General features: G+C 43.2%; 2 long non-coding RNA genes across 4 annotated transcripts; one reads left to right on the top strand and one right to left on the bottom strand.

Annotated features, from left to right (window-relative positions):
* Positions 1-26861: 26861 nt before the first annotated feature.
* Positions 26862-56171, bottom strand: LOC131910653 (uncharacterized). 2 transcript variants are annotated; one of them, XR_009379189.1, is made up of 3 exons: positions 56079-56171; positions 51704-51818; positions 26862-27292 (listed from the first exon to the last, which is right to left on the bottom strand). It is a non-coding gene; the product is annotated as an uncharacterized LOC131910653 (long non-coding RNA). The 2 variants fall into 2 exon arrangements; XR_009379188.1 differs by having other exon boundaries at positions 51708-51818.
* Positions 56172-56206: 35 nt separating this feature from the next.
* Positions 56207-67682, top strand: LOC131910652 (uncharacterized). Of its 2 annotated transcripts, none has more exons than XR_009379186.1 (3): positions 56207-56386; positions 58483-58661; positions 67430-67682. It is a non-coding gene; the product is annotated as an uncharacterized LOC131910652 (long non-coding RNA). The 2 variants fall into 2 exon arrangements; XR_009379187.1 differs by lacking the exon at positions 67430-67682 and adding an exon at positions 59416-59900.
* Positions 67683-72089: the final 4407 nt, after the last annotated feature.

Raw genomic sequence — 72089 nt, 5'->3', positions numbered from 1 at the left:
CACACACACACACACACACACACACACACACAAAACCTCATAAATGAATGAAAGAAAGAATGAATATATAAATATGTTTTTAAAATTTAAGCATAAAGAACCCTAGAGTCTGCGTCCCATCCTTACTGATGCCATGTCAGACATCCACATTCATGTTTTTAATCCCCTATAAATGTTAAGATGTTTTATAGTGTCTTTAAAATTTTTCCCACCCCAAGGCCATGTTGTTAGGGGTTGTATCTGTATTGCCTAGCTGATTCTGGAGGATTGCATCCAAAGATCCAGGAGTTTTGCTGATGTTCCCCAGCAAGACAGGCAGCCAGAGTGTGTTATTGAAACAACCTGCACTTGGGGGTGTGCAGTAGCATGAGGAACACAGGCAAACCCGCTTTGAACACTTAGGCTGATGGTATACTGATGTTTCCAGCAAGAATGACTGTTTACAATGGGAGTCTGAGAACTTCACGCCTTTATTAAATTACTGCCATTGTTCCTCTGCTTCTGAGCCCATCACATCAAAGTCTTACTCTTTCCCCAACTTTTGATGACTTCAGATACTCTCTGGTTCTCTTCACTCGAGTGTTGCCACACTCTTCTAGGACTTCAGATGGCCTCATGACTTCTCAGGTTTCAGTCTTCATACGTGCTGTTCCCTTGACCTTCTGTACGTTTTCTTCTCCTCCTGTTTTACTTAAACAACCCTTTCTTATCTCCTGCGTCTATGCAAGTATGTTTCCCAGGACCCTTTGAGGTCATCCAGGTCATCCCACCCTGGATTTTCCTAGTGTCTTTTCTCACTGCCAAGGCAATGATTGAGCCATATAGAGCTCCGTGTTCATACCTGTTGAAACATTGAAATGCAATGTGGTTGTAGTTTTTGGTGCTTAGTCATTGCTTTGAGACCTCAATGACAAGCTTTGGCTGTGCTAGGGCACTGTCCTCCTCCTGATTGCTCCTTATTTCTTCATGACTATATGGCACTGTGGTGATCCTCCAGAATTCTCACCTGTGGACAGAGCCAACATCCATCATCCTGATCCATAGAACCCAATCTTATATTTTCTCTCTGCAATGAGTTATCCAATAATCACAAAGTCTGGCATGCTTATCTATTGTCTTTGTTACATTTTAAACTTGAAAGATAGGCAGAAGGGCAGAGGAATTGGCACCTAAGATTTACAAAGCAATGCTTGTGTTAAAGGCTTGTGTCATTTGATCTTGATGGCTCCAAGAGTTGAGAGCAATTTCTTATTTCCATTGAACCACTGAGGCTTCTGAAAATAAGAAAGGTATTTATATTGAAGGGAGAAGAGAGGGAGGGAACTCCCAGGGTGTCAAGCTTGGGTTGGTATTATTTGAACTCTTTCATCACAGAACACAGTGGGAGCTCCCTGTATCATGGGGACAACTGCAGAGGCACTTTCATGAAATGTTTTGTGTCCCAGTAGACTTGCCCCATAGATGGCTCTTTCTAACAAAATGTTTAAGCTGGCCTGGAGTTGATACCCTAGAACCAGCCCCTTCAATCTGAAATATGGCTGATTCTGGTTTCCATTGACATAGATAGCCCTGGTGGTCTCTGAGTTTCTACGTTCATGTCCTGTGTCATGAAGTCAAGTGTGGGCTGAATCATCTACCTGGTTCACTGCTGACAAATGTAGCATGGTAGAAGGGATTATATGCCTCTTCCAATAGGTTCCAAAGATGCCATGGCTTCCTTGTTGCTCATGTTGAGGGAATCCAGCTGCCACCCTGTTCATTCCCTTATGGGGGAGTCCTGATGTCACTAACCTGAAGGAACGTCCCTAAGTCTGTAGTTAGCCATGAGCTGAGGCCTTCAGCCCAACACCCCCCAACAAAGGGATGACTAATATAGCAATATAATGGACCTCAGCAGAGATCTCCTCCATTGAGTCTTGAGGAGGGATTGCAGTCTTATCTGGCAGACAGATTACAGTTATGTAAGAGATTCTATAGTTTTTGTGTGGAATGTCTCCAGAGAGTCCATATGTTAAAGAATTGGTCTACAGCCCCTGCTGCTACTCAGAGAGTGGAATTTTTAGGAGATGGAGCCTAGTAGTAAGTTCTTGGAAGTGGGCCTTTGAAGGGGTTATAGAATTTCTGACCTTTTCCTGTTCTTCATAACATCCTGGCCATACAGCTAAAAATCCTCCTCTACTACACATTCCAAACATGACTTTATCACCACAAGCTCAAAGACACAGGAACAATTAGTGACTGACTGAAATCTAGAAAGTAAACCTTTCCTCTTCTTAAGTTAATGAGGGGGGGTGCATATGTCACAGGAACGGAAAGTAGAGTAAGGGATTTCCACCCAGCTAAGCCAGGCTTGGGGTATCTACCCCATAGAAATTGTGGGAGGCACAGAGGTTCTTGTGCTCACAGATAAGCACTGGGGGGACCAGGAACATTATGTCTCTTGAAGGGGAGAGGGATGCCTATTGAAAGGAGGAGATGTATAATCTGTTTTCAACCCGGAAGGCTGGGAGCAGACATGGTTAATAGCTTGTGTGGCCTATAATTCCCTATCTGTGTGGCCCAGACCACACTGGACCTTCTCACAGCCCTTATCATGAGTTTGTTTTTCTTTGTCAATCTATATAACCATTATAGAAGATGTCACATGTACTTCTAGTGACCTTTACTCTATTTGTATTGCTGACACCTCTCCAGATCCTCCCCCAGACTCTTCTCATGTAGCGGTTTTTCTCAATCAATCTACAGAGCTTATGAAACCTATGAAAGATGTCACACATGCTTTACAAAGAGTTTCAATGAAGCCATGTCTTGAGCTTTGTTGTGCACCTGGGAATGGGTTAATTATCACCAGGAGAATTTTTCACCAACTTGTGCTGGGATTAAATGCACCCAAAATAAACTATTCAGGATCAGACTTCCGAAGTTTGAACCAACTCCAGCTACTGAGTCATGATGAACTGAACTGACTTCTTCCGGTGGATTGTTACTCTGATGGTCCTGGTATTTTCAGGGACACTCCTCCCTGCAAGGAACTATGAGAAAATAGATATTAATTGTTTTAAATCACTAGATTTGAGGAGCTGTTTGTTATGCAACTCTAGATGACTAACATGGTAGGGATTTGTTTGTTTGATTGTTTTTAGTTGCAGAAATAAGCTCCTCTCTTGACATTAACACAGGGATATACATTGCTGAAATTTAGTAGCAGCTTATGGTTACCTCTCTGTGGGTTTATGCATACATTTTCAGAGTTCCTTAATATTGATTATGGACCCATTATGTATCAGAATGTAAACTGTGATTCTTAAATGTAGAGAGTTTGCTTAGCCATCTCTTTACCTCAGGATCTAGGGCAAAGCCTATCCCACGATATTCAGATCTTATTTATTTAATTTTTGTCTATATGTTTATGTGTGTGTGTGTGTGTGTGTGTGTGTATGCAGAGGTGTGTGCACATGTCTATGGAGGCCGGCCACAGGACAATCTCAGGTGCCAGTACCCAGATGCTGTTCACCATTTTTTTGAGACATGATCTCTTAATTGTAGGGGCTTGATAGGTAGGTTAGGCCAGATGGCAGGTGACCCCAGAAATTCTACTGGCTCTGCCTCCTCAGACCTGGGAATGACAGGTGCATGCCACTACTACTAGATTTTTTTTATTGGATAACTGCATTTTTATTTTTTATTTTTTCCTTTTTTTAATTAAGAGATTTTCTATTCATTTTGCATATCAACCACAGATTCCCCTGTCCTCCCTCCTCCCACTCCCAGCCTTCCCCCTCAACTCACCCCACCCATTCCCACCTCCTCCAAGGCAAGGTCTCCTACAGGGAAGGGAGGAGGGGCTTGAACCTGCCTCAACTGAATGTACCAGGCTCTGCTGACTCCTAGATTTTTTTTATGGGAATTCTGAGGGTTGAACTTGGGTGGGTCCTCAAGTTTGCAAGACAAGTCTTTTACTGACTGAGCTATTTCTCCAGCCTGTGCGTTTTAGTCAGCGTTCTCTAGAGTAACAGAACTTACAGAATGAACCTCTCTATATAGAGAGAAATCCATTAGAACGACTTACAGACTGTGGTCCAGTAATGCAGCAACAGCTGACTATGGTCACAAAGTCCAAGAATCCAGTAGTTGCTCAGTCCATGAGGCTGGATATCTCTGTTGGTCTTCAGTAGACACTGGAATCCTGAAGAGGAAGGCTATAGTGCCAAGGATGGAATGGACTTGCTAACATAGCGAGAGAAAGCAGGCAAAGAGCGAAAACTTCCTTCTTTCATGTCCTTATATAGGCTTCCAGAAGAAGGTGTGGCCCAGATTAGATCTGGGTTAAAGATCTGGATTAAAGATGTGTCTTCTTACCACAAAGGTTGAGGTTAAAAGTAGATCTTCCTACTTCAAATTAAGCAGAAATCCCTCAGAGGTGTGCTCTCCATTTGGGGGTTTTAGTTCATTCCAGATGTAGTCAGGACAACAACCAAAAATAGCTATCATATCATGCTATCCTGATTTTAAATGCTTCAGGAAAAATCTATGAAACTGGAATCAGATTGCTCACCCACCTTCTATGACTGCCATCCCTGAACCCCAGAACTTTTACAGGGGGTAAATGGTCCTCTTCAACCTAAAAGGACAGCATTACCCATGCCCTGAAGCATACTAGCTCACAATATGGAAGAAGCCTTCTAAAAATATTTTAATTGATCAAAGGCCTTAACCCCAAACGACTTTGTTATTTTCCCTGCACCCCCATATCTTGTCTCTTGGTCCCAAGATGTAGTTCTTCAATGATAACCCCTGAGAAGCCAGTGACAAGCTATTTTGGTCTCACTAAGAATGATCATGGAGCAACTGGTGTTCTTTTCTGACTTAATAAAAACCATTTGTTGCAAAACCACAGGGCCCTGCAGATAAAGCAATTGGCAAGAAATGGCAGGGCTTAAATAGCAGAAAACAGCCCCTATCCAAACAGGTGTGCAATAGAGCAGGATAAATAAGCTGCTCAGTGTGCAGCTCAGCCCAGCAACATTGTCTAAGAACCGTTTCTCCTAGTCTGAAAAAATGAGACCCCAAGCCAGCCCTGCAGTGTCCTTCTGAGATGCCACAGCTGGAAAAACAGATCTTGTCAGACAGTCCAAAGTAGGAGTTGTTTTAATTTTTTTTTTAAATAGCCAGATAAACAAAACCTTGGGAGGGGAATGATTACAGTTTTGTGAATGTGGCCTTGGGCACGAAACTTGTGAAAGACCTTTTAGAACCATCCAGAACTTTCAACCTTTAAGAACTGTGTCTGCCTCTTTGAATTAGCAATGGCCACTTCATGTTGTGTTGGGATGTTTTCCAAAACAGGGATTTTTTTTTTCCGGTGGTGGTGGTGCAGTTTTCCTAACCACCTGTGTCTTTGACCTAAGAGTACAAGTGCCTAAGGGAAAGATTTGGTTTCCATTGGGACCCTCGAAGTGCACAGGGAACATGGCTTAGAGTTGCCAGAGATCACATGAACTATCTTTTTTTTTTTTAATTTTTATTTTTTCTGGCCAGGAACAAAGGTAGGATATGCTAGAGTGTCTGGAAGTACACCAGTTAAATATTTCTCACAGGGCTGTTTGGTGTTTGGCACTATGTGTTCTGTGCCAGCCTGTGTCTAGGAAGCCAGCAGTCAAGAACAACACTCACATGGCTCAAAGTGTCTGGAAATAGCTGATACTTAACTCAGCGGCAAGGACATACTGTGTGGTGCAGTGGAGTAGGTCCTCTCTGTGTCCACAGTTCAAATTCTGGTTCCACCGTTGCTGGAATGGCAATCATCACTTCTAAGCTCATTTTTCACCTTTAACATGACCTTGAAGTGCCTATGAAGATTAAATGAAAATACATACCAAGACGCAGGAAGATGACATCCGGTAAAATATACACATGTGACGTCATCACCATGTAGCCCAGGCTGGCTCTGAACTTATAATCCTCCTTCCTCAACCTCCAGAGGGCTAGAATCATAGGCATGCGATATCCTGTCTGACTGGTTATCTTAGGACAATTCCACCATGCAGCTGCACATGACATCTGTCAAAGAGCAAGGCCTCAATCGGCTGTGGCTTCTATTGGAATAGTTGTCGCTGCTGTACTTATTGGAGTCTGCCCTTTGAACACACCAGTCTCAAGGAGCTTCCTTAGATATCCTTACTTTTCTTTTACTACAGCTTTTATTTAGTTAGTTACTTCTGAGACAGGGTCTTACCGTGTAGCCCTTGTGACCTAGAACTCACAGAATCCGTCTTCCTCTGCCTTTGGAGGTCTTGGATTCAAAGCACCACCACACCCAACTGCTTGTTACAATGTTCAATCTATGGTGTGAAGAATGGAACCACACCAGGAGTGAAAGCCAAAGCAAGGAGATCATTTGTCCTAGTTGTTAAGAATGCTCTCCCCCTGGCCAAATGACCCTTCCCCACTCCTTTCCCTCACCTGTGGCAAGGACAGAATGGGAAGAGTCTTAGGGCCACTCTGCATTGAGCTCCTTTGCTGATCTGCACTTCCTCTGTGAGTCTGTTCAGTCACAGAGACCTCACCTGCTGCCTCCTTCAGCTGAACTCTGCCCTCTCCTCACCTCTAACAGCCATCAATACCCACTTCATAGCCAGGACCCACCTGACCCTGCCTTAGTCCTGTGGACAAACATTTTGACTTGTACCTAATTCAGTGTTTCAGTATTCTGGTTGCATCTAGAAAGAATCTAGGTTTCCTCTTGGAAACTTCATTTTCTCTAACAAACAATGGGGTGAAGGTTGAGTCTTTCTTTATGTTGTGAATAAGTAACAAAGAAAGGTCGCTCCCCCTTTTTCTCCCTCCCCCAACAAGTATTATAAATAGGTGCTCGCTCCTCTTATCTGATCCTCCCCTTAATGTTTTTCATTTGAAAACCGAAGTTAATTTTAGATAATTGTCACAGATAATCTCAAGCCCGTGTGTAACATGGGCTCTGGTTCTAAGTTCTAAGAATTGAAGAACAGTATGATTGGACTAGAGGACCTTGTTTGGGCCCCACTGCCTCTGACTTGCCACCCTTATCAGAGCACAGCTTTTATCAGAAGCCTGTGTTCCCCTGGCCAGAATCAGAGCTGTGGCTCCATCTGCAAAGGGCTCCTCTGGAGGTCCTCAGCCTCCATGTGGGGGTTTGAAGGCTGGAGAAAAGGTCTAAGAGGCTCAGAGCAAGATGGAGTTAAATCCAAGGCCCCTAACATTGCCTGCAGGGTCAAGGCTGCAAGGATGAAATGGTCTCTACCCCCTGAGTGTCCCTGGGTCCCTCCTGGTGACCCTGTGAAGATAACTGCAGTCATAAATGTTATGCAAAGGCTGCCTTGAGACCTCTCTAAATAGCAGGCTGTTTTCAGAGCCTGAGCTACATTTGTCCTGGCCTGAGTTAAGAGGTAAAGAACTTGCTTGTAAGCACAAGTGGAAAAAAAATATTCTTGAAGGGTTTTTTCTTTCTTTCTTTCTGCTAACAAGGTATGCAGAAGATTCAAATTCCAGTAAGAGAAGGTTAAAGTGGGTGGGTTCACTGAATACAGTCATCTCCCCTCCACCCCTTAGTTTTTCCATAAAGTGCCATAAAAAGCCACTGTACTAACAAACATTTTGGGAAGGGAACAGGCTTCAGGCCAAGAAGCCACAAGTTTAAGAGGGGGAGGGGGAGGGGTATCTAGCCCTGAAGCACAGCTTCCTGCACAGAATCATTCTTCAAGTATAATTTGTGTTTAGCAGTAGTGATCAACCAACAGCAGATCTCTTGTTGTCCTGGGTTCCCCAGGACAGTGATAGACAGCATAAGAAAGTCATGTCATTGATGGTGCTACACATACCTACGCATGACTTAGAAATCTTAATGAAGAGCTAGCAAGATGGCTCAGTGGATAAATGACCTGAGTTCCAGGCCCAGAACACATGTAAAAAGCTAGACATAGTGGTGCTTGTCTGTAATCTCAGTGTAGGGGCATGAGAACAGAACCATGAGAATCCTAGGGGCTCACTGGCCATACAGTCTAGTTGGAAAGGCAAGCTCAAGGTTCCATGAGAGAGCCTTTCTCAAAAATAGAAGTGGAGAGCGATCAAGGCAGATGCTCAACATCAACCTCCTGCCTCACAGGCACATGTATCTACACACAATGGACAACATGCTGAGCACCCACTAGACACACACACACACACACACACACACACACACATACACACACCACAGACATATACACACACCACAGACACAGGTGATTTTAAAAAAAGAAAAAAATCACGATGATAGTACTTCTCCCCAGTTGAGACCCTACAAAGAAGCCCGGCAGTGGTGGCACATGCCTTTAATCCCAGCACTCGGGAGGCAGAGGTAGGAGAATCTCTGTGAGTTCGAGGCTAGCCTGGTCTATAGAGTGAGGTCTAGGACAGACTCCAAAGCTACACAGAGAAACCCTGTCTCGAAAAACCAAAAAAAAAAAAAGAAAAAAGAAAAGCACACAAAGATAAAGATAAATACCTTGAGTAGTGAAAACCAAATCCAATCTTTTCCCCTAAAAGGTCCACCAGCATTTATGCATTTATTCATTTTCATTTTATTTTTGTGAAACAACGAAATGTTGTGGAAAGATGAAAACAGAAAATGACAGGGCCAGAGCCACAGCAAAGGGGAAGCTGAGGGAGAGATGACATGTAAAATACCCCAAGGCCCTCGTCACAAAATTAGTCTGAGTGGGCTCCAGAATAGAAAGACAGAACAGAGCAGAGGCCCTGGAGACAGAAATATGCATGAATAAAGACTTGCAATATGATTAAGATGGCTCAAAATTATCAAAGACGGTTCATATATTTATTAGACTACATAGGGGAACTGACAGTGACCATACAGGGAGCCATAGTATCTATATGTGTCTCTTGGGTGAGTGATTAACTTGGGGAAGAAATACCCTAAGATTAGCAGAAGGAAATCAGAATGGTTGACTTAGAGACAAACTTTCTACAGGAGACCTAATGTCACAGCCACAAGGAAAAACAAAAGGTAGGCTTGATACACAAATCGAGGATTTCTTTTTAATGAAAGACGCCTAAAATGAACTTAATTGAAAACAATGTTAGAATAGAATATTTGCAGCTTTCAGAACACAGAACTAATTGAAGATAAGTGATGGTAAACCTGCACGTTAACAAGAAAGGGGTCGTCACACCCAACAAACATGAGTATGGTCTGCCATTGTTCTCCCCTTCCTTGCCACAGATGTAATGACACATGCATTCTCCTACTGCCAGAACTTCCTCACCATGATAGGTGTGCCCTTGACCAGAGCCCATTCAACCCCTCCCTCCCTTCAGCTTACTTCTTTCCAGGTACCTTATCACAGGAACAGTTAAAGTATCCAATATACATTGAAATACAGTAATACTCCACTCAGGACACAGGAGAGTCATGGATACAAGAAGAGATCTTCTCTTTTCCCCTTACTGTGAAAATATGTTTTAAGAGCCTCTATTACACTGATGCTCATTAGGCAACTGTCAAGGTCTGGGAGCTATAAGAATAAAATGGGGCAAAGGATAGTTGGTCTACCATTCTTCATCTGGGAGATCCAGGACCTGAGTCTCCGTTCCTGAAGCAGGAGATGAGGGATTGGAGTCTTCTTGTAAGACATAGCCAAGTATTCACACTGTATTGGTGATTAGAGTGGGACTGGGAGCTATATCTCTTAGAATGGCGTAGAATTCAACTGTTTCTGAAGGAGATCCAGGGTCTGGAAGTCACCCAAGGAACAGTAATCCGTCTGAACTGACCTGATGAACTGTTTTTACATGTTTGGAGAAAGATAGTCAAACATTGACCAGCTTCCTAGAACTGAATCAGCTGGACAAAGGTAGACTTTTATGAGGCCTCTGCAGTACACCCACAGAGCTGGTCAGAGGGTACAGTTCTGCTCCATCTCCAAGAGGGAGGGAAACATAGCTCTGACCCCTGTGAGGAGTCTATCCAGACAAGGCACGTGTTTTCCAGTGCCTGATAGTTGTGTATTTGAAGATGAAATGTTGATGAATGTACTCCCCTTGATGGATTGGCTGCTCCTCTGTGCCTGTGATCAGCAGGGTTTCTATATGGCTTATCTCATATCCTCTTCACATACCGCTGGGAGGTTTGGGGAGTTTTTGAGACCAGTTGGCTTTTACAAAGCACATCTAGATTTGAATTCAAATAGCTGCTTCAAAAGCTGAGACTTCCTTCTACCAAGATGGCGGTGGCTGGAGCCCTGCTTTTGACGGATGCCAGCATTGAGAGGGTCCCCTAACATTAGGGATGGGTGGTCAGTTGTCTTCTCACCATCCATTTTCTAGCAAAAATGAAAGAAAATGAGTAGTGGGCTGAACTGGAGTTGGCTGGAAATAAGGACAGTGATGACAATGATGAGGGTGAACTTGAATTTCATGCATGAGCCATAGCCTAAGGCACTTGTGTTGCTACCAGGCCTTTTCTGTTTGGGGAAACTACATTCTGAAATTAATTCAAACAACTGGTATTCTTGAAGTAGACCTGTAGATATAACCGTCTTATTAAATAAGAAACACAGAGCTAAATGCAGAGTTAAAAGCCCAAGAGGTCAGAGCAGTAGCTGAGAGCTGAGACTTAAAACTGCCTTTCTTACCCTTCGCTGCCGCTGCCGTCCTTCCCCTCAGAAAGAGGCCTACTTCCTGTCTGTCTGTCCTTTTATTGACTTTCTGTTCTGCCTTCTCATTGGTTGTAAACCCAACCACATGACTTCCTCGTCACTGCCTGTCTATACAGACCTCCAGGTCTTCTATGGTTGGTATTGAGATTAAAGGCGCATGTCTCCATGCTGGCTATATCCTTGAACACACAGAGATCTGCCTGTCGTGTGATCTGGATTAAAGGTGTGCGCCACCACCGCCCGGCTTCTGCTATGGCTTGCTATTAGCTCTGACCCCTAGGCAACTTCATTTATTAACATACAAATAAAATCACATTTCAGTACAAATGAAATATCACCATATAGACCCTGCTTGACTTTCAAGTAATTGTGTTTGAAACACTAGTCCAAATTGCATTCCTAACATGGAGTGGTACACAGTGGTGAAAACAGTGACAAGCATGGGATGGCCTCATAGGGGCAGTAGCCATGGAGATGTTGTTTTGTCCCCGGTGAAGTTGAAGTTAGTGGTGATGATATTGCTGGTATTAGGATGGTGAACATGATCATAGTAAAAGATGTACCTTGTTGTAGTAGTGGAGCAGATGGTAGTGATAATGGTGATAGTGGTGATGTTCGTGTTGGTAGTGGTGCTCATAATGAGTCATAGTCATGGTGGTAATGATGTGGTAGTAGGAGGTGATGGTAGCATTATTGGTGATGGTGGGGTGATGGTAACGCTGCTGGTGGTAATGGTGATGACAGTGTTAGTGTTGGTTGTGGTGGCAGTGGTGATAGTGATGGTGATGCTGGTAAGGGTGGTAATGGTGATAGTAGTTGTAGTGTTAGTGATAGTGAGGGTGATAGCACTGTTGGAGATGATGGTGGTGGTGGTGGTGATGATAGTAGTAGATGATAATGGTGGTGATAATGGTAGTGGTGGTGATGGTGGTACTTGTATTGATAGTGGAGGTGATAATGGCAGTGGTGGCGATGGTGAGGTGATGGTAACGATGGTGTTGGTGTTCATAATAGTGATATTGATGGTGATGATAGTGGGAATGACGGTGGGAGTGATGGAGGTGGTACTGATGATCGTGGTGTAGTACTGATTATAGAAGTGGCCCTGGGTTCATGAATGATAGATGTGATTTCCCCATCTCAGTCAAGACCTCTTTTGGAAGTTTTGAAAAAGGAGTCCATTGTTTACTCTCTGCCTGCAAGATCTGGCTAACCTTTTTTTTTTTTTCCTTCAGAGTCCAGAAGGAAGGAGTTGGCCTTTCATCCCTCTGCTTCTATTCTCTTTTGCTCTGCTGACAGGCTCTGTGGGTGTCCAGAGCCAGCAGAAGAGAGACAGATCCCGTGACTATTTCTCTGAAGGTGGCCTTTGGCCACTCTGTACTGAAACACATGACCCACCTGCCTCACCCCTGCCACATTAGCCTGGTGACTGGGCCCTGCCAGAGCCCAGCCCAGTCCAAAGGGATTTGGGATTCATGTCCCAAACAAGGCACTGATTAGCTGGTAATCAGGCAGTGATTAGCAGGTCAGGTCACCTGCAGTTCAGTGCTCATTGTCCCCTGCAAAGTCCAGGGATGTTTGCCACAACGCCCCCTGGCCAGTCTCCATGTCTCAGGATCCCCATGCCTGTGGTCCTGTTCAGAAGACTATTTCTGGGTCAAATCCTCTGCTTCCCTGAACTTATTCTCTGTCTACTCACATACAAAGGACAGAGGAGAAGAATGCCCCATTAAACGCCCACAGCGACAGGGGTGAGGTTCAACAGATACAGTGCAAAGCAAGCCACTTACCAGCACAAACACCGATGCAAGTTGTCTGCAGCTTGAGCTGCAGAACCCAGGAAACCTGGGTCTGGACTGGGATTTAACTACAGTCTCAAACTGTGACCTTGGACAAGATATGTAACCTCTGAGCCTTGGTGGTCCCATTTGTAGAAGATGTTAATATCAATGCTTGCTGTTGATTGGACATTTATGTTTCAGAGAACGAATTGTAAAGCAGTTTAAACTGTCTCTGGAATAGAGGAAATGAACAATAAGAGTCATCATGCATGGTACTAGTCCTTGAAGGACCATTATACGAAAAACATGTTTACTTTAAATGCTGATATATACATATATACACATATACATATGTATGTGTGTATGTACACACACACAGAGATAGATAGATAGACAGACAGACAGACAGACAGACAGACAGATAGATAGATAGATAGATAGATAGATAGATAGATAGATAAATTTATATTGTGGTTGCAATACAACTGATTGTTTAAAGTTCCTGTCTGGACTGTAAGCTGGAATTGTAAGCTGAAATAAAAGCCATTATTTCCTAAATTGCTTTATGCCAGGGTATTTTATCACAAGGACAGAAATAAAACAGGGTAAGTTGTGACCATTAAATACTGAGTTAGTTACTTTGATGTTAGTATGACATAATTCTTGACAGTGACAACTTTAGGGAGGAAGGACTTGTTTTCACTGTTCCAGTCCATTAGAGAATGGAGGTGCAATTGAATGACTCAGTCACAATGTGGGGACATGAGGCTGCCACTGTTCACCTGGAAGCTTCCCAGAAAGAAGAACAAGCAACATTGGACAACACGTAGGTATTGCATGGCCCATCCCTAGGGACCTGCACCCTCCAGCCAGGCTCTACCTTCCAAAGGCTTCACAACCATCCAGACAGTGGCTGAAGCTGGAGACTGAGCATCCAAAGATAGAGTCTATGGAGTTCATTTCAGTGTCAAATAATAACCATTGTCCCAGGCTTTACAATCCACACTCCTCAGATCACAAGGCAGCTCTACTAAAGCCACAAATATAGTTACATTTGGTGTGAGATTTTGCTTTCTCATGAATTCCATGGTGGTTCCTGAGCTTATGGTGCATTCTGGTTATGATAACGTGTGTACATTTAAATGCAAATACAGAAGATGCTCCCAGATCATTCTGAAGATGCAGACTATGTTTCTCTTCCTTTCCTAAACATTTATTTCTCAAAATTCCAATAATGAACATGTAAAGAAAACATTGAAAAATGTAATAAGTTGTGTTGATATGGAAAGTCCCTCCTTTCTGTTAAGTCTTGCCACAAGGCCAGATTTTCCAGAATATTCCTTGTCCTGTGTGCCCGAAGCCCTGATTTTCTCCTGCAAGCACACTAGGCCTTTGCCTAACCACAATGAAATTACTTTATGCAAGCTCATTTTGGAGGTTTTAGCTCTTTGAGGAGCAGGTGGGCCCTAGCTCAGATATAGCAGCTGGCTGGAGTTCAGAGCCCAGAGGCACACACACTGGCCAGGTGCAAGATGGACAGCTATTAACTTGGAGGAGGCTGGAGAGTTATGAAGCCTGGTTCTGGCTCCGTATGGAGAAGTTGTTTTAGCTAATGAAGAGCAGAGGAGATTTCTGGATTAGAAAAGAGATTAAGAAAATCCATCAAAGGGTAGGCCACAGGGAGGACCCCAAAGTGTGTAAAGGTGTACCAGTATCTGATACTTTTCCTATACTTAAAAAAGACTTGCGTGTTTGAAGCCTAGATTGTTCCTGAGAGGTTGATTGAAGTCCAAATATGCATACAGAAATAGAATTAGAATCTGAGTTGCATTCTGACCCTGTCATTTAGTAGGAAAGCTGCCCGATGCTACAACCGTGGCTCTATTTTCTTCTATGGAAATGGGATGATCTTTTTAGAATTGGGAATTTGCAGAGCTAGCAATTCCAGTTTCTGGTCAGACACAAGGCAGATTTTGTTAATGCCAATTAATAGTAATTATGCCTTTGTAACCAGGGTTTATACTTCTCCTCACCTTAACGCACAGTTCTCCTCTGTCTACAGTGGTGCTCCTGCCTTCTGGAGGCCCCTACTCCTGCTCTCTGCCACCTCCACATTCCTCTACAGACAAGTCGACGGCTACAGAGAAACAGACATGAACTTGAACTGGCAGCCAGAGGGAGGGTGTGATGGTTAATTTTGGTGGTCAACCTGATTCCATTAAGAAACACTTTAGGCTTCAGTGAGATATATTTTAGAGAGGATTAACCGGGGAAGAGACTCATTTAGAAAAGACTCATTTATGCTGCATCTCATGGTTTGAGATCACAGAGTAAATAAAAGTGTGTGTGTGTGTGTGTGTGTGTGTGTGTGTGTGTTAGAGAGAGAGAGAGATAGAGAGATAGATAGATAGATAGAGAGAGAGAGAGAGAGAGAGAGAGAGAGAGAACACTGAGTGCTAGCCTTTCCCTCTCACTGCCTCCTAACTACACAGATGTGAGCATGCTCCCCCCTACCATGTCTCCTCCACTGCAGAGGACCTTATCCTCTCAAACCATGAACTACGATTGGTTCTTGTTAGGCATTTGGTTGCAGCAATAGAAGCAACTAACACGAGGATCTTCTCTGCCAGGACTTCTAACCTTTGGTAGAGGAAGAGCTAAGCCACAGGAAGAGGTAAGTCAGGGAACCAGTGGCCAAACCATCTCTTCTCACCCTCCTCAGCCCTGGACGTACCCTTGTCAAGATCTACACTTGGCATCTCCTCTAACTATTCTCAGCAAGCTTCCCCGCCTCCCTCTCACCAGGCAGTTTTCCTACACACACTTCTCCATGATCGGGGTGCAGGTGTACTTCCAATAGTCATACCTTTCCCTTAAAACATGTAATACAACACACAATGTCCATGAAGCTCACTTTAAAAGAACTCAAGTTATTGGATGTGGTGATATACACCTGTAATCCCAGCATTCAGGAGGTGAAGGCAGGGTGTTCATTGCAATTTTTAAGCTAATCCTAGCTTCATATTTCATTCCAGGACAGTCAGGGCTCAATAGCAAGAAACCTTCTTAGGAAACTGAAGCCAAATCTAACAGGGACACTCACCCTGGAAAGTGTCACTTCAGGCTCCTATCACTGAAATCCAAGGTGTCATTCACTCTCTTATATACCCTTTCTTCCCCCAGGATTCTGACATTCTATTCATGAAGTAACTCATGAATAGGAAGATATCATATGAGGACATCCTGATCCATTGGTGATCTGACCATGAAACTCGCATAGAAACTTGGAGAAGGACATGAGTTCTGGAAAGAGAGGACTTCTCAAGGTTCCGTGGTACAAGAAGATAACATCTCGATGGTTGGATTTAAACAGAAGCTAGGCAGTGACAGGGGCTGTTGCTTTTACCTATAAATGTCACCTCCTGGAAACCCATTGAAAGGTACAGAAGGGACAGTGAATGCAAAGGGACAGATGGAACATTCTAGAAGTCCTGCCAATCTAAATATGACCTGCATGGACCTCTCAGACAACCCACCCTGATAGATACTCTTCTTCCCTGGAGATCACACACAGCTTAATTTTAGCACCTGGCATTCATAAACTCATATTAACTGTTTATAGACCTGACTCATTCTTGAGTTGCTTGCCAGGTCCTTGTGGGCAAGCAAAGAAACATGGAAGAGTGGATTATATCCTGCAACTTCAAATAGTTACGAACAGTAGAAGAAGAATCCACGGGACATCTTTGAGACACTAGGCACTCACAGACAATGGTGAATAAATAAATACTGAAACATTGTTAATCCTCCGTTCTTCATGTTTTCCCCAACGTGTCAAATGCACTCCAACAGAATCACCACCAAAAGGAAATACAGCATTTCACATTTCCTGTACAAGTTTGGTGAACCATTTCCATACAGAACTTCATGTACATGACTGGACTTCCTCAACTTCATTATTAACTGAATTCACTTGGACCAGTGGCTTATTCTTTTATGTATGTTATTATTTAAATATGTGGAAGATAGCTATCAGTTTTTCCACTATACATTATCATTAAAATGAGAATGGCAAAATGAATTGTTTGACAGCTTATGACACTGTTGGCAGGTGGTAGAATCATTAGGAGGTGATTATTATTAGGATTAGGATCTGGTGGTAGGAAGTTAGGTCATTAGGAGATTATTTGAGGACTCTGAGCCCTCCCTCTCCCGCTTTTCTTTCTCTCTTTTTCATCATCTAGTGTGATGCGAACACCTTACGGTGTCCTTTACTACCCCTCATCACAGTGCTCTGTCTCATCTCAGGCTCAAATCAAGGAGGCAAGTTGATCTCGGGCAGAAACTTCTGTGAGCATGAGGCAAAAAAGATCCTTCCTCTTCAGGAGCTGTTTGCCTCGGGTATTTTGTTACAGTGATGGAAATCTGATGAACATAAGAACATAATGTCTAATAGAAAAAGCCATCCTCCTCCTCCTCCTCCTCCTCCTCCTCCTCATCCCTGGAACAGAGTCATGACAGCAATATACCAGTGTGGGCAATATGGATGTTGCTATTCATATTTTTTATAAGAGGACACTGAAGCACATGAGGGCTGTGGTTCAAGCTTTTCCCTATGTTTATTCACCTGATGATTGACAGAGGGAGATCAAATAAGGATGTGTCTTTATATCGAGCAGTCTTTAGACCGTCAGGGCTCATCTTTATAACACTATACTGATACTGATTAGAGGTGAAAGGTGGACATGACATTAAGGAAGAGAAAGAATGACTAGGGCATGAAATAACACTGGGTAGAGACTGTAACATAAATCCAGTCCAGGGGGCTTTGTTGTCTTGGCTTCTATGCAGATCAGATCTAGATTAGTGGGAAATTGAGAGAGGTGTGGAAGCTGGCTGGCCACAAAGGAAAGGCCATTCTTGGCATTTCAACATTGGGTTTATCAACCACCAAGCCTTGATAAATTAAAATGCACCGAAGGAAATGCCAAGTTGTTCCTCATCACTCCATTCATGCCCCTGGTCACTAGCATTTTTTTGTTCTTGCCTTTAATCTGGACAACAAATTTCTCCTCAGATTCCTTTGTGTCAGTCCTTTGGCATGAATGGTGACACTCAGTTCACATCACCTTCCACAGGGACTTTGTAAATGGAAGCCCTTTGTGGAAATGTTGCCAATCAGTTATGCCCTTTCAGGGATCCATAAGAAAGTGCTGCCCATCCTTCAACTCAAGAAGTGACAAAAAATAATGACTGAGGTGACTCACAGCCAAGTGTTGCCAACTGCCACTCACTAGGAACCCAGAGATGACTTCTGCAGGATACTTCTTCGTGGCGAATGTTTCTGGGTAGCACAGGCCTGTCTCTTACTAAAATCCCACTTTGCCTCTATTAGAGTTAGCTTTCTGCCACTTTGGAATGGCACATTGAGTCATGTGACTGCTCAGGAACTGCATGTACAAACACATTCTCTCTCTCTCTCTCTCTCTCTCTCTCTCTCTCTCTCTCTCTCTCACACACACACACACACACACACACACACACACACACACACACGCTCCTGTGCTTCAGGTGATGTCATAACAAAAGCCCTTTTTGCTTTCCTAATATTTGGAAGACAATAAAACCATTCAGTCACTGCCCTAAGTGATAATTATCTTCTTGGACACATGACCTCATAGTCCCAATCTATTAAGCACACAAAATCTGCAAATAAGTGGCATTAGTGATTCGATTGAAATGGATACAGGAGAATTGAAACAAGATAAAGCCTAAAGCAGGCTTTAGCACTATAATCCCCAGAGGAGTAAGTGCTAAGAGGATGGGTGACTTGGGATGTTCAGAAGAGGAAAAATGACCACAGGAAAATAAAGTAGTGGGTGTGCATGGCTTTGTCCTTGCTAGATGAATGACCTATTTCAGGTTACAGCTGCTTGTGGTAGAATGGAGATGCGTGTGCGTGTGTGTGTGTGTGTGTAACATGTGATTAACAACTGAAATGACCGATGACCAAATTCAAGGTTAAAGTTTCCTGGTCCCCCTCTTTCTTCCTCTCTTTCTTTCCACATGTGTGTGTAGGCAGCCTTTCTTCTCTTTCTTTTCCTCTTTCTCTCCACCTCTTTCTCCCCCACTTTCTCCTTCTCTCCTTCTTATTCCTTTCCCCCTCTTCCTCTCTCTTTCCTCCCTTCCCTTCAGGTCTCTATCTCTATTTCTTTCCCTTCTTTCTTCTCCCTTTCCTCTTCTCTCTCTTTTTACTTTCTTCTTTTCATCCTCCATCCTTCCTTCTCTCCCTCCTTTCCTGTTTCTGTTCCTTCCTCCTCTTCTCCATCCCTGACCCTTCCCTCAACTGGCACTACCAGAAGTAGGAGTCTTCAAAGAACTGTGGTGATACCATAAGGGCGGAAGGGGCTGTGCATGAACACACTCAGCATCAGTCCTGCTTCTGAGCCTCTTTGCTAGGATCCTCCACAGCCATTAGCGTTCTTTTGCCTCAATCTGTTCACCAGGGCCTCCAGTGGGTACTCCTCTGTCCTAAGGGCAATCTTACTCAGATTTCTGTACAGTCAGGTGCCACTTACAGCAAAGTGGGATGTCTTTAAAATGTGTGACCTACAGGAAATCGCTTCCATACTTTCTTCAGGACACAGACCCATTGTGATATATACAACATCAGAGGTTCTTGTCAAATCTCTAGTTCAGGGTTAGCTCCCCCTTTTCTGGAGTGTTCTCCATGGGGAAGAAAGGAAATAGATTACATCTGCTGTTAACATGAATTTTACCCTGACAGTTCATGGCCTGCAAAGTCATTGAGCTGACCTCCCTATGAAGAATCCAAAGTGGACTCTCAGGCAAATTGAAACCTTGGGCAGGCCCCCAGCAGCTCCAAAGTGGGATTGCTGACCAAGTGTCTCCATGCCATCCTCTGCCCCTCTTATGCCCCCTACTCTGGCCCCCTGGAGATCCATGTTTAAAAATGCTTCGGAGCAGGAAACGGGGCTGATGGGTTAATCAATCAACCAACAAGTATTTATTGAGAGCACCTAATTTTTACCTAGTAAATGCTGACCAGAGCAGATGATAGAGTGACAGGTAATGGAGCACCTTTCAAAGTCAGACAGAGGACTCACAAGGGACTCAGAAGAGACCTCCCTTTGTTCAACAGATAGCTGTGGGGACCCTTTGTGAACCGTGTGCTGTGCTGGGACATGGGGGAAAGGAGACTTACTGATCTCCCGTCACATGGAGCTTCTAGTTTCTCTTAGCTGTGACTTCTTCAGGATGCTTAAAATAAAAGCAAGAAATAGAAATTAGGCTGCTGATGGTGGTTAGGGTGGTGAAATGTTAAACGCGCTTTAGAGTTGGAAGGCCTGGAAGGATGTAATTAGGAGGATTTGGGGGAATCTGTACACAGAGAGACAGAGGGATGTACAAGGTTGAATGGAGTGACCCATCCAATTCATCTCTTCTCAGAGCCACATAATGTGGAGATAGGGCCTTTGCAGATGTAAGGAAGTTGAGACAAATGTCCTGGTTTAGGGTGTGCCCTCAGTGGGATGACTGGTTCACTTGAGACAACACAGATGCAAACAGACATATGAAGGACACGGGAAGATGAAGGCAGAGATTGAAATGATGCTGCTACAAGCTGAGACCCCATGATCTTTGACCATCTCCAAAACTGCCAGACAAGTGAGGGGCAGATGGTTCCCTGGGTTTTCCTGAGACCTATTAGAAGCTTAACTTCAGACTTTCAGTTTCTGGAAGTACAAATGGAATAAATTTCACATTTAATTTTTTTAATCTCTCTCTCTCTCTCTCTCTCTCTCTCTCTCTCTCTCTCTCTCTCTCTGTGTGTGTGTGTGTGTGTGTGTGTGTGTGTGTGTGTGTGTGTGTGTGTGAGAGAGAGAGAGAGAGAGAGAGAGAGAGAGAGAGAGAGAGAGTAGCAGTACATATGTTGGCACTGATAAACGTGTGTATGTGTTTGGGAGTCAGAGGACCACCTGGCATGCCATCCTCAGGAACACCATCTACCTTATTTTAAACAGTGTCACTCATTGATCTAGAGCTTATATATAAGTTAGCTTGGCTTTCCAGTCAGCCCCAGCAATCCTCCTGTATCTACCAAGCCCTTCTTTTTACATGGATTCTGGAACTGGAGCTCAGATCTTCATGCTTGCAAGGCAGTCACTTTACTGACTGAACAACCCTCGCCCTCGGCTTGCTTCAGTTTTAAGCCTCCTACTGTTACTTATACCAGTCACAAACAATGCATATGCAGGTAACAGTAGCTGGTAAAGCCAAGGACTTCTGGAGGCTGGGTGACATGCAGATCTTGAGCTAGAGGAATGAGGGCTCCAGTGAGAAAAACGATCCTTCATTTTGTATAACTGTGTGTAGAGGGGTGTTTCATTACCATAGCATCAGAGACAGGGCATATCTTTCCAACTTGAAATGTGGAGAACTGGGTACCACTGTAAGCAGGGAAAAACACAGAGCCCTGTAGATATGCCTCTGTTTTGTGCAACAGGATGAACAGGCAAGAGAAAATGCTCAAAGTTATAGAAAAGACAATATTCAGCTCAACAGATAGTTTTTGAACCTGTAGTGCTACTTGCTCCTCCCAAGGCCACAGTGCCAGTCACGCACAAAACATACAAACAAGAGCATTAACCCAAGAGGAGACTGGCAAAGACAGAAGTAGACCAAATAAATGGGAATGGGAGAGATAAAAAGGTAAAAAAATTGTCTCTGGCTAAGTGCTTTTCGGGAAGGAAGGCTAATTGATTGGTGTTGGATCATGGACACAGATGAGATAGAAGACATCTGGAGTACCTTGTCATGTGTCATATCCTTCCACAGAGCCTTGTCTGACCCTGTTGCCTCCTGCAATGCACAAAGCCATGTGGAAACTCTTGGTTGAGTGAATGAATGAACTAGTAAAATGACCCAGAAGTCAGAGCAGGAGAGCCCTTTGGTGCTGAAGACTCAACAATTATGAAAGGTCAGGGAGAAGCTGAGGGAGACAAGCAGAATACAAAGCCACAAGCACGTTGATGAAGCTGGGACAGATGAGAAGTCAGAAGAAGTGAGAAGACAGATCCTAGGACCAAGGAAGAGTGATCTTTGATGGCCAAAGACAAATGTTGAGGAAGGTCTAAGGGGATTGGAGGAAACATCTTGGAGAAGGGCCAGTTGGTAATATCTCAGAGGAAGATCAAAGATAAAGGACGTCTGAAGAAGCTGGAGGTGGTTAGATTATTAGTCTCAGGAGCTAGAGATGAATGGAAGAGCAGTGCCAGTCACTATGAGAACCGTTTTACAGTACATGTTCTTACCAACTGGAATTTACAGTGACATGAAGCATTAGCTTTTTATAGAAGAAATGGGTTTATCTTTAATAATGGGGGGCAGAACTAGATGCATAGAGATCATCAAGAGGTAAATTGATAGGAAGAGACTTGCCCTCCATTGTTATTGGGTATTTCCTCTGTACTGCATACCTTACTAAGGGCCCCAGATCCATCACCTGACAGAACCATGCAATAATCCAGAATGTTCTTGTATGGGCTTCATTCTTGTGTTGAGGAAACTGAATGTCTAGGGAAGCACCAGACAATTATTTTAGAGGACCGGGGAGATGGCTCAAATGGCCAAGGGCTTACTGTGAAAGCATGAGGACCTGGGTTCAGGTCTTTAGCACCATGTTAGACAGTTAGGTGTGTCTGCAATCCCAGCACTGAGGGAATGTGATGGAGACAGGAGGTTTGGGGGACTTCTTGGCCAGCCAGCCTAGCCAAACCAATGAGCTCCATGTTCACTATTTGCTCCCCACCCCTAGGTTAGGAGCAATCAGAGGAGACAGTTGACGTGATGTTGACCTCAAAGTTCCACATAACACACACTTATGTGCATGTGCACACTCATTCACCCACACCTATATCACACACACACACACACACACACACACACACATACACACACACACACCAATATGCAATATGAGTAAAACCAGAATTTAGAGATGAGTTTGTTCAGACAAATAATTAAGTATTTCTCAGTCTTAGTTTGTTCACCTGTGTATTTTTCCTTCCCATGCTTGTCTTGCAGTTGAGGACCAAGAAAGTGCTCAATAAATGGCAGTTCTTGCTTTGCTGGTACTTTCCCTCTTTGGAATAAGGCCACTGGGTCCTTGCTAGACCCTCACCCGTCTTCCAACATTCTCCGTTGTTCTTTCACATTGAAAACTTCCTGGAACTCCCAGGCAAGTGTTCTAAAGTATCAGCAAGTCAGATCCATCTTCAGCCTTGGGCCCAGGATGTCTGCTGCCTGCTCCCAGAAAAGAAGCCATGTTTGGTGTATAAACTAAATACAGAACATGACCAAAAGGCAAAGGATGTTTCCAAAAGAGAAACTGCAAACTGAGACAATAGTTTTGCAGATCAATAGGAAACCTTTAAAGGCCCACTGATGAGCTCAACTACAGGGATGCTAGTCTTCTGTAAGAGGAAGAGAAAACGAATCAATAAGAGGCGAAAACTGATATTAAATGGCTGTGATTCACTCCTAGGCACTGCTTCCCAAGCTAATTCTCTGGTCAGACTTACTCCCTGCTTATCCCCCTGTGATGGGATATTAGCACCCTGAAATCTGAGCAATAGGACTTCATATTGTCCCTGGGAAGACTTCAAGTCACCCTTGGGAAGATGTCAGTAAAGCCCCAGGGCCCGTCTAGCTGCTGTGGGAATGGTTAGTGCCATAAGGGTAATGTTCCTCAAGCAGTAAGCTGATTATCAAGGAAATGTCTTCTCTTTTATTTTTGGTGTATGTGTGCAGAGCTGCAGTGTGTGTGTGTGTGTGTGTGTGTGTGTGTACATGCATGTGCACGTGTGCAGGCAGACTCCTCTGTCAGTGAACATGTGGAGGCCACAGGTTGACTTCAAATATTTTCCTTAATAGTTCACTTACATACCATTTTTGTTATTGCATTTACTCGTTTATTTATTCATTTAGATAGATAGACAGACAAATGGGCAGATGGATGGACAGATGGATGGATAGACAGACAGATAGATAAATAATATATGCATTTGTGGAGGTCAGAGGACAACTTACAGGAGTTAGTCTTCTTCTTTCCCTGTGTGGGTCACTTGGGTTGTAATCAGAGCAGTGGGTGTTGTGGCAAGCATTCTTACCCACTGGGACATCTTGCTGGCCTTTACCTTATCATCATTGTCATTGTCGTGGTCATCACCATCAGCATTAACGAGACAGGTCCCTCCCCTAACTGAAACTCAAGCTCACCGTTTCATTTAGTCTGACTGGCCAGCAGGCTTCTGAAAATTCCTGTCATCATGTTTCCAATGCTGGGGTTATCGGCATGTGCCCCTACACTTGGCTTTTATGGGGTTTCTGGGGACCTGAACACAGGTCACCTTGTTTGTGCAGCAAGTACTTCACTCTCTCAGCTATCTCTCCAGCCCCCATTTCCTCACACTTACCCTAGCACCCTTCACCTCCTAATCCCTGTGAGCCTCCATTTCAGCAGTGTAGTGTATATTATTTGAGCGTTCTGCTGTTTTTTTGTGGACTCATCAACAACAAACTGTATGACTTTGGGAGAATCATTCAACATCCTCGGATCTCAATGTCTTTAGAAACGTGCTAGTATTGTGACAAAATAGTGTAACTGGTCATTGTTATCTTCCTCATCACCAGTACTGCCACCACCATGATCACCACTCCAAATCTAACGCCACTATGGCTGACTGTCCACACGGCTTTACAGAGCAAGGTGCAAGACTGGGAGAACTATAATTCATCAGCTGTTTGGTCTGGAGCATGTTGTGAATCTCTTGATTGACATATAGTTCCTTATGGACCCAAGAGAACATCTCTTCCAGAATCTATAGGGTTTGGAAGAAGCTGGAGATGACCTTTTCACAGGGTCTTATCTACATTAGTACCCAGCTAAGGTATCTTCTATCCCCCACCTCAGTAGCAAGTGCAAGCCTACATCTAGTGAGGCCAAACTGATAACTCAGAGTACTGCTCTAGAAAAATGGGTATTTGGGGTTAGGGAAAGAAGATGGTATGCGTGTTGGCTAGTGAGAAGCCTGAGCCATTAGGCCATGCAGTTTGTAAATAATACAAGCCTCTGTGTGTTTACTTGGATCCAAGAGGCTGCTGGACCTCAGGTGAGAGAGATTTGTCTGGACCACGGGGGGCCAGGTGGGTCCCAGGAAACTGCTACAAGATGGAAATTTGCATCGTCTGTCTCAGCAGCAGGATGAAGAATACCGAGGAAGGCTTGGGACTCTTTGAGAGAATTTCCCACCACCATTCTGGCCCTGTTTCTCCTGCCCCAATTCAGAGTACACAGCTTCTCCCCTGAGTCCTTCTATGCTGTTATATCAAGGGTTAAAATAACTCTCACCCTGGGCCTTCCTCTCCTTCTAGCATGCAGAGCTAGGGTGCTGGGCTTTCCTGTCTACCCACCAACCTCTCTTCTAACACCTTGTTGCTCAAGTGTTGAGACCCTGTGTGATACAGGAGAGCAAGATACAAGGATCAAGGTGACCACCCTTCTGCCATAGGTGGTGACTTATTCATCTGATATTAACTAAGTTCTCACCAGGGGCCAGCATGATACTGGGTAGTATGGACCAGGAAATCAGCAAAACCCAGTCCTTACCCTGGGTGCATGGGTCCTGTCTTTTTCCTCACCACCCTTGAGTTCTCTGCTTCTCCACTCCTCCCTCTTGCTCTCTCATTCTGCCACATCTCTTGCCTCATGTCACACTTGGATTCCATCTCTGAATCTTGTCTCTGCTGTTCAGTGACCCATGTCCCCAGAGGAGGGTGGAGACAATCCCTTTTTACATGTCTATTTATCTGGATTCCAGATACTTGGATATGTAGGAGCCCTAGTGTCCAACTCATCACTGTGGGGGAAGGATTTCCCATAAGGCCAATGGTCTAAAACGCTTTTTGTGGGTGGCCTGCAGTGTGTTCTGGGTGAGGCATATGCAGACTGTAAAAAAAATAAAATAAAAAATGTACTAGATTTCCCCTTTCACTCTGCGACAAGGACTCACACTGGAGCACTGACTCTATCATCTTTGTGTTTTCTATCACACACATTGCCTTGTCTCACCGCAATGAGTTCTCACATAGCTCCTTCTGGGATTCCTCCTTAGCAAATGTGTCTTCGCTAAGAGCTTCCTTCAGGATTGCAAAGGAAACCCCTGCGTGTTCCTTTCTTTCCCTTCAACCTCTTCTCCTTGGAAAGGGGACAGGGACTGAGATTGCTGAAAGCCTCAAAGAGTTGGATGTTATAAAACAGCCCCATGGGATGACTCATGTAAGTGATTGACTTGTTTTATCAGCAAGAAATCTGAGGCACAGAAGGCTAAAGCCATGTGTTGTAAATCATGGGTAACTACATGACAGGTATCCAAGGTTCTGTGCTCTCTGTCTTTGGAAACACACGCATGAACGACACATGGGCGTGAGCACAGTCAGTTGAGCCTGGGTGTCATTCATGCTCTACTTACCTGTCATTCTTGATTCACACTGAAGAACTCAGTGCTAGCTTCGGTATTGTTTTTTCTAATGATGGCGTGTGCAAAGTTATACCATGAGAAGAAACCTTACTGAGATGAATCTAGGGCAGTAAGAGGAGCCACAGTGCCTGGGTTCAAACCCCGGATCTTTCTATCTGGGCTCTCTCAATTCTGAGGATCATGGGAGATTCTCATGGGAGTTATGATGGCTTGTTCACCTTCTTGCTGTCCCTCCTGGGAACACAGGGGGAGAGCTGTGTGGATTAGCTTGTGTATACCAAATAGATCTTTGTTCAACCTGTGGGAGTGTCATATAAATGCATACCATTATTTCACTAGCTGGGATATTCTTGCTCCTACCACTTGTTAGTGATAAGACTTGGGGATGAATCTCTTGTTATCTCCAATCTTCATCTCTCCTGTAGATAACTGAGGTAACACTGTTCATGTTGAGGCATTACTGAGTCCCTCATGAAAGTCCCTAATGTGGAGACCTAACTTACCATGTGCTTTCTTGATTAAAGTACCAGCATTCACTTAAGAATCAAAGAACTATGGAGAAGGAAACAGAAGAAGCAGAGTTTGAGGCTGGATCTAGTGAAGAAGAGCATCATGGGGACAGTTCCCAAGAAGGGGTAGTCTAGTTTGAGTAATCAACAGGAGTCTACCCCACCCATTTCCCAAGTGGTCCTCCGAGCTGCTGGGTAAGTGTCCTCTTTACAGACAATAGTAGGAGAGAAACGATGATTCATGTCTGCATCGGGCTCTCTGAGTCACTCTAGGGCCCAGTGGTGACTGGAAGAAAACACCCCTGATCAATACCACACTTCCAGATTTCATTAAGGCTTTTAATAGCTCCATGCTCTTTTGGAAGGCAGCATCAGGCTTGTATCCACTTATTGGAGGCAGAGGAAATGCAATAGGCCACCCTTTGAGTTTGGACCCAAGAACATTCCAGGTCCTCTGAAGGATCTCTCTTCTTCCAGTGTGCAAGCAGTTCTGTTGCTGCCCAGACATGAGACCTTTTCCCTCTGTTCCCCTAGAGACTTTCTCAATGTTTTGTTCAGTGGACTTTTCTGGGGACACCAGGAGCTTGGTCCCCAAATCTTTCCCAAATAGTCATCAAGTCCTGGCAGTGTCACTGCTCAGATGTCTAGTTGTGTCTTTCCTGACCACCATCCTCTTCTTTAAATCCAGCTCCTCCGTCCAGGGAAGATCACCTATGGTGATCGCCAAACTGCTGGTGGCCAGAATAACCCTGTGAAACATAGTATGAGATACAATTCTTGTCAAGCCCCTTCACTAGCTCCCCATTCTTGCGGGTTAGCTTTTATTTTTATTCTTGTCAACTTGACACAAGCTAAAGTTATCTGCAAAGAGGAAACTTTACTTTGTAAGGATTGTCTGCACCAGATTACCTGAAAGCAAGACTATGAGGCGTTTTCTTGATTAACAGTTGACATAGGAAGGCCAAGCCACTTATGGGTAGTGCCACCCCTGGACTGGTGGTCCTGATTTATACAAGAAAGCAGACTGAGCAAGCGACTGGTAGAATGCTAGTAAGCAGTACCCCTCCATGGTCTCTGCTTGCAGGTTCCTACCTTGAGTTCCTACCCTGACTTCCTTCACAAAGTATTGTAAAGATGTAATCTGAAATAAATCCTTATCCTCATAAGTTGCTTTTGTTTATGGTATTTACCACAGCAACAGAAAGCAAAATGGGATACCATTTTGGCTTGCTGTGTATGGCCAGCACCATTAGGTCCATGCCCACAGTACAAGGCCATCATTTGCCTGTTTTTTCCTGTTACTTAACCTTCCAAGTTCCTTTTTCTCATTTACCTAACAAGACACTTGTGACATTCTCATAGCCTAAACAACTCTTGTCAAACCCTTTAGAGACCGATAACTCTTCCTTGTTCATGTCTTGGCTGAACCTGTTTAAGGATGGTGCTCTTCTGATGTTCTCATAGTTCACTCCAATTCTTTGTACATCTTGATTGTGAATGAACTAGTTCATTGTTTTCAGTAACTTCCCCCCACACCTTTGAGAGAGCCATGATGTTCTGTTGATGTCCTCTACCCAGTATAAACACTGTGTCTGGCAAATAATAGGTGTTTTATAAACAAAGTGTGTTGAATGAATGAATATATGAATTTGTATGAGGAAGTGAATCTTCTGGAAGGCTGACTTTTTTATTTTGTTCATGCTGAGGCTAGAGTATGTATACTGATGCATGCAAATATAGAAACAGAAAGAATGTTCTAGAGCTTGGGTCATGTTAAAGAAAATTTCCAGAAGAACCTGCACCTTCTATTGAACCTTCTGCAAAGCTGATTCACCCATTAGAACTTCAGGGGTTGGGGAGAGATTGGATGCTGTTGGTCTCCTTTGTTGGCTCTTTATGGCCCATTGGACAGAGCCTGAACTTAGTTGTGTGTAGGACTTTGCACAAACTGTTCAGCTTTCTCTCTTCCTTTGCTTTTTTTTTCTCAGCTCCTGGACCCCATCTCTATTGGAATGGAATAAGTGTGCATGTCCTTGAACAGGATCCTCTTTCCTCATTTGAACTGCCCCACTGACATCTGGGTCATCTCACATGACACCTTCCTCATGGATCCTTTTCTGACCTGCATTCCATCTCTGGAGCTGGGTACCATCATGATACTTTGTGTGCCCTTCCACCTCAATCAAGTGTCCCAAGGGGAAACATATGGCCTCCTCTTGGACAATGGGAAAATATTAGTATATTAATTTTCTTAATGTTTAGATTTTGTGCTTTGGACAATGCATAAAACCTTAGTATATTGTTGTACATATATAGCTTTTATAAGAGAAATTATAAATGTCGGCCGGGCGGTGGTGGTGCACACCTTTAATCCCAGCACTCGGGAGGCAGAGCCAGGCGGATCTCTGTGAGTTCGAGGCCAGCCTGGACTACCAAGTGAGTTCCAGGAAAAAGGCACAAAGCTACACAGAGAAACCCTGTCTTAAAAAACCAAAAAAAAAATGTAGTTAAGGATTATAGACTCAAAATTTATAATGATGCATGTTTGGAGGTCGTAATAACCTGCAAGACTCATGGTTCTTCATTGTATGTAGCTGGGTTTTACGTGCTTTTTCAAAGACCTGCCTAGAGGGAATTCATGAAGGAAGAAGCTCCGTACACAACTGAGTCACCCAAAGGTGGAGATGGGGTAGTGTTGGCGATTATGTGAAAGGAAGAGCCCTGGTTCCTGTGCAGAACTTTCTGTCTCTCCAATTCTCTTTCATTATTATTTGTGTAGAAGAACTTCTCAGCCAGATGTCAATGTTTCCCAAACTGGTGAACAGTAATTGTTTCTTCTTCCACCTCAGGTCCTAGGAAGAAACCTCCTTGTTAGTCACAATCCAACAAAGAGATTTTGTTTTTATGACCCTTTCCCTGATTGGTGCCAAGTAATACAGATTTTTCTTTCTCATAATGTCTCAAAATTGTGTATAAAGAGTAAATAACATTTTAAAGAGTTAAGCAGACTGCAATGCATGTGGAGCTTTAGTAAGGGGAATTTCCTGTACATATGGAAATGTTAGGTTAGTCATGCTAATGAGATCTTTAAAATATGATAATTTATAGGATGGGGTGGTCAAATGGTTAAAGCGACAGACTGCTAAACCATGAGGACATAGCTGGGTGTGGCCATGGAGGCCTGCCATCTTATCACTCAGGAAGTAGAAGCAGAAGGGTCAGTAGTTCAATGCCAGCCTCAGTTACACATACAATTAAAGACCAATCTGACCTAGAGGAGAAGCTGTCTCAAAACCTAAAATAAGTAAAATAAAATAAGAAGGCCTTGCTGGTTTTTGTTTGTTTGTTTTCTATTTGTTTCTATCAGTGACTACATGTCTTTGAATCTGATGGTAGTAGAAGAAACAGACTTAATTTTGCAGGTTTGTTGAAGATGGGTATTAATGTGTTTAAAGCTATGTGTTTTGAAAGGCGTGTACCTGGTCAGTATTAGGCATCTGTGCAACGAATGAATGGATGAGTGTAAATGGAGTCAACATGTCAGGGAGCCTGAGTATCCTTAGATATCCCATTCTTCTTAGCCGGAATGAACTGACTGTGGAGTAGCTCATTCTCATCCACGAGGGTCCCATTTCACACCCTACTGACATTTACCCAGGAGACCTAGGGGAGTTAACGAGCCCAACTAGTCTCTTAACTGTGTGATTAGTGTGAGACAGAGTGGAATGTGGGTGAGACCTGGACTAATTTGGTGGCTCTGCAGGAGTCTGCTGAAAATTTATTGCATAATGTGCATGGTGGCTAAATGCAATATCTGTATCCCAAGTAAATGTATCCCCCACACTATGAAGTGTTCAAACAGAAGCACAGAGCACCCGACTCAGGGCCTGGTTTCATGATGCTCTATAAAACAACATGTTCTCACCCTGAAAACAGAGACATTTTGAAAGTTTCCTGAACCTATTCTCCAGAGGGTGTTTCTGGAAGGTGTGCATCAAGCACAGATATGACTCCATGGGCAGTGTCTCCCCTCTCCAGCACACCACACACACACAGTTGTTCCACCCTGACTGCAGAACAAAGGTCTGCCTTTCCTAGGAGGCCAAACCACACAACACACCTTTTCAAAATAAACCCAAGTGCTTCTCTTATTGACCATGCTTCTCATATGTAGTAGTCTAACCCGAGACTTCTTCAGTGAGGGCTGGCTTCCGAAATGGTGAAGATGGAAGTTCTCACAGGCTTCCCAAGGCCCAGTATCATTTCCGCTGCTAAAAATGAGCTCTAAGGATACTTGAGATTCAAAAGAAATAGGTCTGGGAATGTGGCTTAGTGTGTAGAGTGTTTACTTTGTAAGCATGAAGACCTGCGTGAGGATCTCAGAACCCAAGAAGAAAGGCCGAGTTTGTAAGCTCAGTCAGTGGCTGGCCAGCCTTGCCTCCTCAGCAAGCTCCAGGTCAATGAGAAATGCTGTCTCAGAAACAACACCTGAGTGTGTACTCTTGCCTTTACATGCATGTGTACACATGTACAACTTCACTAGCACATATATATGTACCCCTATACACAAGCACATACATATATCTGTGCACACATATGCACATGTGTGTATACACACACTGGGAGAGCTTCCTCTTGATAAAAGTAGTGACATTTATGTATATAGACAGAAGAGATTATTGATAACTCTATACAGACAACCATACACACACACACACACACACACACACACACACACACACACACACACACACACATACACCCATTTAAGGAACGGAGGACTCACGTCTGATAAACTCACTTAATCTGAGCATTAGTCATAGCTGAATTTTTGTGGTGAGGTGTCCATAAAGCCTCCTGGGCATCAACGATATTGGCCCCAGATCTTTCCATTTTGCTTTCATTTCATTTCAATGGGAGGAGAATAAATGAGAAAATGGAAGAGTCAAGTGTGTTGCTCTGCTTGTGTGGGGGGGAAAAAAAGGAGAAGCCCTGGACGTCTGTGTATGTCCCATGCTTGTACAAACATGAATGTACATCTGAAGGGAAAGTGGAGGTCACTTTAGACTTGCCATTCCGACACTCTGCTGTTCTGTGATGTCCTGCTTTGAGTCCAAGCTCTTGCTACCCAACCTTTGCCCAGACCATCATTCATGCGTGACTGACTTGCCTTGTGCACAAGACCATGTCTTTGTTCTTCTTTAATTAGCAGATCAAGGTCCAACCACTTCTACTTGTCCTAATGATCCTTTGGAAGAAAACAAGTCTAGCATTTCTGATCCTTCCCTGTTCTCAGGGACAGGGGAGACGGGGAAAGAATTTTCTAGATGGTAGGACAGGCCCTGAAAGAAGAGGCAACATCCAGCTGGAGATTCACATAGCTGTTCTCTTTCCCGGTCTGGGAATCTCCAGTAGTTTCTTTCCTGGTTTTACTTAACAACAGGAGGGCTTCTTCAGGGTGGCAGGGTGAGAGGAGCCTTACAAGGAAGGAGTGCTTGTGTACACAGAGCACAAGATGTTAGGAAAGCGTTAGAGACGAAGGTGACAACAGAAAGAATATGTTTACATTAGAAGATTTACAATTGGTTTAAGTTGGTTTTGGCAGGAGGGAGGAATGCTAAGATGATTGTAACACATTTTAGTCTTAGCAACAATTTCTCCTTGCCACCTGCTCGGGGCTGCTTCTGTCAGAATGTAGCCAGTGCCATGAAACCAAGGAGCAGAGGGAATTTTCTGCCACAGTCAATGTCTGCTTAACTCCACTCACCCAATCAAGGGCCATTGCTTTCAAACCACTGCATCTCAGACGCTTGTAAACCTCCACGTGCAGAAACTAGGCTTAAAACAAGCTACTCTTTTTTTTTTTTTTTTTTTTTTTTTTTTGGTTTTTCAAGACAGGGTTTCTCTGTGTAGCTTTGTGCCTTTCCTGGATCTTGCTCTGTAGCCCAGGCTGGCCTCGAACTCACAGAGATCCGCCTGGCTCTGCCTCCCGAGTGCTGGGATTAAAGGTGTGCGCCACCACCGCCTGGCTAAACAAGCTACTCTTGACTCTCCACACACAAACAGGCAAGCTGACTCTAAAAGCCAGACAGAAATACAGAAGACCTTGAATCAACAAAATCTTGGCAAAGAATAGCAAAGTTTGAGTGCACGCACATCTGATACTGTGTGGTACTGATAGACAGACAGGTCAATGGAATAGAATTGATACTCCAGGAGTGAAATGGTACATCCACGATAAATCAGTTTTCAACAAAACTAGTCAGATTAATAAATGGAAAACAGAATTTCAAAAACTGATGAGGAGACAATCAGATATTTACATAAATAATGGTGACTGGCAAGTCTCTCAGTGGATAAACATGCTTGTCACCAAACTAGATAATCTGAGTTTAATCCCAGGGAATCTACATGGTAGAAGGAGAGATCAGACTCTCACAAGTTCCACATACATGCCATAGCACACACACATGGGTATACACCCACAATTTTTAAAATGCAATTTAATTTTTCTTCTATATTTTAATTACTAGTAAAAGATCTCCTATATAGAAAATCATTTTTCAAATGATAGCTCTGCAGGCACCAATTCTGCAAAATTTTGAAGGCAAAATTGGCATTGTCAGATTATATTATAAAACTCTAAAATAATGATATTTCAACCTTGTCCCTGGAATCCCTAGGATAAATGTCCACTTGTTTGGAAACAAAGAGGAGACACATGGAGTGTTCAAAATAGATCAACACCTTGACTCTTGTGTCCAGCCTTTGAGCTGTTTCTTTCAGGGGTGGATGAACAGGGGCTGGTTTTCCTAGCTGAGTTTGTGAGTTCCAGAGTGTACCAGGAGGAGCCTATTAGATTCTGTCCAGCTCACTCTTCCTCACATTCCATAGACCAGGCTTCATTTCTGTTATTCTGCTGCTAGCTAAATTAATTATATGCTTAGACACCAGGAGAATTCGCTTAAAGACCAGTAGGAGTTCACGATGACCTAACCTTGGTGTGCCACTGTTGAAATGGGAATGAACATCCGAGGATGTGCACTGCATTACATTGCCACTTCTTAGATAAATACACCAATCTTTGTAGCCAGAAGGCTGCAAAGAGCTCAGGCCAGGACTCAGTCTTCCAAGATTTAAATGTATGTTTATTTGGAATTTGGAAAAATTAATAGATCTCTAAGGCCCTCTTTGTATGTGTGTGTGTGTGTGTGTGTGTGTGTGTGTATGTGTGTGTGTGTGTGTGTGTCCTTAATAGGATAGATGAACCCAGTGTTACACACACCATAAACAGCTTTATTGTTTTAAGTACTTACACTTGCATTGTCTAACTCTATAGAAATATACACTTCACAATAAGAGTGGACTGGCTTTCCTCTTTCAAAATGGCTGCATCCTTTTGCTACACCAAATGATGCCAAGTATAAATTCAGCACTAACTAAAGCTTTTGAATGTATGGTGTCATTTATTTGATCATTTTTAACAAGAAAGGATTCAATGGGCCTGTTTAACTGAATTTCATGAGCTGGCCATCTTTGTCTGACTTCTTTAAGCTCCCAGGCAACAGGGTTTTCTGAGTTTGTATTTTATTTTCCCCCGACTCTCTTGGTTCTAGATACTCCAGCTTAGAGTTACAAACCCTTCTGTTGCATGTTAATAAAACCAAGGAAATTGCCTCCCAACAGCCAGAAATACATTGTTGTAAAATGAGACACTTAAGAAATAAGGATTTGAGTTTTCAACGTTTATGTTTGCTTTCACTCCTAATAAATATTTAAGTTAAATTGAATTTAACTTAACTTGATGACTATTTAACTTTAATAGTCGTCTGTTTATAGCAGTACTTTCAGCAAATTTTTAGTTAAGAATCTTTGGCTCGTAACCAAAGGCATTATAAGAAAACCACCTTTCTCCTCCTGCTCAAGACTCTTGTGTCTACATTCTCTCTTGGAAATGTTGCATGAAGAGGCTTCAGCTGTTTTTCTTTGTGGAAAAACAAAAGGCAAAGGACGCATTCACATTTGCTACAGACTTCACCTGACTGGTTTCACAGGGTAGATTTGAAATACCTTTGATAGAATAGTATTCATCCAAAAATGTCTGTGCCCTAAGCCCTGGACCCTGTGACTGTGTTGCCTCACATGGCAAAGGAGTATTAAACTTTCAGGTATAATTACAGCTGTTAATCAGCTGGACTAAACATAGAGAGATTATCCTCAATTATCCAGTGAGTCCAACAGAATCACAGCCTTCATTGACAGTGGGAGGGGGGAGCAGAAGGTGACATCAGAATGACGTGTCTGAGAAGGACTGCTGCCACCACTGTTATGTGTGGAGATGGAGGGAGCGGCAGTGTGCCAGGGATCCAATTGGCCCCTACAGTTTGAAGAAATATTTTTTCCTCTAGAGCCTTCTAAGGAATACAGTCCTACTGTAGCTTTGGCCTTAGCCCAGTGAGACCCATGGCAAACGTCTGGTCTCCAGGACTCTGCTATGAAGCAGTTGTGTGGTCTTAAGGCTTAAAGTTTGTACTCACTTGTGACAGTGGCAGGAGACAGCATTCCCTCTCTGGATGGGTGGCTATTTTTGTCATTGTTGTTTCTTTCGCTTTTTGGTTATGTATACAATTTCAACCACACTGAACTGTGTAGGGAGCCATTGGTTCTGTCTTTACATTGTCATGACAGTATTGTTTAATATGTATCTAACAGATTCCAAGTACTCCCATCAAGATGAGAGGTGCTCATAAATTAGAGTAAAGCTAATCTTTCAATCTCCAGCTCCTTTGCAGGAACCAGGAAGAGAAAACCCCAGTCACCTGAGTGATGTGTTCCATGTTGAAAGAACACAAGGGTTTCGCTCTTGCCTATCTCACCTGGCAGAGCTGTTGACCTCCCCTAAAAGCCACAAATAGGAATTGACATGAATTGTGAGGGGAACTGTGGATCCTCAGAGCAGTGTATTCTTTTAAAATTGCTTTTTTTTCCCCTGCTTCTTGGTCTCTTGTTTCCATGTGTGAAGGGAACTTGTGTTTCTTGACAAGTTCCAGCTAGCGGAGACGCTCAGAGAGAGCCAAATGACTCAGCCCCTGGACCACTACCAATGTTTTCAGGACTGAATCCTGCTCTTATTTTCTAAGGAACAATGTTTAACTGGGCTCTGTGGCATTGTGTCAACTGACATCACCCTTTAATTGCAGATATGTCACGTTAGACTACCCCTGACATGAAGGGAAGGCTCCCAAGGTGCGTTAAACAGTGGGATGGAGGCTGTTGGAGTGTTTTTCATAGCCCTGGCTACACAATGGAAGGCCCATGCCGTGGCAGTGTGCACACTGGAGTCCTTTCCTTTGACCTCAGGAATGCTACAGAAGGTTAAGTCACATTTATTAACAGGCAAGTCCAGCAACAAGTTGGAAGATCTCTCTGGAGGGTGCATGACTCTCTTTTCATCCAGTGTATGTAACTGTCATGAATCAGAGCTCAAAGCACACCAAACCCAGTTCACACCAAAAGTGTTTTGTTATCTTTCTCTTGATTACAAATGTAAGGGTAGTATGTGCAATGAATTATGAGATGATAAATCAGTGTCCTCATGATGTTCCTTGGGATTTTGAAAATTAATACTACATGGAACATGATGACATCATCAGCACAGTGGCCTCTGAGTTAGCCAGATCCTGTAGAACAGATCCTGCCCAAGCTTGTTTTTAGTACCAGCAAACCCAGCTATGGATACAAAGAGGATTGACCTTTGCATAAGACCTTTATAGAACTTTCTGCTCAGATCTGATCTCATGAAATAGCATTATTTGGACTCAAAGAAGACATTAAACTTTTGCTTTATGTGAAGAACAATGCATACCTTTATTAGCTTAAATAAGTGAATGTCTTACAAGATTCTTGATTGACTTGCATGGACCTTGAAAGAAATGAGAGTGTGGGAGCAAAATCATGGACAAATGGCCACATTTTACAATGGCCACATGATTAGAAGCCTCAGATTTCCCTGAGAAGAATTTAATTTTCTGACTGTAAGATTTTCTCATTTAGTGGAAAAATATTTAGAAGAGTCTGGGATAGTTAATTGTCAGCTCTAATAAATAATCAAGAGTAGAAAGACAAGGATTGGAGACTGGAAGGTATTGTTGGCAGACCCCTTCCCTAGCATGTAGGATGTCTTGGGTTGGTTTGTAGTATCAGGTAAACTGAGCACAGTGGTACAGGTCTGGAATCCCAGAACTCAGGAGGCAGAGGCAAGAGGATCAGGAGTTCAAGATCATTTTCAGCTACATAGTGAGTTTGAGTCTAATCTAGCACATTGATACAAGGTACTATTGAAGGATTGGGGTGGGGATACCAACCAAGACATCAAGGGACTAGTTTATAAGAAAGACATGGAATCAGAGTCTGCTCTGAGTCAGGCAGCAACACGGTAGACCAGGACCCATCAATTTCAAGAGGCTCTTCAAGCCATGCATGATGTATACTGGACTGCTTTCATGCATGCTTTCTCTGTTTCTTTTTCAGTCATGTTCAGCTGCTCATATGCTTACTCTAAGATTTATGAGTACAGTCCCTATTCTTAGGATAAGACCAGTGAGCTCTGGCTGCTTTCAAGATCTGCTCCAGCTGGGCACTGTTCTAAAATGTTCTAAAGCAAGCAAGTAGAGGAAGGGGGATGATTGACTGAATGACACTCAGAAGGAAGGAACAGAAGTGAACCCTGGGTCATGAGCCATACTTGTGACAGTGGCTTTATGAACAGCTGAGGTTGGCTTGATCAGTGTCATCCTGTTTGCTGGCCTTTGCCTCCTGCCTCACCCCTGGATTAGATGCTCTCTTCATAGGTAAGGTATTTCTGGAATACATTGGACATCACATGATGAGGTGCTTGTTCCATGACTCCAACTGATAAGCTGTTATCCTTTTTTTTGGCCCCAAGCAAAGTACTAAGAATTCTCCAACATTGTATCATTTACAACATCTTTCAAAGACACCTAGCTACTGTCTCAGTAACACAGCCAATGCTCTCTTGCATGAGATATTGGGCAACATAGTTTGTATGTTATTTACAAATTTAGGTTGGCTTTGAAAAGAACCTTGGTATTCTAATGCTACTATCCAATACTGGTGTTACTTCAGATGACCTCAGATTCTTGAGCCAAATGAGCTACTCAAACTGACAGAATGGTCCCAATGTAGTTTATATAAACTGATTTGTATATGATCAGTTGCATATGACATTATCAACTCCCCCAAGCTTAGGTATGTCCTGGAAGAGTTTTCAAAGTGAGATTGTAATGGATCCTAACAGATCAAGGACATGGGTACAAAGTGTAACTTTATTGGTCATTTCAGGTCAGGGCCTTTAGATGAAAAACTCCACAATGTCAGCTTTCCAAAGACATGCGCAAGAGCATCTGCTCCTAGGAAAGTTTAAAAACAGTTTCAGAGGATAAGACCTAAATTCTGTAAATAAGAGTTTCTTCCATCCTCCTTTCTCCCTCCCCCTCCCCCTACACCATGCTTCACCTTTATGCTTTTGTTTATTTCTTTCTCCCATCTTCTCCATCAAAGAATATTGTGCCCACCAAGATAAGTGCAATTAAATCAAAAGTAATTAGGTTTAATTCCATAATGGAAAAGGAATTCACCAGACTGTCTCTCGAGGAAGAAGACACATAGAAAACGCCCTCACAGGATTCTCCGATGCAGACTGGGGTCCCAAGGGCCTGAAAGGAATATCACACTTTGTAGGGAGCCTAGAGAAGAATGTGTTTATTGTCTCAGAGGAAAGGGGGCGGGAGATAAGGAGGATTGGGCGAGGGAGGGAAGAAGGAATGGAATGAACAAGATGGAGCAGAGCTTACAAATCAATGTAGTCATTCCCAGTCCACACCCAAAATAAAATTATACCAAAATGATTATAAGGTTCCATGTGGTGGAGTCTGCGTCAAGCAGTAAAAGCCCCATTCTGTATCCAGGCTGACGGCAGACAGAAAACATGGAACCCAGAATCCATAGAGAAGCATGAGGACACAGAACCTCAAAGCTTACAGATTTTTGAGGTTTTCCAGGAAGGGGGTATTCATATTGCCTATCAGAAGCCATAACGTTATTTAAGTCAAGCTGAAAAGTTTCTTAAGAACACATAGTATAGAACTTACCAGAAGAACCAGGAGGTTTTCTAGATTTTTAAGGGGACTTTTGATATGATTAGGCAAGGATAGCAATCATCCAACAAAGAGAATGATCATTCTCCTTAACAAGGCCTTTGATATTAGGAGTTCTTAAGAAAGGGGGGCAATATCCTGGAGATGGTCCAGGTTTTCTCCCGCAGAGGCTCAGGCCATTAGGAATGGAAAGGAAATGTGTCTCCAAGAGCAGATGGAGAAAGAAGATACTTAGAGAAGAACCTCAGAGTTCTTAGTGCTGGGTGAGGACTAATATTTGTGTGCTTAGGTAAGCAGTGATGGTACACTCAGTTTGATGAGATCAAAGTGATTCCCAGATGAGCTAAAGACATGTAAGAAAAAAAGAAAGAAAGAAGAGTGGAAAGAGAGGAAAGAAGGAAGGGAGGGAGGGAAGGAGAGAAGGAGAGGGAAGGAAGTGAAAGGAGGGAGGAAAGGAAAGAGGGAGGGGAATGAGGGAGGAAGGGAAAATGAGGGAGGGAGACAGTAAGAAAGGAAGGAAGAGATGGGGTAAGGAGGTAAAGAATAGAATGAAAGAGGGGGAAGAAAGAAGAGAGACAAGGAGGAAGGGAGAGAGGGATGGAGGGAGGAAGGGATGGAGGGTGGGAAGAAGGGAGGCAGAGAGGAAGTGAGGAAGGGAGGAGGTTTGTTTGAGGCTATTGATCTCAGCTGCCTGTCTAGGTGAATTGACTATAGCATTCAGAGCTGCCCCTGGCAATGCATGGCAGAACCAGGGTTTGGATGTCTGGCATCTACTAGCAGAAGATGAGGCAGAATGGTGCCAAAGGAAGAACTGAGGCCCCAAAATCAGACAGGCCTTCCCAGCCACCCCAGAGAAGGAAGACAGTCAGACAACAGGGCTGACAGCCTGGCAGAGCATCTCAGGGAGAGTTGGAGTTTCTAACAACAGTCTCTCCACTTGTGGTCAACCAGAAATCTATTTTTCAAAATTCCCATCTATCTCTCTTTTATTACATGGTGTAAAAGATTACCAAATGTCACCACAAAGTGTACAAGTTTTTTTTTTTTTTTTTTTTTTTTTAATGCTCTCTGTCTAAGTTTCACAGCACATATGGAGTTAACTATTGGGGGTAGCAGTAGTTTCCAAGAAGTGGATGGTCACCCCCAAAGCATCAGAAACCAGAGTTCAAGGGAAGGTCCTTATGACCTCTTATTGGGAGAGATGCCATAGATACTGGTGTCGTAAACAGACAAGACAAACCACAGCATTAAAACTCTCAGCAGATTTGAACTGGAAAGCCGGATCAAGTGTCCCATGAGAGAATGCTGCAGCCTTGCTAGGTGGATCTGAGATTGGGCTTCTTCTCTCATGGGGCCAGCTGAGCTAGCACAGTGCACTCAGGGCTGTGTTTATCTGGAGCAGCAGAAGGAAGGCAGCTGGTCTGAATTAAGTCACGCCTGCTGAGGCCCTTGTGTATAGAGTGGGAGTCGGGGGTGGGGACAGCATGGGCGGCAAGCCCAGGACTTGTGGAGATGGGGCATATGGCCACAGTGCGTCATTACAGAGCAGGGTCACAATGTGTTGGCTAAGCCACTGAACTTAAACAGCAATAGTGTGACACCCATCAGGACTATGACTTAGGCCTAGGGAACCTTGGTGAGTCTTGAAAAATATGGAAAAATCAAATCTTTGAGTATTTTCATGACTTTGAAGCATGGAATGCTATCATCCTGTCTGATGAAAACATCCAGCATGACCCTCTATATGCTTCTATAGACCAAGATGGTTCCTTGGGGAACTGCTTGGGAGGATCCATGAAATGGATTATAAGTCTTAAAAATTTGTTAACTTTAATAGTGGTTTTGTCTGAGCCACAGTCATTTCTGTAATTAATCATTTTAGAAAGCAGGGACTGACGCTTTCCCTTCTGTCCAGTGACACTGTGATACTGTGCCTGTGAGCCAGCTTTTACTCTTGTTAATGTGGGCAAATGTCTATTTAAAGGTCTGAAGCAGAAGGAAAGAGACTGGTGAGTGTAGATCTCACCTTGGGGACAAAGTTATAGAAAATAGGACATGTATTATCCTGGGCAAGACCTACTCTAAACCCGTATGTTGCTAATCTTCAGAAAGAACATGTGGTAGCTCAGACCCAGAGGATAACCGGGTGACAGACAATGGCATTCCAGCTACCTATTAGGAGTGATGTGTGCAAGAAAGTTAAAGATGACGAAAGACAACTATCTGTCATCCTGGGACAGGGACAATGACAGAGATGGGAAGTTGACCTTGAACTTTGATGCAGAGAATATAGCTTAATCCATTGGTCACCATAATTGTGGACTCTGGGACTAAGACCATTCCCTGGAGAGAGAGGCTATTCTACCCACAGTGAGGAGCATACATCCAGGGTGCTCTGTGATGACCTCACAAGAGAGAGGTTGGACCTGTTGATCCAAATCGGGTCAGTTTAGCTGCAAATGATAGATTCCCCAACATAACCATATACTTCTAAAACACAAACTAAACCAAACAAACAACATCAATAACAAATGTCAAGTATGTGAAGAAGTGTGTTCATGTGTGGGCATTCACCTGTGTGTATATGTCTCTCTGGGTGTGTCCATGTATGTGTGTAGAGGCCAGAGGTCAACCTTGGATGTCTGACCTCTGGAGCTGTCCACCTTGCTTTTTGAGATAACATCTCTCACTGAATTGGGGAGACCAGCTTGGAGAGGGGACTTTGATGGGCAGGAGGCCATCACTCAAACTTGACTCAAGCATCCAGCCTTATTATGTTAATATCAATCTAAAACAGGTAGACCAGGTCCTTGAGAAAGGCATAAGAGAATGGGGCTGAAGCAATAGCCAGGGAAGATGCTGTAGAATTCATCATACACTATGCAACAGAGGGGACTTGAGGTTGTGCAGCCAGAGAAGAGCATTCTTCCTGCTCAGACAGTAGCTTGGAGTCTCAGATAGATTTGTATGTTCAGTGCAACAATGATGTTGCTATAAATAACAATACAGTAATGGCAGTATCTCTACTACTCTCTATAACAACAATGAGAGGGGGGGGGAGAAACAATGAGGTAGAGATAGATAGATAGATAGATAGATAGATAGATAGATAGATAGATAGATAGACATCACACACAACAATGAGGGAGAGAGAGAGAGACAGAGAGAGAGAGAGAGAGAGAGAGAGACAGAGAGAGAGAGAGAGAGAGAGAGAGAGAGAGAGAGAGAGAAGAGAGAAGAGAGAGAGAGGAGAGAGAGGAGAGAGAGAGAGAGAGAGAGAGAGAGAGAGAGAGAAGCCTGCAGGTCACAATCTTCTCAATCCACACTGCCTTTCTCTAGCATCCCCTCCTGGGCTTCTGCACTGACTTTTGAGCCAATGAGTCATTTCAATAGGAATGTTAATGTGTTTGACATGTGTCAACATCACTGAGAGAGAGAGAGAGAGAGAGGAGAGGAGAGAGAGAGAGAGAGAGAGAGAGAGAGAGAGAGAGAGAGGTTGAATTGTTTGATTGGCACACACAGCACAAAGGGACTTGACAATGCACGTGTTTGTCTGGGCCTTACATTTACAACCCACATTCAAATCCGGCAGCTCGCACAATCCTTTACATCAGCCTAGTGAAGTAGCATTCACCACCTACATGCCTGCTGCCCTCCCTTCAGCTGGAAGTAGGTCTTTAGTAGACATAGCCTTCTTTTCTTCTTGAATCAGAAAACATTTACAGAAACTTTAGTACAGGGCAAGAGTCACTAATCTGAAGTGTCTGGGATCAGAAGTACTTTGGATTATTTCCAGATTTTTTTTTTCTTATGCTTGCTTAAGAATAAGAAAATGCCTTAAGGAAGAGGAACCAAGAAAGTGTAAAGATGAGACTCACCAATGTTTCATAAACAACTTTGAGACATCCCTCTTGGAAGGAACTTTGGGCAGTGTTTTTAACATACATGTATTTTCACTGCAAGGTATCCTAAGTGGCCAGTACAGGATGGGAGTTCCCCCCTTGAGGCATCATGTCAGGGTTCAGAAAGTTTCAGATACTGAAATGTTTCAGACTGGGGAGTTTTAGGTTATTAGTACTAATTTTGCATATGCACTGGACATCAGTAGGATTATAAAGCACCCACAACTACAGGGCTGGTGTGGAGACTGCATGATAATGTGCCTGAGATGTGAGCATCAGCATTAATGACACACTAGCCCTTGGTGACTTTCTCTTGGACTCATTTTCAGAGAAATCCTGATAAAAACGGGCTTCTGAAAATTACATTTCCTGATGATACTCTCCCTATAAAAAATTTAAGGGTACCTGAGGAACAAGACCCAAGATTATTCTATGGCCTCCAACACGTGCACAAACAGACACATACATGATGAGTTTACAAAGAGAAGAAGAGGGGAGAGAAGGAGAACAAAGGGGAGGGGAGGGGAGGGGAGGGGAGGGGAAGAGAAACTGGACACTAGGTCGATTAAGCTAATGGGATGTTCTTTGCCTGCTGTGACTATTCTAAAACATTCTACACAGCACATAAATGTTGTATAGAATTTTCAAGGTGCTATTGCCTAACTGGCTTGTGTCTTTCAGTTCACGACTGTTGGTTTAAGAGACATTCTGAAAATTCCTCTGGTTCATAAACATGGCCCCAGCATCAGGTTTCCGACGTGAGTTTTCTAATGGACCTGTTGGCATACATGTCTAATGATTCTTCATATAGCAAATAAATAAATTTGGAAATTGTCAGTCTAAAGGTTTGAAGTCATCGAGGGAATGTTTCCAGGATGATTTGAATACTAGTGTAAAAGGGCCTTGTTCAACCCCCCTGAAAGATGGCAAGGCGTCTGCTTCCCATTCGGGTTGCCCAACAGGCAACATTTTTATTTCCAGTGCTGGAGTTTGATTCTAGGGCCTCAGACATGCCAGGCTAGCTTGGACATTTTTTTCTCTTCTTTCACAAGACAAGTCTGTCTCATTTCCAGTTCACACGGAAGATTGGCAAGGTGCTTGGGTGAGGTGTTGCCTTGTTCGTCAGAGTTATTATGTTTGAGAGAGAATTTGGTCCCAGCCTTGGGGACTTGGCTAAGGAAACCGAGAGTCCTGGGTTTTCTAGAACTCCGAGATGGATTGTCCAAGAACCATGGCTCCTGTGCTGAACTAAGAAGTAAGAAGAGGCTGTAGGGCTGTCCATGTCTACACTGTGTGCCTTGGACACTCTCGATTGCTGACATCGGGCAAAGTGTTGCAGTCAGGTCACACTGCAGCATCCCAGGGAAGTCTTGGCTTTCTCAGGTGCTCACAGCAAGGCACAGAAAAACTTGGCCAAAGAAATTAGCAATGGGCGTACCTCATAAAACATTTAAGCTCAGGCTCATTTCAATTAAGCCTCCCATCAGCCTCAGGTGTTTTGTCCAAAGCTTATCTGAGCTGAACTCCTGAAATCAGGATAGTCTGCTGAGGCTTGCAAGAACATGCTTCCCCAAGTGAAGCTTGGCAATGGGAACCCCTCCCTTACCCCCAATCTACGTAGAGCCACCCCAAAACTGGAAAGCAGGTTTCAAACACTTACAAACTGTGGAAAAGGTGGATCTGATTTTAACCAGTTGTGTCCTCATCTCAAGCAAGAACTCACAGATTCACCATGCTACTGAAGGTGGACAGGCCACATACCATGGAACTACAGTATCCATTAGGCTAAACTGCAGTGAAGAGCATAGCATACAGTGCTCTCTCTTTCTCATCCTTAGCCGAAAGCTGTGGTTTGGTCTGATTTGAGGGTCAGTTCAGGCCAAGTGGAGTTGGCTTCCTCTCACTTCCTGTCGTCATTAAATGCCTTTATCTAATATATTTAATAGCAGTGATAATGATGGGAGTAATTGACAGTAATGTAACCCTTACTCGATGTTGGGCCATGCTAAGCATTTTATTCGTGATTATATCCTTTCATCCTCACATCTGCATTCTGGGTGGGTGCTGTGATTATCTAGTTCAGTGCACAGAAAAGAGAAACAGTATCGGGGTATCTATCTGGCATGCACATCACTTGACTGAGTTTAGAACTTGGGTCTGAATTGAACTTGTATGTCTCTATTATTAGAGCCCATACACTTATTTATTTTCTCATTCATCCATGTATTCATTCATTCTTTCTTTCATTCATCCATACTTGGTGTTGAACTGAAGGCTTCATATATGATATCCAAACCCTCTATCAACCTAGCTTTTATGCCCAGCTACTTTTTAATTTTTTTTTTTATTTTGAGACAGAGTCCCACTAGGTGGCCTAGGCTGGCCTTGAACTCACTCTGTCATCCAGGCAGGCCATGAGCATGTGATCCTCCTGCTTCAGTCTCCTGGGCAGTTGGAACTTCAGGCCCATGCCTAACACTCCTCTGGATGAGTCTCAACTGAGATACTTTTTGTAAGAAAGAACAGAGTTACCATCTAAACAATGACCTGGTTTCGTTAATAAGTTAGCAAGCATGAAAACGTCCGGCTGCAGAGCCTCATAGAATGGTTGAGAATTAATTTTTACAAAGAAATTCTGTAATATGGGAGGAAGAGCAGAAAAAGAAACTAGGGAAGGAAATTGATCGCGGAACAACTCTCTCTGGAGCATATCAATATAACGATTATGAATTTGTAAAACTTAAGTATCCAAGGCCCAGAAGGGAGAAATATAGCAAAATGGGGAGAGAGATTAGTTTGAGGGGAGGTTTGAGAATAGAGTGGGATCTTTCTTTTTCTGATTATCATTCCCATTGCATCGCTTGTACAGACTTTAAAAAGGAAACTAAGGACTTCTTGAGTCTGTACCGCACTGGGTACTTGAGGCGTTTGCATGATTCACTGCAGCCTTCTGAGATCAGGCCCCGCACATCAAGTCCACTGCCCAGCTTTTGGAGGGAGGGTAAGCACCATGTGGCAAATTCCTATAAATGTTTGCACACTTTCCATAAAGCCACATTATTAGACACTTAAGACACCCCTGCTCCCAAAAGGGAAGATCCAAGCTTGTAAAAGGATGACAAGTGTGCATTTGGTGCTGTGACCTAAAAAAATTCATCTTGGAAGATTAGTATTATTTTTGCAGGTAATGGAATTGAACATTAGGAGTATTTAACTGCCTTGTGTGAGGTTAACAGGGCTAAAACAAATTAAAATTAAGGTTCGAAATCATTGTATGCACTTGCCCATGGCTCTAATTCCTCCGGAAGTATCCTCCAAAGGCCCTGAGGGGAAGGCTTGCTTGTCATCTAGGGCACCACTCAGAGGTGGTAGTAACACTCACAGGTAGGGTCTAGTGGAAGGAACTGAGTCTGTGTGAGCCCTGTCCTTGAAGTGGGTACCGGGGCTTGGACTTTTCCCTGTTCTTTGCTTTGCTTCCCAGCTGCCAAAAGGCGACAGGCTTTGTTTCCGTGTGTATCTACTTCTTTGTTCCACCTCATCCCATCTACAAGTCGCTGGAGCCAGCTGACCATGTACAGTGGGGCAACACAAATCTGTGCTCTGTTTGAAACTGATTTTGTCACAGCGGTAGAATATGACTCGCACCAGACTTCCTAGTACACCGTGCTGCTTCTAACCTTCTATCAGCTGGAGAGTGCTGTGGACCAAATGTGATCAGGAGAACCCTCATGTGCAGCAAAACTTGAGCATTATGAATGAACTGACCAGATTTCTGTAGTCAAAGCCAGTCTTTAGTCTTACTGGTCCCGTTAGTACTCTTAGCTATGAGGATGTAGTCTTCACCTGGTGGAATTCCAGGGTTCAGGACTTCTACCCTGGGGCAAGCAGCACTGTCCTCCCACTGAAGGGAAAGCCTCTTGCTGTCCTCCCCACCTGGGGTCAGTAAGGCCTGGCAATGAGCAACTGCCAAGACAGAGTGTAAGCCAGAGGCTCCTGTGGTCTGGGCTTGGTCTCATCATGTTTCTGAAAATTCAGGAAAGCCTGACTTTCTATACAGTTATGATCTTTCTTTTTTGTATTCTAACAGTATTTAATTTTTATAACAAAAAAGGTCGTGATAGATAAAAATATTTAATAAAATAAATGGTTGCATAAATGTGTTTATATATGTATTTGAGCATAACACCTATCTATTTATACATAGAAAATAAATGGTTATATACATTGAATGTTAGATGATTGACATAAATAAATGAAGACAAAAAAGAACTAACTCTCTCTCTCTCTCTCTCTCTCTCACACACACACACACACACTCACACACACTACATGTTCCGATGTACATATACACATAACACACACCTCTTTATACATGTATAAAATACATACTAGTAGATAGATACTTCAGAAAACATTGAAAACTATTCAGAATATAAGCCATCATCTACAATCCTGACAGGTAGATAAAACCACTATGACCAGTTGTATCTATTCCTGTTTGAGCTTTTTGCTCTGTATTGAATTGGAATTGCATCCTATCTGTTTTCATAATGTAACCTGCATTTTTTACTTAGCATGCCATAATCATTCTCCCATGTCATTAACTTTGTTTGGAAAACATGATTTTGTATTTAAAGGTTTACTAAGTACCATGGTAGGAATACACAATTGATTTTGCCATTTCCTCTGTTAGTAAATGTTTAAAGTACCCTCTGTATTTTTTTTTACCAGCATACACACACACACACACACACACACACACACACACACACACACAAACACACACACCACAAAGAGAGACTTTCTCATATATACATAAAATATTTCCTCAAAATACAAATTTGCATGCTTTTGTATGAGGTTCTGTGTGTTTGTGCGCGTGTTTGTGTGTTGTATATTTGTGTGTGCTATGTGTGTACACCCATGCAGAGGCCAGAGAAGGATACAGGATGTCTTTCTCTATTGCTCTCCTTATTACCATGAGACAGGGACTCTCACTGAATCAGAAGCCCTCCTTTGGCTATACTGCTGGCCAGTGATCTTTGAGATATGTTTGTCTGTTTCCAAGGGCTGGAGTTTAATTTTCAGCATTTTTTTTTTACTGCTAGGTATTTAAACTCAGGTCTTCTTGCTTAGAAAACAAGCACTCTTACCTACTAAGATATCTCTCCAACTTCATGTTTGCATGCTTTTACAGAATTTTCTTAGGTTCTTGATAGATGTTGCCAAACTGTACCCCAGAAATAAAATACTCAGCTATCTTGCCATACTAGAGAACAACAAATGTTTCATTGAATATTCCAAACATCTCAATTCTGGGCTTTCATATAATTGATCCCAATCAGTACAGGTCTCGCAGTTCTAAGTGTGTGTAAGTATTGCTATTTTCCAGTGTGGCATTCAAAAACGGCACTTCTTGAAAATGTGGGAAGTAAAATATCTCTTCTCACATGGGTGTCTTCCCAAAGTCTGAAGGGGAGACTTTCATCCCTTCCCCCCAGCTTTGCTTGAGTGAGTTTTAATCTATCCCTGGCCTCTTAGGGACCCCCTTCAGGATGCTGTAATCACAGCACTAACCTGTGTTCACATTTCCCATTATCGAGCAGAAATCCCCCTGTGTGTCAATGCAGCCCTGGCCATTTCATAATGGCCCCAGCTCCCAACTTTTAATGGCCCCATCCTCCTTTCTCCCAAGAGCCAGCTCTTTTTGCTAGTGTTTTAAGAATCCTGGTCCAGACGAAATTTCCTCCATGATGTCCATCTGGCCAAATTGAAGGTGATGTAAACAATGAGACAGAGAGACGAGTTTGTCTGCATCGATAGGACAGAGGAACCTCCCAGGGCTATCCATCTTCTGTCTCCTCCAGTGACATCCAACTGCCCCCACCTTGTCTACGATTTGGGGATGAGAGATGACATCCTTAATTGCCAGGGCCATTGCACAGAGATGTGGTGGGGGTGGGGTCCTGGTATGTTAAACTCAGTCTTCCCTTCTGACCCTGACAACAACTTCTTGGGGATGCTGCATTTCTCTTGGTGGGGAAAACCCACCCAGAATACAAATGCTCCCCTCTACACTGGGGAGCATTAGCAGGCACAGCAAAGACTCTTATGAATGTTCACCCACTCCAGGGCTTAGTCTTGTCTCAAGTAGGAGGTCCTTGGACACTCTTGACCTCAACTGCAGCTTTTTCAAAATGGATAAAAGACCATGCTGATGTAGGTAATGATGGTCAGAAGTGATTACAAAGCATGCTGTGAGCACAAAAATAATGATTGTTTTATAAAAGGAAAATGTTATCAGCACTGGACAATGTCAGCAGCTCCATTTATTTTTTTTTTTTCAGTTCCCATGAAGCCACCTGGGGATTAAGTTTTCCATTTCGCTCTTCCTTGATCAAGGTGAGAGATTATTCATGCACTTTTATAGCCAGCTACTAAGTACATGGGTTTTATGCTAGACACCTATTTCTGGGAAGAGAGCTGATGAGTGGGGGTTGGTGGTGGGGTGGGGGGAATATTTAGTTGCAAAATCATCATGTTAGCCCTGCACTTGGATTTAATTGTTAACTAGTGATTAAATTATTAAAACGAAGAAGACTTCTCTCCCAAACCTAAGGATTATCTAGGTAGTAGACGGGCATTTAGAATGATTACAACACAAAGTAAGAGCAACACTCCCTGAGTGGATGCTGGCGAGCAAAGCCTGAGCTCAAATTTAGTCTAGTGTTCCTGCCCTCATAAGATTTGTGGGGGACAGTCATTCATTGGCTCAGCAAATATGTGGTGCTCCCCTCTGCACTGGAGGAGTATTGATTCCAAGGACTTTGTTTTGTATTAAGAGTTCAGGGGTAGACAGCCTAGACACTGATCCTCTCTTTACAGAGCCTCCACCCTCATGGAGCAAGGGAAGATCATCAGCTGGTAAACAAGAAAACAAACACAGTGATCTCAGGACATGATAGAAACTTGAAGGAAATTACTAGGGGAGATGATTACAGGTTAGCCAGACCAAAGCAGCTGACAACAATGTCTACTTCCCTCTCTTCCCTCCCATTCTCTATTGGGAGATTGAGGGAATATTTTGAGGGGACAAAACTGATTGTATAAGATTATCAGAATTTGGCATTTCTTTGCTGGAGAGTTATACTGTCTTTTCCCCTCTACTAACATAAACACTGCAACATCAGAGGCATGGTTACCTTATGGACTCCATCCCTCCAGTGTATCAGATAGTGGGAGTCTGATAAATATACCTGAGTCAATGGATGGATGAGTGGGTGGCTGAATGGACAGATGGACAGATGGATGGATGGATGGTAGATGAGAAGGTAGATGGATTAATAGATGAGTGAATGTGTATATGAAGAGAGGCTCCATTGGGTAGTGGTGAGGGTGCTGGGATTTATGATGAAGATGGGTGCAAGCTAGTTGGTGTTCACTAAGAAAGTAGCCATGCGGAGAAACAACATGAAACACACTGTAATTTGTCTGTGGAGAAGGGGAGATGACTCTCAGTATTCATCACTGTCTCTGATATGTCAAGCCCAGCATCCTTCATCATGAATTCATGCATAGAAGTCTAGAAGGTGACATGCAAGTCTAAAAAGTTTGCCAGTGGAAGACGACTGAGAAGAAAGTTAACTCAACATCTCAAGGTCATAGTTCAGGCTACTAAGACTAGAGGATGGTCAATAGAGAATGTGGAAGATGAGTGTAGCTCTTTGGAGTTCTAAGACACTTAGACCGGGTTTCTGAAGGTATTTGGGGTTTCTTCCTTTGTTTGCATGATTGGCATCTTCACCAAGTAACAAGCTTGGCTGTTAGTTGACACGACTTTGTTTAAATATTTGACCCAGAACATTTCTTTTAAAAAGTAGTTTTTGCTTTTTAGGCCAATTACAAGTCTTGAGACTGAAAGCTTTTTTGAATACTAAAAGATTTGAGAGTTAAACCAGTGAATTCCCTGATAGAGAAGCAATTCAGACTGATGCTGCTCACATCAGTCAATGACGTTACCGATCAAATAGCAGCTAAGCATTAGAAAAGGAAAAACAAGTACTCAGAAATGCTGTTAAAACTCGATGTTCTGTGAACATGTGACATACCATGCCTGTTCTGTGAGCTGTCAAAGAATGCTTTATCCTATTTCACATCCTTGACATGTACTTGGATTCAGGATCCAGGGGACTTGGGAGCCCTTGGCTTTCTCATCTACAAAGAAAGGTTGAAAAGCCCTGTCTTCCACTACTGTTGTCGGAGTCCCCGAGGGGTGAGATGTAGGAAATATTAGGTCCCTTCTCAGCACTTCATAAATCTTGGTTGCATTTGATTATGAAGTCTTTCAATTTAGGGGAACCAAGAGTTTAACATTTGTTAATAATGTAAGCTATACTGGGCCAAGTAAAAAATCAGGACTTCAATGTTCCCACACCCTGATTATGGGAGCAATGAAAAAAATGTGTTGATTTTATTCCTTTGCTAAGCTATACACCCACCTAAACAGGACCAGGCCTGAACATATGGTCTCAATTTCTCACCTCTAGGGAAAGAACAATATTCCTTGAGCAGCTGATTTTTACCAGTTTCAATAAAATATAGTTTCCCATCCATGGAAAGTGGATTGGAGTGTTCAGAACTCTGCTTACTATTCTCATGGTGCAGTGGAGGCTAGGTCCTGCACAGGACTCTATCCCTGCTAGTTTCTCCCTGTCCATACACATCCCAAACCTCCACTGTCAGCCTATTTGTGAGCTCTTCCTCCCGAAGGCTTGTTTTTATTGTTCCAGATGAAGCCCCCCATTATCCCATGTCACCAGGGCACACACATGAACACACACGTCTTCTGTAGCATGGCCAGTGGTGTAAGGCTCGTTTAGTGGGACTTGGGGTCACAGTGCATCTCCTACTTAGCTGAGAGAAGCTTTGTTTACGTCTGATTGACAAACCTCTAGCATAGAAGCAGAACATGCCCCAAGCCAGGAGAAGCAGACAGGAAAAAGGACATTTGCCACAGCTGATCAAGGCCCCCAAAGAATACAGGAAACAGGAAGACATGGCACTGTGCAGGCAGGCTACTTACTCACTGGGGAAAGCTTAGGAGGGCTCAGAGGTTGCAGCAGGAGGGATGACAAGTTGGGAAGAGAGCTGCCTTACCCACATGCCTCCACATTCATTCAGGGCCTCCAAGAGAGTTCCTAGGGAAAACAGCCAGCCAAAGTATCAGCCTCCACAAACACGACAATCTGCTTTGCTGCAACCCCAGTTTTTTATTTTGTATATATTTAGATGAAAAACCTGTAGAAGATAAATTTCATGGCAAAAGATCATAAGGAGCACTTTGGCAGGGCTGTATAAGCTGGGGGATTTAAGGAGAGGAGACAGCACTATCTTTTTGGGACCCAGTGAGTCTCTGGAGATGGGGAGAGCTGCAAAGGTTCTGCCCTGCTTCGGGATTCTGTTCTGCAAGGAACTGCAGCACGTCTCCGGTGAGTCATGAGAACAGCACCTTCCATGTCTTGTTCCATGTCAGATGGGAGACACGCATGCTCAGGCCACTGCTGCACAGTGAAGGGTAACTGAGACCTTTGTTCTCAACCTACTAGGCAACCACAGACAGAGTACTGAATGCTTTCTTCTTGCCAGACTCAAAGCTGGGACTAGGGGCAAGTAGAAGGCTGCCAGGTAGGAACAAGCCAGGCCAGCCCAGCCTCTTCACTGGCCAAGCCTGCTTCTGGCTGAGGGCCACAGCTCAGGCAGCTTGTAAAGAAAAAGTAGAATAGATTTCATTTCTCACCCGCACACTTTGTGTGTGTGTATGTGTGTGTGTACACGTGCGTTTCAAACTCATGCATTTTAAAAACATGGTGCTTTACACAGAAAGCTTGAAAGCCATTTGTGAGAAGTGGAGAGTATGGTACTGACTAAGGAGTAGGAAGGAGGCAGGATATGTATATAATTTAAAACCGGGACAGCCACCCTATTACTGTGTGACTTTAGGACAGAGGTATACATCTCTGTGCTTCAGTGGGCTCCCAGTAAGTTAGCATAATTTTGCATCTCATATTAAGCACCATGATGTTTAAGCTGAACACAATGGATTGGAAGAAAATCCCTTGAAGAACAGAGAAAAGGAAAGCTTTAGGCTGAAAACGAACATATTTGCTTGGGTATGCTCCTTTGGACAACTCACACGGCTGGAATAGGGCTCCGAGTATCACATCAAGTTTGCATGAAGTCTGAAGTTCCGTGTTATAGAACTGCATTGACAGTCACGTGGGAAGGACAAGATCATGCAGCCTTGGTCTCTATGAGAGCTGCCTGCAGTGACTGTGTATTGTAAAATGGAAATAAAGCTTTCCCCCAAGAAGCACAAGCCCCTCTGTTCTCCACAGATTCCTGGGGAAGACACATGTAACACGGATTTTCAACAGGCACCCCTACTGGAGATGGTTAGACTAGGTGAAGGGTGACAACAACTGTACTCCTGCTGTCTGTGCCTGGGACTTCCTGGAGAGGGGCAGCCAGCAACAGACTCTACTGAGGTCCATCCCCACATAGGAGACTTAGGAAACCCCTTAGCATGTGGCCTACGGCAGAACTGTTGAACAGAAAAGTGAAATTCTAGGTTCTGGAGATAGTATCAGATACGAGCCCTGCTTTAGCCTTGCCATCTGGTGAGGCCGTTTCACTGCTGTGCCTCAGTTTACTCCTCTACGTAACAAGCTTCAAGTAGGATGGAGCATACCAATTGCTTAGCACAGTATCTACCACATTGTATGTCCTCAAACAATGATCACTTATTAATATTGCCACAATTATTATTATTCAAGACACTCAATGCGCCGGGCGGTGGTGGCGCACGCCTTTAATCCCAGCACTCGGGAGGCAGAGCCAGGCGGATCTCTGTGAGTTCGAGGCCAGCCTGGGCTACCAAGTGAGTTCCAGGAAAGGCGCAAAGCTACACAGAGAAACCCTGTCTCGAAAAACCAAAAAAAAAAAAAAAAAAAAGACACTCAATGCTGTCCATATACATGGGATCTCTCCAGTCTAAAGTTTCGTTTTATAAACTAAGGCCCTGCTTGGAGGCAAGGAAATTATCCTTCCATGCCAAATACCACCCACCCCCACCTCCCACACCCTGCCCCGTGTGTGTGTGTGTGTGTGTGTGTGTGTGTGTGTGTGTATTTCTGTCTTTCTGGTTGCAGTGTAAAGATTCAAGTTTTGTGAGTCTTTAAGACAGAAGGGTAGGAGATGTTTAGTGGGTTCTCTCGTGAGAGTTCATATAATAAATAAATTTATTAAAATGTAAAACACACACTTGCACAACAAAGTCGAGGATAAAACGAGAAAACAAAACCCCAAATCCCCAGAGCCAGAACCCTCCAGGCCCTGTAAAGGTGACAGAAGTTAAGGAAGAAAAAGAAGAGCTGTTACCAGCCTGACAGGCGAGGCCTCTGTCCCAACCTCCCCTTCAAACCAGCAGCAGAAGGGTTGGACAGTGACTGCCTAGGCTTCTCTGCAGGATTCTGCACCCAGAGCCCTGCGGGCCTAGCGGGGAGGAGCCCCGATGTCCCCGCACATCATTGGTCCATCCGCTTAGCAACAGCCACAGGCAGACCAATGAGAGCAGTAGAGCCTCCCGCCTAGCTCCAGGATCTTACTGCCAAAAGTTGTCTGTGTCAGCCTGGAGAAGCAGCCAGGGAACTCTCCAAACCCAAGCTAGGCCTTTTCTTCTCCTCCTTTCTGTCCCCTCCCCTCCACTCCCTTTTCTTCCCCTTCCCCTTCCCCCTTCTTCTGCCCCTACGCTTCCAGTCTTCACTCCCCGCTGATGCATCCAAAACCTGGCACCAAGGGAGTTTCTAACCAAGGCTCTTTCCCACTTAAGGAAAGAACCCTATTGCAGGTAAAAGAACAGATTGGGAACCACTTGTCAGGCCATGAAGGCTCATGTGCACCCTAGGAAAAACAGCTTCTTGCTTAAGATATAGTGACTTTAGGTTTGGACACAGTTTTGTAAATACTTCTGCCCAAGTACGTGCAGATGACCCTCCAAGACTCTGTCCTGGGCATGCCCAGGTTAGTAAGTGAGAATTGAAATTCGAAATGGTGGAGTGTGGTGATATATTTGTAATCTAAGAAATAAAGCTTGCCTGAAGATCAGAGGACAGAACCAGCCACAGAGTTAGCCACAGAGATCAGGCAGTGGTGGCACACACCTTTAATCCTAACACTCAGGAGGCAGAGGCAGAGATCTGTCTGGATTTCTGAGAGCTCAAGGCTACACTGGGCTACTTGAGATTAATCCAGTCTAAAAGAGAAACAGCCAGGCAGTGGTGGCACACATCTCTAATTCCAGCATTTGGGATCACACGCCTTAGATCCCAGCACTAGGAAGGTTGAGACAGGAAGTGATATGGCTGGGCAGAGAAAGGAATATAAGGCAGGAGGAGACAGAAATCAGGTCCTTTCGGCTGAGAACTCAGGGGCACTCAGTCAGAGGATTTGTGGAGTTGACCAGGTGAGAACTGGCTGTGGCTTGTTCCTTTGTCTCTCTGATCTTTCAGCATTTATCCCAATATCTGTCTCTGGGTTTTTATTAGAAGACCATTTAGGATTCATGCAACAGTGGAGTGGTGGTGATATATGGTCCAGCCGAAGCAACCCCATCAAGCCAATCTAACACCAAAGATACCCCGATGTCTTGATGAAAGGCACCTCCATCAACACTTATCAGGACATTGAGTCCCCCCAAAATGGTACAAGTACCATTCAGGACCTGTTTTCATGGCTGCAGACTGGTATCATGGGGTCTGCCAGCTTGCATGCACAAGTCACACTCCTGTGAATGCTTTGCCCTTGTAGTTCCGAAACGGTTACATTTTGGAGAAGGGGCCCCTACTTTCATAGGCCAGTAACTGGGCCTGCAAAATACGTATCTGGCCTATGAAGACAGTTTGTTTACTTGTCCCAGAATCTATCATTTCTTCACATTTTAAGGATTTAGAACCCTAAGGAAAGAGTCTAAAATTTATTTTGAACACACACACACACACACACACACTGAACATAGCTTTACTATGCTGTAACTGTAATTTGATCCCTTAGTATATTAGACGTCAGTGTATATATGTACGGCTGTGTTTATGTGAGTGTGTGTGTGCGTGCATGCACATGTGCATATCCGAGCTGGGAATGGAGAATTAACAACACACAGGCACAGCCTGATTACTGACTCTGTTCTTTCCCTTTGGAGACATTGCAGGGGATTTGGACAAACCGTGCTTTTGTGAAATACATGCTTGGGAGGTTTTAGAGTGGCTGTAAACATTGGACCTTGTGAGAGTGGACTTGGTATCATGCCAGGAGCTCTTCAAAGAGAGAGGCCTTAAATCCTCTTTTTACTGGGCACGGGGGCGGGGGGGGGGGGGGCTCATACATTCTTCTGTCTGTCTCACCTTCAAATCTGGATCTTCCTTCCTGGCGAATGTAGACTTCACTTTTAGTCTCTGGAGTGTGTTCATTCTACTCCCTCGGCTAAGAGATTTTGGTGAGGTTCTAGAATACATGAGGAGAACATCCGAAGGTTTCCCTGGCATTCCATTGTTATCATGCACATTCATTTAAAGATGCTCCAAGATGTTAAAAAACTGTGGCATGGTATGTTTTCTGTTTAAGGAGACAGAAGCCTAGAGAAGCAAGCTGTGTTACTGCAGGCCATGTGACTGGGTAACAGGAAATCCCCTTCTCCTGACTTCTCTACTAGGTAGGACTCTTTCTCTCTTTCATTCTCATACGGACAGAAAAATAACTCAAAGCACTGCTAGCCTTCCACGTGGGAAATGACTACTGGTTTAATGACCATTGAGATGGTGTCACGGGGGTGATGGTTCAGTTGATAAAGCACACAGCAATGTGTGCCTATAATCCTGGCAGTAGGGAGGCTGAGACAGGGGAATGACTAGGGCTGGCTGACCATTGGGTCTAATCAAATTAAGTGAGTTCCAGATCCAGTGAAAGACCATGCTTCAAAAAATAGGATAGAGAGTGACTGAAGAGGAGAACTGATGTTGATCTCTGGTCTCCATATGCTTGTATACGTGCACTCCTTCACACACACACACACACACACACACACACACACACACACACACACACACACACATGAGCGGCATCACAGGGGGAGGTTATTGACACTTATTAAAGTGTATTTTCCCTGCATGCCCACGTTTCCACACTTAATTGACTCTTCAGGACAACACCGACAGACTGTAAGGAGCATTATTTCTATTTAGCAGATGGGAAAACTGAGGCAGAGACATGGATGCTTTTGCTGCTCGAATCCTAAAAACGAGTGGACTGGCGGAGAAGTAAGCACAGGTCTTAATTTTTGAATATCAGGATTAAGCTATGCACATCATTGTGGTACCATAGTGGCTCACTTCCATGACAACAGATAGACAAACAAACAATAAACAAACAAATCAAAAAGAGTCTGTGCCCACCACACAGAAATGGATGGCTATGCTTACTAGTAAGTTGACTTTGGGTCATTAATTACTCCTGCCTGAGTTTTGCCTCAGTTTTTTGTGGGCTTTATGTTGGTGATCTTGCCACTTTACTCTGAGATCACAGATCAATCTCAAGTTCATTTGAGGTGGATTGAAAACATCTCAGGCCAGTCCATGGGGTGTCAGAACAAGTATTAGCAAACGGCTTCATTGATTAAGCCACAATGTTTCAGGAGAGCTTACAAAACTGTCAGGCACCCATCATGATGACAAACAACTCCCCTGGGCCTCAGGTCATGGGTTAGGGGGATCCAAGATACATACTCATAAACACAATGTGCTGTGTGTGACCTGTTTAACATGGATTGGTGGTATTACAGGCCACATTCAAAATATAACACACACACACACACACACACACACACACACACACACACACACAAATCCATAAACCACACATATATGGTTTGTATCCACTTAATCCTAAGCCTCAGACACCACAAAGGTGACTTTATTAAGAAGGAATGTAGCAGATGATACTGGCACTCTCAGGGGGAGTGGGTCTTGGGTTGAGAGTAGACTCTAACACTACTACAAGGTGCTTTTGTTAGACAAGGAGAAGGTCTAGAGACAGAGGGGACAATCAGGAGCAGATGGAGGCAGAGGTTAGTGTGATGCTGTCTGTCACAAACCAAGCACACCAAGGACCACTGTCAACAGCTGAGAGAAAGGTAGAGTTTCTCCTCTGGGAGCCTCTGAACTCTGCCCACATCTCAACAGTGGACTGTTCTCTAAGACTTTGAGAGGTTGGATATCTTATTTTAGACTGCTTGGCTCATGCAATCTATTATAGAAGTCTGTAAAAGATAAAACAGTTGCCACATTATTTTTCTGTATTTTGAAAAGTTAAACAGAAGTATTAGAATACAACAGAAGAATTCTAAACTGAAACTGTCTGCCTGGAAATAGAAGGTACCATCATGAATGAGATTTGTGTGTTTACACATGTGTCTACAAATAGTTCACCTGGTTCAGTCAGTCAATACTTAAATACCCACGTAAGGTGGTAAGCTTAATATTTTATTCGAGGGGCTAGCTGAAAATTCAGCTAGGCTATTGATCTGGGCTATGTTCTATAGCCATCTGAAAGGGAAAGAGATATTTGCTAGAAGCTTGGAGCCTTTGTGTCAAGAGGAAGTTTCGAATCCATCATGATATAGGGGACTATTTTACCCTGACAGGTACGGTAATGAACTAAAAATCTTAACTGTCCTTGAACCCATATGACAGTTGGGAGTCCAGAAAAACCAAGTGACCCAAGTAAAGAGAGTTTTTTGTTTGTTTTTACAAGGAGACCCAAGATGGAATCCCAGGATCCTCAGGAAGGAATGAACCACTTTCAAATCAGTAACACATTGCTAAAGACCGAATATTAGCTCACATGAGAGTATGTAATCACAGGAGGGCAAAGACATCAGGAGCTCTCCTCTCTGAGGTTTTTCATCCAGAACCTCCTCCACATGTCCACAGGTAAGACTGTGTTCAAGAATGCCAGAAAGCCTCCCTCCATTAGGGACTGAAGCCACTGACATATAGAAATGGAAGACATTCGTTCTCCTTGGGACCTTCTTGCCTTACAAAATCGTAAAGCTGCTTAGAGGGCATCATCATGCTCATTAATAATTAGACAAAAATGAGGACACATTAAGGCTGAGGCAATCTGAAAGGTACAACCCTACTGTAAATGGAGGACCAAAATGAAGGAGTCCATAACCTATCCCAGCTCCAACAGAGATTTCTCACTTCTTGGGGAGAGGCAAGAGGGTACCCCTCCACAACCTCCACTGTGGACTCAGGTCAGAATGTGGCTTTTCTTGGTAAGCAGGACAGAGCTTCCAAAAGAGCTCTGTTTCAGGAACCCAGGAAGAGAGGGCATATCTTGGAGGGATGCTGGAAGTTTACATTGTAAGGGGCTTTCTTATCCACATAGGGTTAATGTGTTATTTGCAGGTTGAATGCAAAAACTTTTAAAAGTATGCTTCAGCCCTGGGGCAGCAGCTAAAAATAACTAAGGAAATAGGACTGTACATTATGAGTCAATCATGGAAATAATCTTTGCCACAAATGGTGCTGGAATAATTGGGCATTCCTGTGCAAAATAAATATACCTTACACCACATGCAAGAAGGCACTGAAACTGGATGATGGGCCACTGCGTATAAACACACAAAACTTCTCAAGGATACTAGACAGCTTTGGCTTGAACAAAAATTTTTCTTTTCAGTTCAACACAACAGGCACAGTGCATTTTGGAAAAAAAATTGACAAATTGAACCTCATGAAAATTACAAATTCCTTCCCTTCAGAGGGCACTGTTAAGATGAATAAGCCAGCCACGAGCTATGAGAAAATATTTGCAAAATTCATATCTGATGAAGGATTAGTATAGATAATCTATAAAGAATGCTCAAAACTCAATAATAAGAAAACAACATAATACAAATGGGCAAAGGATTTGAATAGATACTTCATCAAGGAAGATACAGAGATGATGGATGTGGACATGAAAAGATGCAGAGTGTCATTAGTCATCGGTAAACTCTAGTTAAAAACCACACTGAGACGCCACTACCTATGCAATAGGACATCAAAAATAACTTTCAGAAATTTAATTGGCAACTCGAAAGGCAAAGAATGGGAACATTTGCAGCCTTCATCCTTGCCTGGAGTGTACACAAAGCTGTATAGCCACTTGGAAAGCAGTCTGGCACTTGAATAAAATAAACAATCTCTTTATATATGATCCAGTAATTTCATCCCCCAGTGTTTACTTAAGAGGATTGAAAATTGTGCTTACGCACACAAACACACACACACACACAAATAAACACTCGCATATGCATACAATCTCACACATGCACACACTTATACACATACGCACACCAAAAAATACAATACAAATGTTTAGAGTATATTTCTTTATTATTGCTAGAGAATATGCCATCCAACTAATGGGTGGATATACAAATTATTATTATGATCAATCCACATGAATTAAAATAATAACAGAATTTATTAAGATATAAATTGAGGAAATACACTCTTGATTACAGAACGGAGTAGACAACAGAAGTCATCCTTTGATCTGACCAGGTGCAAATCTACCTCACAAGCAGGGGCAGGGAGCAGGGAGAAGGGACCTGTGACCCTTCTCCAACTCCTTATAAGCGGTCACATACAATGGCAGGAAGCACCACCTCCTTTGGGCCGTATAGCCCAAGGTCATGAGTGGAGCAAATACCACTACAAATTTTGGTACACACATTCAGTGAAATACAACTGAGGAATAAGAAGGGACACATGTCAGATATGTGAGCATTGTAAATGGGTCTCAGATGCATCACAGGAAGTGGAGGAAGCCAGACTCAAGTGAATATTACTGCGGGATTCCGATCACTTGACTGTCTGGAAATGAATCCGGGAAGCTGAAACTATAGGAACAAAAGCCATGAGTAGTTTCCAGAGGCTGAGGTGGAAAGCAGTCCAGAGTGTGCAGGGAGTTCTTTAGGGTAGGAAGTACTCTGTGTCATCTACAGTCACCGTGCTCTCTTCACAACTCCCCACATTGGACAAAAGTCACATCACCAAGCACAAAATGGTCCATTTATTTCATTGGCTATCCATTTTGACACAATAAGCCCAAAGTCAAAAAGAGGTAAATTTTGTGATGAGAAAAGATGGACTGTGGGTTGAAGCACGATCCTAATTAGTCTTAGCAACAAAAACCCTGAGTCGGATATGGAGGGTGAAAGCTGAAAGATCAGAGAAGCAGAGCAGCAACTTCTAGAGATGTCTTACCGCTATGAAATCTCAGACCAAGTGGGCGCTCCTGTCTCTATGAGTCCTCAGACTGAATTGGCACAAGATCCTGTCTCCATCCACCTTATAGTCCTGTCTCCACTTCCCTAGTGCTGAGATTAATGGCACAAGCCTCTTGTGTGCTGGAATCAAAGGCGTGTATTACCACCACTGCCAGACTCTGTTTCTCTTTTAGACTGGTTCAATCTTATGTAGCCCAGGGTGGCCTTCAACTCTTGATCTTCCTGCTTCTTTCTCCCAAGTGCTGGGATTAAAGGTGTGTGCCACCATTACTGCCTGTCCTCTATGGTTAACTAGTGGCTAGCTCTGCCCTCTGATCTCTAGACCAGCTTTATTTGTCAGAACACAAACAAAACATCATACATCAGTGGGTCGTACAAGGAAGTTTATTGTGGAATAGATCCTAGAAACATCACACAGGATTTCACAAGCTCTGATGAAGGTCAATTCTTTTTTCTTAAATGTTTTTTTTCTTTTCATTCCATTTACTTTACATTATTTTTAGTGGGATGTGTGTGTGTGTGTGTGTGTGTGTGTGTGTGTGTGTGTGTGTGTATGTGAGTACATGCATGTGAGTGCCCAAGAAGACCAGAAGAGGGTCTCCCTGAAGATCCCCTGAAGCTGGACTTAGAGTCAGTTATGAGCTACCTGATGTGATGTGGGTGCTGGGAACCAAACTCAGGTCCCTGGACACCAGCAAGTGCTCTTAACTGCTGAGTGGTGTCTTCAGTCCTCATTCCGTTTTGTAAGACGTTGGTTCCTCATATGGGGTTGGAGAGACGGCCTACATCCAGTGGAATTTAAGCACTTTATGGAAGTTGGCCATCACCATCACCATTTCCCACTACATGGATAACAGAAAATCACAGTTTCACGGAGACAGCCCAGGCTCTGTTCTTTAGAGTGCCAGACCCTCAGATAGGAAGGAAGCAGTCCATGGCAACTCCCCCTATTGAATTCTTGATTTGGAAACTCAAAATACCCATCTGTGTTTAAAACTCTGAAAAGGACTGCAGGAGAGAAACGTGTTTTGAGGTCCTCCTGGTTCATTTTAGTACTATTATTAAACCTATGAATTTGCAGGCTCATCTCTAGGAAACAGTGTTTCTCCCTTGCCTTATTTAGAAGGGCCCAGAGGAGCATGCAGTCTCTAAAGATTGGAACTGGCAATGGACAAAAGGCTTTGGAAAATGCAACAATCTCTCCCCTTCTTACTTTCTCCCTATCCATGTCTTCCTGTGGCCTCTGCGGGTCTCCTTCATAGTTTGTCTTCCTTGCTTTCTAACTTCACCATGTAAGGTGACAAACACACCCATCTCAACCTTTATGTGTTCTTAGGAAAGACACCACCTGCGACCAAGGGATACCCATTTCATTCCCCCAAGTGATGGCATAGGATCAGAGGAACCCCTAGCCTATGCTCAGGACAGTGAGTTTTGATTAGCCAGTCTGGGAAGACATGTTACCTACCTTTCAGACATAGTGTTGGCCTGAGCCCTGATGTGATGTTCATTAGTTTGAGCATTCTCAATTCTACAAGTTCAAAATCCCCAATCTTCTGATATTTATAACTTTCTGTGTGCTGGAATCATGCCAAGTATGGACAATCTCATATAGTGAAATCAGACGTTATGCAAGAAATTATTTTAAAATGTTGTCTAAAATCACCCTCATACTATGGTACTCAGTTGTTTATAAAATAAAAGTGAGTACCATCTTCAGACTTGGGTCTCATCCCCAATATATCTCATTATGTATTGATAAATATTCCAAATCTGGAAAAAATAATCCCCAATCCAATAAATGTCTGGTCGCAAACATTTTGGCTATATAATCTGTATTTCAGAGATTGCTTCATGAGTGTAAGATTTTCCTAGAGAGCTTGTGGCTCGTGTCCCCTCAGAGGTCCTTAAAAAGACTGCTGAATCATAGCTTCCACAGTAGTATTCAAACTTGGCTGCATGCATGAGCCACCTGGGGAGTGTTAGAGCTACTGATGCTTGGAGCCCATGCCCCAAGTTTCTGATGGAACTGGTCTGGAAACAGCTTGGTCATCAGGAGTTCTAAAAGCTCCCTAGTTGAATCTAATGCTCAGTTGAAGTAGAGATCCAAAGGAAGGTATGTTCACTAAGCATCACAGGTGATTGTCAGGACCAGCCAGATTTGGGAACACTGCTACAACCTACATCCTCTGCAAGAATAAGGGATAACTCTGACAGGTTATTTAAGAAGATGTGAGACAGAAGCTGGAGATAGCCCAAAGGTCTCCTGGACCCAGTTCCCGTGATGTAGCTTGCCCAATTTCTAGGTAATATCATCTTGTTTATTGGGTTGAAGAAAGAAATAGCTGGAGAGCATGAAGAATGGCTTAGTCAGTAAAGTGCTTGCCTTGCAAGCTGAAGGACCTGAGTTCGATCCCCAGAGCCCATGTTAAAATGCTAGGTGTGGTGGCACACTGTTGTAATCTCAGCAAGGAAAGGTGGAGACAGTAAGGTCTTAGGTACACAGGTATGAATACTAAAGACACACTGGTATTCTACAACATTTAAAATGCCTTTGGACTGCTTAAAGCTCTGGGGAAAGAATTCCAACAAAACAAACAAAATAGTATGTTTGCATCCTGGTCCTTTTTGCCCCACTTACTCCCTTCCAGAGAAAGTTCACATTTAATGACAGTAAATCCATTGAAATCCTGATTTAGAAACACTTAGACACCCTGATCAACAATAAACGCCATGGTATTTTTAGTCTGTCATCAGAGTTTTTTTTTTAAATAAACAAACAAATAAGCAAAGCAAAAATCTCTACACAATGCAGCAATCTTCAAGAGGGAAAATTATAGCTTACTGACCACGTTTTTATGGATGGATTTCTAACCATTAACCATTGGCTGCAAAAATGCGTGAATTCCAGTCACTTCTGGGCAAAGCAAATTGGACTGGTCTTGGAAGGCAGTGTTCCATCCCAAATCCAGGAAGCCAGCACCCCTTTCTCCCTTCAGCCCCACTCGCCTCTCTTTCTCCATAAGGTTCAAGTTCATAATCTTGTTAAATCAGACTGCAGCACGTCCCAGGCTCAAATTCTTCCTGCTGGTGCTTTTACAATGAGGACATGGAAGATGGGAGGCAACAGGGGTGGGGTGGGGGCTTCCCAAATCAGTTTCTATTTACCCAACAACTTCCAGGCACTTGGTTTTACCTTCACTTTTCTAATTTTCTCCCTTGCCATCATCCAGACCTCAACACCAACAATTTCCCCAGCTGCCAGACTATACACCATGAAGAAGAGAATGGGATAGAAGCTGCACAGCCTAAGAAGAGGACAGGGAGGGGAAACCCAGTGCCAGGAGGTGTCTTGCAAACCTCCCTCTGCCTAGTGCACTGTCACTTTATAGGGGGAAAAATCGAACCTTTGAGGGCTTTAATCACAGGGCTTAGAAGACATTCTGGAGGCAGAAGGCACATAATCAAAATTGCTCATTTTATTTATGTTTATACAGGAACTTCTGGGCTTCATGTCTGTGTGCTGTGTGTGGAAGCTAGAAAACAAAATAAATTGTGCTCCAATCAGACCCCCACACCTCTGCTATTCAGAATGGCTTGGAATAGGACAGCTATGAAAGATGTGTTCCATCACAGAGCTTTGCCTTTTCCTTTGACAGACATGTCTTGTAGAAACAGATCTGTCTGCTGGGCCTGATGTGCTATGCAGCTGTGAACAAGTCTGGTGGCTCCAGGGTATTGCTAAGTGTGCAAGACTCTGTCACAATGAAAGGCTGAAGAAAACATCAAAGCTTTTTATTAGTTACTTTTCTGTTGTTGTGATAAAGCACTGTGGTCAAAGAAGAAAGAGTTTATTTTGGCATATGCTTCAAGAAGAAAACTCCACAAGGACAGGGAGGGTGTGACAATGTGCGGCAGGAGCAGGAAGCTGGGAAGCTGGGAGGTCACATCTTTAGCCACAATCACAAGGCAGAGAGTTTACTGGGAGTGGGGTGAGGCTGTAAACTCTCAAAGCACGGTCCTACCTCCATAACTACCCATATCGTGTCACCAGTTGGGGACCCAGAGGTCAAATCCAGGAGCCTATGGGGGACACTTCTCACTCAGAGCCTTTTCAGTGTTTGGGGTATTGTATTCAGCAGCCATTGTCCCAATGTCTGAAAGGGATTTCCATTGATGAGGCATCTCTAACACACATTATTTCTCCTAGTGTCTTTGTGCTACTGCTCAAATGCAGCCAGAGTTACAGGTAAAGCTTGAGAGCTGGATTTTTGTTGTAGGCTTGTAGCCAGGGAAGTTTTAAAGTTAAACAGGGACATATTCGATGGAAACACTAGAAAGTTCCTCATTGACACTGTTCCTTCTAACTGAAAAAAAAAGAAAAAGAAAAAAGGAAAAAAACTTGTTCTATTCATTGTTCTCTGTTTCCGTCTTTCTATTTATTTATGTGTATATGTGTATGTTTGTGTGCAAGTGTGTATAAGCTGGAGATGAACGTTACATGCTTTCCTTAACCCCTCTCAACCTTACTTTTTGAGGCAGACTCTTTTGTGAACCTGGTGCTCACCCACTCTGCTAAACTGTTTGGTCAACAGGCTCCAAGGATCTTTGGGTCTCTGCTTTACCCTGGCTGTGATAATAAGTTTGTGTCACCCTGCCTGGCTTTTTATGTGGGTGCTGGGAACCTGAACCCAGGTCCTCTGCTTGCACAGCATGCACTTAACTGTCTGAACCATCTGCCCAGCCTCTCACAGTAATTCCTTTATAAGGAAATCATTTCATCTTTAAGAGAACTAGAGCATGGAGAATTTTTCTTTAATTACCACTAAAGCATGCTTTCCAGTTTTTTTTCATTTTATAAATGCAAGTGTACATTTCCATATATACATACATGCATATATATGAGAATGAATCCATATGTTTAATATTCATATACATAAAAATGAATTCACTCTCTGTTTTTTTCCATACCTGAAATGAGTAAATTAAAATTTGCAAAATAATACTAATCATAATAAATTGAATTTTAGCATTTGGCAAATCCCTTGCCTGGTCTCATTTCTTCCTGGCTAGCCCTCGCTCTTACTCCTTTCACCCTGGTCTGCTCCCCACCTCCTCTCTCACCCTTCCCTGCCTCTCTCTGCCCACATGCACTTGAAGAACCAGTTTCTCTTCTTTCCTTCCCTCTCACACCATAAACTTAAAACAAAACACATGGCCTGGGACAGGGTGCCTTCTTCAGTGTCCCATTTCCCTTTTCTGATGCGTTCTTGTTGGTTTTGGATTCTGCCCTCCAAACCCCAAGAGCACACTTTCTAGGTATGGAGCAAACGAAGGCACCCCCCCTTCCACCCCAACTCAGCAGAATCTTGCTGAATGTGTAGGATGCACCAACTCAGTGGTGCAAGATTTGATTGGAAGCAGCTGACAGTCCCAGCCATCTGGTAAGTGCACTCACCAAACAGCCTGTCCCCTGTGGTCGCTTAAGAAAGGCATTTATAGTCTTTGGTCACAACTGCTTCTCCTTTGTTCTCCTGAATGCTGAATTGGGACTTGCCTTTCCTCTAGTGTGCCTGGGATAGGAGAACCAAAAGGGTTCATGGGAGGGACCCCAGTGCTGTCTACTGCTGTGACTTTACATGTGAGTCTGAACCTTCTAGATCATTCCCCTTGTTTCTCATGGGGGCTGCTGATCCTTTTATTGCATGTCACAGACTGTTCTCTTGGTGAATTTTGGCATTTCTTTGCAGCAGAATGACACCCCCCTGGCAGTCAGGAGACTGTAATTATGCTGAAGGCGGGTGCCTACTCTGAACCTGGAAGCAAGCATAGCACAGCCACTTAGTAAATCACTCTGGGTGTTTTCATACCTAAGGATGTGCAGCCTTCTTTTCTCAGCTTCTTTAACTCAGTTATGAGTGGGAGGTGTGGTCCAAGGACAAGGACTTTGAAAAAAAAATGATCCACCCTAGAAGCCGTGGATTCACTGAGTCTTTGACATGGCCACAGGAGGGACATGCTCTTCGGATAGCTCTAGGGCCATCCAGTATCACAAGCACTCTTAGGTAATAGATATTCCTACTGGTCAGATGGGCTCCAATGGAAGACTATAAACATCCCCGAGGAGAAAATCATCCCCCCAAATGCTAATCATAATGCATTTACCCTGTTGGAGACCTCCTTAACCTGAGCGTGGCACAGGGAGCTTGGCATGCAGTCAGTGAGCAAATAGTACAAAGTCCTCATATTCCTCTTCCCCTAACCCTCCACGAGTTCCTCTTATTCACCTCTTACTTAGTGTGCTGGGCTTGTGGAAATCAATGAACTAATGTCAATGCATCATTATTAACTAAAGTCCATAATTTATTCAAATTCCCTTCGTTCTTTTTTTAACCTAATGTCCTTTTTCTTTTCCAGGACCTCGTCCAGGACATAGCATTGGTCATCGTGTCTCTCAAGGCTCCGACTGGCTGTGACAGGTTTTCAAACTTCCCTTGGTTCTGATGACATCAACAGTTTTGAAAAGTGTAACGTCTTCCCTGGTGCCATCTATTGAGTTGCTTTGGAAGGTGGAGGAGAGGGAGAACATGGAATTATGGACTCAGAAACTCAGGCTCTTATGACCTCATCTTACTAGATTTTCCAATAAGGTTAGGCCTGGAACCATGAACCTCCTTTAACAGTTATTATTATTATTATTATTATTATTATTAGTAGTAGTAGTAGTAGTATTTTGGTCTTTGCTTCTATGTGTTTATCTTTCCCTTTGTTCTGGGAAATACTCTTAGAAGCCAACTTTAAGCGTCCTTTACTTTAACTACTCCCCACCCACCCCAGCAACAGATCTTTCTAGAGCACATAGCTCTTTCCTCTCTTGTTCTGAGAATTGCTGATCAACTCTGGAAGAACCTACCATCCTACCATCCTACCATCCTTGAAGTATCTAATTGGTAGAACAGCAAACACTGACTATGGAACTGAGTAAATACATTTTGACATTGGAAGAATCAATAGCCCCACCCCCTACCCCAAGGTTTCCTAGTGAATTGGCACTGTTCCTGTCTAGTATGTGGAGTCATCAATTGACTTATTTCATGTCTTCCAAACTCCCTGTGGGAGGACTCTTTCTCTTTGTCTGATCAATGGGACTATAGCAAAGGAAAGGTTTCTTGAGCAGTCAACTGAAAGGAACATACTCTCTCTCACACACACACACACATATATATTTACATATTATATATTTCACAATACATTACATAAATATATATACAAATATATAATAATTATATATTTTATGGGCCCATCTCCTTTTGTGTGGACTCAAGGTGGCTTGAGTTTGAAATAACTAATTTTAACTGGGCTGAGCCAACAGTAGAACTGGCCAAAGACTTTTATTTCCTCCAACCAAGGGAAAGAAAATGAAGATACGGTCAGGAGTGCTTAATCAGCAGGCGAAGTCAAGCCTCTTATTCTTTGTATACTGCAGTCAACAGAAAGTTATTGCTTAATTAACCCCTCTGAATGAATACCTGATAATTAATAAACCCGTGAAGTATACCCTAAGGCTTTAAGTTGAAGAAGGCTCCTCTCTTCAAGTGGAAAAGAGAAAGAAAGAAAAAAAAACATGCTGAACTAATGGGAAAAAATACCAGTAGAAAGCAAAGCAATTAGGATTAGTGAATTCCATTTCATTTACAGTTTCAAGCTACAGAATCCATTTATCTAACAAATTAATAATGGGAGTGACTTGCCTGCTATATAGTAACAAGTCTTTATACTTTATTAGTAGAAATCTAAAATGAATAATTTAATGATCGACATGCAGAAATATATGTATATAATTTTTGTTAGGCCTTTTTAAAAAAAACGGACTCCACTCAGTTTTAAATTTATGATTTTTTTCTCCTAAATTAGTCCCTACTTCAATTTGGAATGATACGTTAAGTATTATGGCTCTGTAGAAAAATCAATATTTTTTTAGTGTTTTCTTCCATGTTAAAGAGCTTCGTCATCTGGCTAATTATGTTGCTATAAGAAAATAAAAGGGTTGATGAGGTGGTTCATATTTCACAGGTGTTATTAAGGTCACTGTAGATTGTAAATGGGACAATTGGGAGCCTGGTGAATGGGACACAGGGGAGGTAGACAGTAGAACAAAACAGGAAGGTAGTCACCGAGGTCCACAAACTAATCTCTCTCTCTCTCTAAAGTGAGAGGAGATGATGGGTGGTATGTCATTAAAAGGTCTCTGATGGGGGAATTGTGACCAAGATCATCTGTGGATCCAGTTCTCAGGGATCCAGGCTTTTGTCTTGTGGCCAAGGCAGCCGAGGAAGCTCTGAGAACATCATACCTGTGATCTTCTCTTGTCTGATCTTTTCATCGTTGATAGATGTTTGCTTAGTCCCAGCTATCAGTCTCTGCTCTATGCTCAGTCCACTGCGCAGCAACTGGAGTGGTCGTAATACTCAGGAATCACTCTTTCGTGTATCCCTAAGGAATGCCGTAGCCCAGAGAGGGAGGAACCGTAGCACCTCGCTGGGTCATGCTAAGTCTGAAAAATACCCCACAACTTTAGAGAAGAGTAGAGTGGTGCCAAGTTCCACCAGTCATGAACTTGTCTTATTCTATGTCTCAGTTTCCACAAGCCAAATAGGAACTTCGAGGTTATCACCTGCATGAGCTAGTTGTGCTGTACAAAAACCCTATACACACAATGACACCCCAATGTCCTCTCTCATTTTCTACAGATATTTGATTCTTAGAAAGGTCTTAAATCTTTAAAATAATAGTAATGATTAATAATGATGATAATGCATAGTAATGATTCAGCAATATTAAGCATAAATACAATGTCAGGCATGCCACACAGATTTCTATAAAATTCCTTCAACAACTTTAAGAGAGAAATATTATTTATAATATTTTAGGTATAAGACAAAAGGCTCCATTTTTCTGATATAATCCTTTTGTTAATACTATTATTGCTAATAAGTACATTTATTATATATGTACTAGGTGCTGGCCATGCTTGTTTATTCATTTGGTAAGTATTTACCCAATGTTAGTTACCATGGTGATCCAGTCAATACATTCTGGTAAATAGGGAAGACTACAGTCCCAGGCAGGAGATAACATAAGGCTACTTCACCCCAGAAGATAGAAACTGCCAGTCTCTTCAGTCTATATCTAGGAAAAGCAAGGAGCCATGCTACAACCTGTGGATGACCACGACTACATTCTAATCCAGGTATTGCTCTTTCAACCACGGATTCAGGGGAACCAAGACACTGAAGATGGAGTAGCTGATGTGGCCTGTGGTCTTAGTTTTTGTCAGCTTTTATAAGCTAGAGTCACTGTGGAAAAGGGAATATCAGTTGAGGAAATGCTACGCCGGATTGCCTTGAGGTCAAGCCTCTAGGGCATATTTTTGACTAATGATTCATATGGGAGAGCTTAGCCCACTGTGGGTGGTCCCACTCTTGGACAGGTTGTCCCAGGAGATACAAGAAAGCAGGCTGAGTATGCTGCAAAGCAAAACCAATAAGGAGCATTCCTCCATGACCTCTGCATCAGCTCCTCCCCCTAGGTTCCTGCCTTGAGTTTCTGCCCTGACTTTCTTTCATAATCCACTTTGTTGTGGAACTGTAAGCTGAAATAAAACCACTACACCTCAAGTTGCTTTTGGCTTTCATGTTTTGTCACATTAATAGAAACTGTAACTAAGATACCCATCTTCTTTCAAGGCTGAGAGATATTCCAGGGGACCACTGGTCATTGCTTTTCTGTAGCTGGATGTAGCTTTCCAGTTGTGGAACTGAAGTTCTCAAGTGAGCAACCCCAGGCCTGGTTTTTGCCACTAGTCACTGAATGTTCTTGACAATCTCTCAAAGTTTCAGCTGTGAGGAGATAGCCACACTTTACCTAGGAATCCTGATGAATAAAATGGAACCTTAGTGACAATATGCTTTGGAAGTCAAAAAGTATCATATCCATTTAAGAGGTCATCAGTTCAGCTAATTCTGAGATGATTTTATGGCATGAAAAGAAGTTTGAATTCATCCATATACTTGTTAATTACTGTTCTAATGTTTCCCTTTTGTGACTTTTGCCAAATGGTAATTGATGACAAATACATAGAGGAAAAGTATCCAATGCAATGGAAACTATTAAGTTAAGTCACCCATCCTCAGAAACAAAAAAGTTAAATTCTCCTTCATATGTGGATCTTAGCCTAAGTATATGCATGTATGTAAGTAAACAAATGTCCATGGAGGTATAGAATAACATGTACAAAGGAGAAGAAGGAAGGGTGATATCAGGTAATGAAGAAGACAGAATGGAGGCAAAGGACACACAAGTCTGAAAGAGATATGAAGTTCATTGCTTGTCTAGTTTTAACTTCACCGTGTGTGTGTGTGTGTGTGTGTGTGTGTGTGTGTGTATGTGTGTGTGTGTGTATGTGTGTGTGTGTGTGTGTGTGTGTGTGTATGTGTGTGTGTGTGTGTGTGTGTGTGTGTGTATAAATGCATAAAATGTAGTTGGCAGTAAAAGTGTAAAACCCTAGGGGAAGCTCCAGGGCTTCAGAGTGGCCACTCTAACTACATAGAAGTTCATGAGCTGTATAGTGTTTGGGACTGAGTGACTGTTTTAATCTAGCTGCATGATACTTCTATTTGTGAGTTCAATTCAGCAAAGAGATTCTCAAAAAATGGAAAAAGGAGCTAGAGCCTGGCTCCACGTGCCAGTTCAGGTGGATTTCAATGTTTACCTGTTTTCATTAGCGGTAGCCAGTCGTCCCCCACCCCCTCCACTCAACACACCCTGCTAGACTAGTAGCCACAATCATTCCAGCAATCCCCTTCTATGGCTGCTTAATCCACAGACTTTGTGTATAGACATCTGTGGTAACTGGCGGCACACAACGAATGTCATTTACCATGCACAGATACTCAAAGATCAACTGGATTCAATAACATAATGAGCATGTTTTCATCTTCAAAATTCCTACAAGAGCAGTTATTGTCTCAGAGTGGAATTTGCAGAGTAGGGAGGGATGAAGTCAGTAGTCACTGGT

This window comes from Peromyscus eremicus, chromosome 5 (genome assembly GCF_949786415.1).
Source record: "Peromyscus eremicus chromosome 5, PerEre_H2_v1, whole genome shotgun sequence".
Taxonomy (NCBI): Eukaryota; Metazoa; Chordata; class Mammalia; order Rodentia; family Cricetidae; genus Peromyscus; species Peromyscus eremicus.
Note: the sequence above shows the minus strand (reverse complement) of the source record. Positions and strands in the feature narration are given on the sequence as shown.